General features: G+C 39.8%; 2 protein-coding genes across 7 annotated transcripts; one reads left to right on the forward strand and one right to left on the reverse strand.

Moving 5' to 3' along the window:
• Nucleotides 1-3,706: 3,706 nt before the first annotated feature.
• On the reverse strand, nt 3,707-16,451 carry LOC106882302 (uncharacterized). The gene is made up of 3 exons (XM_014932929.3): nt 16,108-16,451; nt 7,522-7,648; nt 3,707-4,105 (listed from the first exon to the last, which is right to left on the reverse strand). Exons 1-3 carry the CDS (start codon nt 16,186-16,188, stop codon nt 3,981-3,983), a joined length of 333 nt encoding a protein of 110 aa, XP_014788415.1. The 5' UTR covers nt 16,189-16,451; the 3' UTR covers nt 3,707-3,980.
• Nucleotides 16,452-17,395: 944 nt separating this feature from the next.
• On the forward strand, nt 17,396-41,132 carry LOC106882301 (uncharacterized). Of its 6 annotated transcripts, XM_089354448.1 has the most exons (7): nt 17,486-17,503; nt 27,264-27,343; nt 35,579-35,719; nt 39,089-39,191; nt 39,703-39,760; nt 40,502-40,573; nt 40,841-41,132. In XM_089354448.1, exons 5-7 carry the CDS (start codon nt 39,718-39,720, stop codon nt 41,023-41,025), a joined length of 300 nt encoding a protein of 99 aa, XP_089210574.1. In that variant the 5' UTR covers nt 17,486-17,503; nt 27,264-27,343; nt 35,579-35,719; nt 39,089-39,191; nt 39,703-39,717; the 3' UTR covers nt 41,026-41,132. The 6 variants fall into 6 exon arrangements, with proteins under 6 accessions (XP_014788411.2, XP_014788413.2, XP_089210574.1 ...); XM_014932927.3 differs by lacking the exon at nt 35,579-35,719 and having other exon boundaries at nt 17,470-17,503; XM_052968593.2 differs by lacking the exon at nt 39,089-39,191.
• The last annotated feature ends 30,957 nt before the right edge of the window (nt 41,133-72,089 follow it).

Here is a 72,089-nt window from a genome sequence, read left to right on the forward strand (position 1 = left end):
GTATTATTCTATGTTACTTATGGCTTGGCTCTGTTCTGTAGTCTTAATCTGGTTATTGCATTGAAATTCCTAGTCATCTCTGCAACAGATATCTAAATCTGCCTCCCTACAGTCATGTGTCAATTAGAATTTCTCTGAATCTCTTCTTGATTGCAAGATCTTTTAGTTTCCATATCTTCTTTTGTATATATTATTTTCCATTTTTTTTTTCGTCTGAAGTCACTAGCCATTGACTTATGCGTGTTGTGCATCCTTCCCCAGGAAAGGTTTTGGTATTCACAATAACCCTTCTGTTTCCTGGTGAGAATGTAATCTATCTGACTTGTGTGCTGGTGATCAGATTGGTAGATGATTAGATTTTAGCTGGTTTCCTAAAGTGCATGTTACAAACTGTTAGATCAGTTGCTCCACAGAACTCCAGGAACCCACACACTCCTCTTCATTTCTTGAACCATAACTAGAGTTTCTGTGTACGCCATGAAAGCTATCAACATGTTGACCAACAACATCTACTGAAGTCACCAGCTATGAGGATGAGACCGTTGACAGTTGTCATTGAAGTAGTCAGGGTCTCATCAAGTCAATCCCACCTGTAGGGCATATCCTGAGTTGCCTATAACTAGTCTTAATTATCATATCAGGCATTGTGACTCCTTTGTCTATCCATCTCTCAGCTAACAATATGCCTACTCTGACATCACTATTGCTCACTGAAAAGTTTGGTTGAATTGTAGCTATAAAATGCCAGCAAAGTTATGTGAAGGGGAGGGTGTGTATGTCTCCCCCAGGTGCTAGTGCTAGTCCAGTGTTACTTGAGGTACTCTTAAGATCAGCCCACTGTCATCATTTTATGAAGCTATGTTGAAGTTGAAAGAGCCCTTATTAATATATGCATCTATACGACTATCTCTGTACACATTGCACGTTTATCACAGCATATTTGCTTCATTTATTTCTAGTTTTTTAAGTCTACAACATTCAAGGCCCACACATAACTTCTATGTGCTGTTCATACACAAGCATCATGCAATCTGCTTCTGCCTTTGAGAAAGAAACCTTCTGTAGCCAACAGAGGTAATAGTTAGGTGAACTTTCTCTATTCTCTTCTTATTCTAACAAATATACTTTCATAACATCCCCCTCAACTGCTAATTTGCTTGTCAAAGTAACAGAAACTATAACTGTTTGGCAATTTCCTGGAATTAAAAAAAGATATGTTCCCCCTGCTTTGCTCTTAGTATCTATTGCTTCTCTGCATATCTGTTGACCGACTTCTGATACCACTGCATTTTATGTGTCCATAGTTTATACTACACTGCCCAGTATATTTCTACCGACCCCTTTTCTGTATATCAAATAAGGGGAGCAGTACTCTTATCTCTTTTCCTGTTGACTAGAATTTTGGTCTTTGTTTACCTTGAAGCAGTTTGATTCAAGGTTTTGTTTCAACAACTGATATATTTTTTCAGGTCCTACAGATTCAGCTATAAGTTCATCGACATAAACATGCTCTCATCTTAAATTCTAATAGCCTGGAGGACTGAATAGGTGGAGACCTACAACCAAACCCTGATGGATTCCTACCTGCTTATTGTTAATTCTCACCTAATTGACAGTACCCCTGTACATGGCTCACATTAGACATTCCTCACTTCCTAGCTTCTTCAGTGACCACTAGATTACAAGAGCTAGAGATTCTGTCAGAGACTTTCTTCAGATTGACAAATGCTAAGTACAGCAGCTCATTTTGTAATTAAACACTTCTGTAATGTCTTACTAGAAAGTATCAGTAGTACTTTTCTCTGGCACAAAACCAAACTGCATTTCATCTTGGTCCCTCTTCTTAATTAGTTGAGTTACAGCTCTTTCATAAACTGGTCCCATAATTTCACACCTCTATAATTACTTCTCTCTAAGGCACCTCTTTTACCTTTTGTGACAGTTGACTGTAAATGCTGCTACACCAGTCACCCTGCCTTATATTTTAAGCATCTCAGTGCTTCCCTCTGCTCCTTTCTTGTTTTCATGTCCTTAATTACATCATCTATTGTAGTGTCTATAAGAATGGTTGGTCTGTGTTGGGAAGGCTCTCTTTTTGCAATGCATCCTCAACATTTAATAAACCTTTCATAGTAGCACTTTCATGCCTCTTTCTTTTCAGAATCACTTAATGTACACACACACACACTGACTTCTAACCAGCAATACTTGGATTCTTTCCTTCACACTGTCTTGCAAACCAGAACACCTCACACCTCTAATTCTCATGCTTTCTGCTTCTCCTCTGCTTTGATATGTATTATTTATGAATAGGAAATGGGTTTATTTTTTTTCATCGCCTGACTGGCCTTCGTGCCAGTGGCACGTAAAAGCACCCACTACACTCTCGGAGTGGTTGGCGTTAGGAAGGGCATCCAGCTGTAGAAACTCTGCCAAATCAGATTGGAGCCTGGTGTAGCCATCTGGTACGCCAGTCCTCAGTCAAATCGTCCAACCCATGCTAGCATGGAAAGCGGACGTTAAACGATGATGATGATGTATATAGTGACAGTGTTATGGACTGCCAATAATAAATGTGGAAGCTTAACAGCTTGGGTTGAAATACTGTACAAATATGAATAATGATCTAAGACTGTACGTAGGAGTAACTAAGGCAGAGAAGCCATGAATAATGTCTATGTTCAGGCCTTCCATGACTGGTAATTTTGAATAGCTGCCTGAAGGAATTTCTGAGGGTTGCAAGGAGCAGGAGAAAAGGATCAAATAAGGTTTCTAGATAGTTGAAGTGATAGAAAAAAAAACCCCCAGTAAAATGAGTGGACCTGCATTGAGAGGGTATGCAAATAGCTTGTTCAGAGGGTATGCAAGGAATGTCTAGTTGATGTCTGATGGTGAATTGTCGACAATCAGTTGACTGGCTGTTGGATGTTAGTGTGCAACATAGCAGTAGTATCATGCAGACATTGAACTTACTACAAAGAATCAGGGTTGAGGTTAGGCTGGCTTTAAAGAGTGAAGCCCAATGTTTGAACCATAGAGAATTGTGAAATTTAACATTGGTAACAATCATACAAGACTGTTGTTTCTTTTATACTTGAAATGGTGGGATATTTGTGCTGTTGAAAAAGCAATGACTATCATTATAACTCTTGATATGTGCCATCATAGATTCTGTGTGGTTGCTTCAATAATTACAAGGCCTGATCAATAAGTGTCCGAGATGTGGCCATAGTAACGAACCTAAATCATGCAGAGTGAAGCCACTCGATAAAGATCAACCTTAAAATCTGCTGTGCATGCATACTAAGATTTAACATTCTAGCTCACTTCTGCTGTTTACAGCAGTGCTTGGAAGGAAGGTGTGTAGTGTGTGATTGTCGCATTGACCACGGCAGAGGAAGTTGTCGTAGCGATACCTGCTCAGAGGCCTATGCAAAGTTGAAGAAAGTGTATGAGCTGCACACAAGTGTAAGATATGATTGAACAGGTTTATAGTCAGCAGAGTCAGATTTTGATGGCTTTTTGACAATAACCTGTTTCTTACATCTCAAAGCAATTATCTCTAAATAGAATTTTAAAGAGTTTAGAAAAAATGAGCAAACTCCAGCGCTTTGTATTTCATCAAATTGTTGTGGAGGTTAGTAACTGTTAAAATTACTGTTGTTCAGAAAGATCTTGACAAACAACATAACTCTAAAGAAAAACATCTTTTGAAACATTATATTTACAAAAGAAATACATTTGGCATACTTAAGCAGCCAATAAAATTTAAAATGCTGCAAGAAAGAGTTGCAATTTTACTCCTGCCCTTTATGAAAGGATTTAATAACAATTCCTGCTTAATATATGTTCTATGTAACATTCCGATCATGCTTTCGAATTTCTGTTTTGGCTCAAAAGGAAAACAAAAACTATTAATTTATGCTGTTTACCTAACAGCAACAACAGTTAATAAACCAAAAATTGTTCATCCCAGACTTCTAAGAGTAGAGGGTTTCAGAATCAGATTTTTTCTGTTGAAGTTCCTTTTCACCTTGAATTTGTTCAAGGGTTATGGATTCCTCATTCTGCTTTCTCCTCAGTTCTTTCTGCATTGGGCGAATTTCTGAAAAGGAAAAATGGAATTGGATAATATAAACACTGTGCGTTTTTTAAAAAAAAAGCATCTCTACAAGACTTGCTTTTAAAGTTTATTTAAAACAAATTGTTATTCTACATTTAGTAAACAAACATAAAAATGTAGAGCAGAAAGAACATTCCAGTCTGTTCTTTGAACTCTTCAAATATAAAGTAATGACAGACCATATCAAAGTGAACAGTTTTGTTCCTGCTGTGCCTGCGTGAAATGCCATGCTTTACGGCAGTGAAACATGGGCCGTGACTGCTGAAGACTTGTGTAGGCGTGAAAGAAATTTGGATGTGTAATGTAAGTGTACACACACGAGAGAGTGTAAGCGCCCTGAGAGAAATGTTGGACGTAAGAAGCATCGGATGTGGCGTGTAAGACAGGCATTTGCATTGGTATGGTCATGTACTACGGACGGATGAGGAGGGGAGCTGTGTGAAGAAGTGCCACTTCCAAACAGCTGAAGGAGTCTAGGATAGGGGAAGACATGGGATGAGGTGGTGAAGCATGACCTTCGAACTTTTGGGCCTCACAGGCAATGACGAAAGGCAGAGACATCTGGAGATATACTGTGACTGAGAAGACCCGGCAAATAAAGTGAGTTCACAGCTGTAACCTATACCAGTGTCGCATAACCAGCCCACTTAGAAGTACCTCGGGTTGTAGGGCAACATGCCGTGCTTGAGGAAACCTATTGAGTCAAGTACATTAACATCAGCAAAATCAAATCAAATGGAAATTGTAGTTGTGAGCCCTGTGCCAGTAGCATGTCTAAAGCACCATCCGAACGTGGCCAATGCCAGCGTCGCCTTGACTGACTTCCGTGCCAGTGGCACGTAAAAAGCACCATCCGATCGTGATCAATGCCAGCTCCTCTGGCTCCTTGTGCCGGTGGCATGTAAAAAGCACCCACTACACTCTCGGAGCGGTTGGTGTTACGAAGGGCATCCAGCTGTAGAAACATTGCCAGATCAGATTGGAGCCTGGTGCGGTCTCCTGGCTTACCAAACCCCAGTCGAACCGTCCAACCCATGCCAGCATGGAAAACAGACATTAAACGATGATGATGATTCATTTTAGGAAATAAACTTCTGTTGAAAATCATTAAGTCCAAAACCCTGTTAATTTACAATATCAGGTAAAAACTGCAACAGCCATAGAAATTGAACTTGTGGAATGGGAATGTTTTATGGTTGTTTTTTGCTCATTGAAGAGCATTCAGAGATTCTTTACTAAAACTGATTAGAGAGGATTTTTAATGTTTTACAACACTTTTTCTAGAAATGTTTTCATAGGAGCTGGCGTGGTTGTGTGGTAAAAAGCTTGCTTCCCAATCACATAGTTTCAGGTTCATATCACTGCATGGCACCATGGGCAAGTGTCTTCTGCTATAGCCTTGGGTCGATCAAAGCCTTGTGAGTGGATTTGGTAGACAGAAACTGAAAGAAGCCTGTTGTGTGTATTTATTTATGTGTGTATTTATTTATATGTGTATTTATGTGTGCTATATTTCTGGTAAGACAGCTGCAGGAGAAATACCGAGACAGGACGTCCCTGGGAGCTCCTCTATGCTGATGACCTTGCACTAATTGCTAAGTCAGTATCAGAACTAGAGGAGAAGTTTCAGGTGTGGAAGCAAGGACTAGAATCGAAGGGCCTTAGAGTCAACCTAGCTAAAACCAAAGTCCTAATAAGTAGGAAGGTAGACAAAACACAAACCCCTTCAGGTAGATGGCCCTGCTTGATCTGTAGAAAAGGCGTAGGTAGAAACTCTATAAGATGTACCCAGTGTAAGGTATGGACACATAAGAGGTGCAGCAATATCAAAGGAAGGCTAACTGGGAAGATAGTTTTTGTTTGTGGCAGATGCTCAGGAGCAATAAACACTGAAAATAGACAGAAAACAACTTTGGCCACATTCCAGGAAGATAAACTAGAAGTAGTTGATAGCTTCCACTACCTAGGTGACCAAGTCAGTAGCGGGGGGGGGGGGATGCACTGAAAGTGTAGCTGCTAGAATAAGAATAGCCTGGGCAAAGTTTAGAGAGCTCTTACCTCTGCTGGTGTCAAAGGGCCTCTCACTTAGAGTAAAAGGCAGACTGTATGACGCATGTGTACGAACAGCCATGCTACATGGCAGTGAAACATGGGCCGTGACTGCTGAGGACATACGTAAGCTCGCAAGAAAGGAAGCCAGTATGCTCCGCTGGATGTGTAATGTCAGTGTGCATACTTGACAGAGTGTAAGTAACTTGAGAGAAAAGTTGAACCTATGAAGCATCAGTTGTGGTGTGCAAGAGAGACGATTGCGCTGGTATGGACATGTGGTGAGAATGGATGAGGATAGCTGCGTGAAAAAGTGCCACACCCTAACAGTTGAGGGAACCTGTGGAAGAGGAAGACCTGGGATGAGATGGTGAAGCACGACCTTCGAACATTAGGCCTCACTGAGGCAATGACTTGTGACCGAGATCTTTGGAAATATGCTGTGCGTGAGAAGAGCCAGCAAGCCAAGTGAGGTCATAATCCAGGGGTGTAGCCAGCCCACTTATGCATACCTCTCCTTCATTGCACCAGCCACAAATTTGGTCTGTGGCACCCAGCTGCCTCTGGCACAAGGCCTTTAAGTTCAGAGGAGAGGTTAAGTCAATTACAGTGACCTTAGTGTTCGACAGGAACTTATTTATTGATCCCGAAAGATTGAAAGACGAAGTTGACCTCAGAACACAGAGGCGGATGAAATGCTGCTAAGCATTTTGCCAGGCATGTTAAGGATTCTGCTAGCTCACTGCCTTCACAACACCTTATTGTGTATTTTGTCCATATAGACAAAATCTCTGTTGTCGAGAGAGAGAGAGAGAGAGACAACAGTTAGTTTCACTAAGCCATCATGCTGACAGTAAAGAACATAAGGCTTCTAAATATATCTGACCAGATTAAAATCAGGAAATATTTCCATTGGCTTATGTGGGAAGAGACCTAGTTTGGTCCATTTTATCGAGTCCCAAGAGTCAAAAAGTCACAACAGTGTCGTCAATGGCTCAAACCACTAACGGCCATCAATAACAACAATGTAAAGTAGGAGATGTATTTTGTTATTTGCATTGCACAGTTTTAATGTTTGAAATAGTCTTTGTCTTGCTAATTGATTCTTGATATACAGTATGAAGAAAACTAAATCTATTCTGCTGTTCCTAAGGCACAATGAGTTATGGAACTTGCCATCATCATCTGACAAAATTAATATATTATCATTAAATTATATTGTGACACATATTAAGTCTAGCTTTGACATACTAAATATAAAATACAAATAAATATAATTACCACTGCAGTACAACTCTGATTTCTCTTAATAATTTAGGCTTCAAATGTAAACTAACAAAAAATTTTACCTGTGAAATACCTGAAGGCATACGAGCCCAGCAAGGTAAGGCCGTAGCCTGTAATTCCAAGTAAAGTCCACACAGATGCTCGATGCAATCCATCATATACTTGTGTTCTTGTCCATTGCTTCATGTTCTGAAAAAAAAAAAAAAAAAGGGAGTGTACATTAAAAATAGTTAATTGCCTAAATTAGCATAAAATTAGTCTGTTACAGTTGTTTTTAATTCTAATCATTAATTATCTCTTATAAGGATATTGCTGATTTCAAACATGTGTAGTGTTTATCACAGGGGTTAACCTTATTTTCACCCCGCACCCCATTCCACAGTCAATAAAATATGAAACAGTTATACCCACAGATATTCTTTGTGGTTAATCAAATTATAAACCTGTGTAATGTAAGTGTACCAGTTCGATAGAGGCTCAGGAAGACATAGGATGAAGGACTGAAGAACAACCTCAGGGTGCTGAACCTTCAGGTGAGATGACAAAGGCTGAGATGTCTGGCACCTTGTTGTACTCAAGACTCCTACTCGGCAGCAAAAGTGTTAAGACTGATCCCTCTGGTGATGAAAAGCGTTCATGGCAGTGCCACGTGAAAGCACCCAGTCCACACTCTGTAAAGTGGTTGGCATGTTAGGAAGGGCATTCAGCCATAGAAACCGTGCTAAATTAGACTGGAGTCTGGTGTAGCTCCCCAGCTTGCAGTTCTGGTCAAACTGTCCAACCTATGTCAACATGGACAACAAACATTAAATGATGATGATGAGTGATACCTAAATTTTTTCCTGTCTCATAGCAACAAGTCTAACTGCTTATGTACATCATTAATATAAATTTTTATCAATAAAAATAATTGTTTTGTTTGTTTCAGATGAAATTTAAAAACACGGTCACTTATGCATTTGTTATTTTACACAGAGAATCCCTGGCTTTTTACACTTTTATCACATCTCTCATTATTCAAGCTTCTCCTTCTCTCTCTCCAGTTGCATTTATCTGCTAGTATTGCAGATTGGTTGGCCTTTGCTGAGAGTTCTAATGACACCAAAACATGCCAACAGATGTCACTAGGTTGCCAACAACACACCATCACATTGGCCATAGTTATCTCCATTCCCTGGATTTAATCATAATTAAGCTAATGATTCTTTCTCTTCAGCAAAGAAGTCACTTAAGTGAAATGTCTTGGTTCGTTACATTATGCTGGCACCGAACTTAGCTTGAAAACAGCCTTGATGATGGTCATTATAATATATATATATATATATTGTGAAGTATATTTGCCACCTAAATGTGGTGGACCCATGGGGGACGATGCAACTGCTGTTTATAGCCTCAGGGAGACATCATCTCCAGCTGGCTAACGACACTGTGTCTGATTAGTATTTGCAAAGGGAAATCATCGTTCCCATATCTAGCCTTATGTGATACACACAGACCTGGGCTTCTAGGTAGTAACCTGTCATCAGTGTGTGATAATCAGCAGCTAGCGATGAGAACTTATTCCAAACGCAAAATACTATATGCTTTTTCCAGTGACAAACTGTCGCTGATCTCGAAAAAGGAGAAACAAGCAATAATAAATCTCCGAGTTAGAATTGAACAGTAGCAGCACGGAATCGTGAAGTATATAGTATATATATATATATATATACACACACACACATCATTTAATGAATGTAGGAGATATACAAGAATACAAGAGCTACTTCAAGTTTTATGCTTGGGCAGTACAGTGTGAGAGAGAGGCTCACATACCTATGTAAGCTTGAAACTTTTATGTATAATTCCTGTATGCATTAAATTATATGTATCCCTCACTGAACTAAGTAATTTCTCTGCTGATCCTATCAAAAAGTGAAAAGTAGAGACAATGTGTGTTTGTGTGTAGAAAGATAGATAATATATTATCATCATCAGCATGATTATAAATATATATATATATATATATATATATATATATATATTGTACTAACATTGCTTGTACTAATGCTGGAAGACAACACCCACTTCCAATGGAAGCAACAATAATTAACCAGTTAGTTTTCATCATCATCATCATCATCATCGTTTAACGTCCGCTTTCCATGCTAGCATGGGTTGGACGATTTGACTGAGGACTGGTGAAACCGGATGGCAACACCAGGCTCCAATCTAATTTGGCAGAGTTTCTACAGCTGGATGCCCTTCCTAACGCCAACCACTCAGAGAGTGTAGTGGGTGCTTTTACGTGTCACCCGCACGAAAACGGCCACGCTCGAAATGGTGTCTTTTATGTGCCACCCGCACAAGCCAGTCCAGGGGCACTGGCAACGATCTCGCTCGAAAATCCTACAGGAGCCAGTCAGGCGGTACTGGCAACGGCCACGCTCAAAATGGTGCATCTCATGTGCCACCCGCACAAGAACCAGTCCAGGGGCACTGGCAACGATCTTACTTGGCTTGCCGGGTCTTCTCATGCACAGCACATTTCCAAAGGTCTCGGTCAGTAGTCATCGCCTCGGTGAGGCCCAATGTACGAAGGTCTTGCCTCACCACCTCAGCCCAGGTCTTCCTGGGCCTACCTCTTCCACGGGTTCCCTCAACTGTTAGGGTGTGGCACTTTTTCACGCAGCTATCCTCCTCCATTCTCACCACATGTCCATACCAGCGCAATCGTCTCTCTTGCACGCCACAACTGATGCTTCTAATGTTCAGCTTTTCTCTCAAGATACTTACACTCTGACAGGTATTCACATTGACATTACACATCCAACGGAGCATACTGGCTTCATTCCTTGCGAGCTTACGTATGTCCTCAGCAGTTACAGCCCATGTTTCACTGCCATGTAGCATGGTTGTTCGTACGCATGCGTCATACAGTCTGCCTTTTACTCTGAGTGAGAGTCCCTTTGTCGCCAGCAGGGGTAAGAGCTCTCTAAACTTTGCCCAGGCTATTCTTATTCTAGCAGCTATTCTTTTCACCCTTTTTATTATTATTAATGTTACTTGTATCTGTACTAACAATTTCTGTACTAATACTTGTATAGCACCCACTTCTAGTGGTGGCAGCAAGTGTAACATGAACGATGGTAGATTAAATGAGAGGGCAATTGTTATGATATATCTGTTGGCAAAAGCTCATTAAACCTTCTTTTCAGATGCCGAAAGCCGTTACTCCCCCTCCCCATACATTCCTTCAGGGTTGGCACTGTCAATGTAAGCACATTGAAAGGTAGGTCTGGTGAGATTGTGGCATCTAAGAAGTAAAGTGAGGGTGGAGGGGAACTACAGCCAGGTTCCACACAGGTAAAAAGCATAGGTATAAATTCTTCTGGGAGGGCAACAGCGACAGAGTAGGAGGTGTGGGCATGCTTCTAGCAGAGAAATGGGTAAGTAAGTTGACTGAGGTAGTCAGAGTATGTGACGGAACTTAAGCTCAGACTAGTTTTGCAGAATAGCACAGCAGCAATCACCATCTCTGCCTATGCCCCCCCCCCCCCCAACCAAATGAGCAAAAGGATCACTTTTATGACAGGATACCTCAAAGACAAATGACAGTAACCTTATCTTTGTGGCCGGTGATTTCAATGGAGATGTTGGGCAGCACCCAAGTGACTTCCATAGGGTACATGGGGGCCATGGAATTGGTTCCCAAGATGAGGAGGGAACATGGCTGTTGGAGTTCTGTTATGAAAATGACCTAATGATCTGCAACATCAACTTCAGGAAACCAGCTAGTCATCTGATAACCTATAAATTTGGTGACCATGCCAACCAGATTGACTACATTCTCACCAGAAAGCAAAATTCATAGTTGCTCGTAAATGGAAAGACGTTCCCTGGTGAAGAATGTTCCCTTCAGCATAGATTAGTCATTAGTGACTTCAAACTACAGGTATAAAGGATTCCAAGAAGCAAGCCAGTTTGGAAAAGAAGGATCTGGAAGCTTAAGGATCCTTTGAATAGTCAGAAGTTTAGAGACATCCTAACTGGGGCATTTAATTAGGAGGAGGAGTTACAGACATGTAACATAGACGATACCTGGAAATTCATACAACACAACTTACTGAGAACCACAGGCCAAATTTGTGGTTGGAACAAAGTCCCAACAAGACCTAGGGTGATATGGTAGAGGAACAGTGTAGTTGGCAGGGCCATTAGTGCAAAGAAGCAGGTCTGGAAGGGTGACAGTAGCAAGGAGCTAGAAGGAAAGCTGGAAGCAGGCTTACTTAGTCAGGGATGAGGCACAAAGAACGAAGAAATTACCCAACGTTATGCAGTGCAAGGTCCAGCAGCTTGAAGTGTTTTGGTTTGCAAGGCAGTGTGTCAGAAAATTGTGAAGTTGTTGGAAAGAAATGCATTCACAGAGATGATGGATTACTTGCAGTTAGTGACTCTGCTAAGAAAGAGGCTCGGAAGTGTCACTATGTTTAAAAATATTAAAAATATTCATAAATATTCATAATTTCCGAGCTATATAAAAATTTTTATACGACTCGGAAATTATGAATACTTATAAATATTTTTAAGCATTCATTATATTTTTGAAGTTTATGTGTTTTTATATACCTGCGTACTTTCATTTTATCTTATTATATTACTTTATTTTATTTCATTTTTGGTATTTTCGCTACTGAGAATTGTGTATAATTATTGATTTAAGGAGGATATGCACACACATGTATATTAAATCTTTTGTTGGAGATGGGGTGTTGTTGCTATAGTTTTCCACATGTATTGCCTCCATTCAAATTATAATTTGAATCTTAGCTCATTTTGAGCACTTCAATTCTAGCCTGTTTCTGAGTATTGTAATATTAACAATCTCAGCTTATAAAAAAAAGTACTATCATCATCATTATTGAATGTCTGTTGTCCATGTTGGTTGGACGGTTTGACAGCAGCTGGCCAACTGGAGAGCTTTCATGACTGGTTTTGCCATGTTCTTTATGGCTGGATGCCCTTCCTGACATCAACTGCTTTACAAGAGTTTACTGAGTACTTCTATGCAGCAACAGCACAGGTGTATTAACATGCACCAGTATTGAGTACTTTTTATGCAGCACCAATACTCACTAGCCTGCAAGATTAGGAATGCTCAGCTGGAGAGGGGGATGCAAGGGACAAGCTTGTATACAAGGGCAACCATGCTTTTACTTAGCTTGGTGCATCTTCTCAAGCACAGCAAACCACCAGAAGTCTCGGTCCTCTGAGTCCGAACATCTGTAGATCCTTTCTCACCACTTTGCCCTGTCTTCCTGGGTCTATATGAGAATACATATAAATTTGTTTATATGTAAACAGTTTATTTAAGATCAGAATTTAAGTCAGAATAGATCATTTATTAAATGCAAGGGAAATTACTGTTGGCACTCCATCGCTTACGACGTCGAGGGTTCCAGTTGATCCGATCAACGGAACAGCCTGCTCATGAAATTAACGTGCATGTGGCTGAGCACTCCACAGACACGTGTACCCTTAACGTAGTTCTCGGGGATATTCAGCATGACACAGTGTGACAAGGCTGGCCCTTTGAATTACAGGCACAACAGAAACAAGAGGTAAGAGTGAGAGAAAGTTGTGGTGAAAGAGTACAGCAGGGTTCGCCACGATCCCCTGCCGGAGCCTCGTGGAGCTTTAGGTGTTTTCACTCAATAAACACTCACAACGCCCGGTCTGGGAATCGAAACCGCGATCCTATGACCGCGAGTCTGCTGCCCTAACCACTGGGCCATTGCGCCTCCACACTGCTACAGATAATGCAGGATATTTCAACAAAGCTAAAGGACAGCTTCATATTCAAGACATGTAAACACAGTAATGCTATTTGAAAGACAACATACATTTAGTATTGAACATAGCAGAATATATTTAAATAGGTTTTCTTAAATTGATTGGTTTGTCTAACTTTCAAGATGCTGAAATAACTTTAGCTTTAACAAAATATCAAAACACAAAAATTAAAATACATTAAACGTCTTTTATTCACTCCTTCTTCTTTTACAAGTGACTTTGAGTTAGTAAGTAGCTGTCTTTATAATCTCCAGTCATGATGTATGCATGGAGTGACTGTGTGGTAAGTAGCTTGCTTACCAACCACATGGTTCTGGGTTCAGTCCCACTGTGTGACATCTTGGACAAGTGTCTTCTACTATTGCCTCAGGCCGACCAAAACCTTGTGAGCGGATTTGGTAGACGGAAACTGAAAGAAGCCCGTCGTATGTATGTATATATATGTATGTGTGTGTATATGTTTGTGCGTCTGTGTTCCCCCAACATCGCTTGACAACCTATGGTGGTGTGTTTGCGTCCCCTGTAACTTAGCGGTTCGGCAAAGGAGACTGATGGAATGAGTACTAGGCTTACAAAGAATGAGCCCTAGGGTCGATTTGCTCGACTAAAGGCGGTGCTCCAGCATGGCCGCAGTCAAATGACTGAAACAAGTAAAAGAATAAAAGAGATGAACATTTATCTTCTGAGCCAAGGGATTATTTCTACAGCACTAATCCAGTTTGTACTTCATATCTTAAACAGTTTTGTCTTTTGTTTTATACCTAACAATTTAGCTCTGACACTTACCTTTCATTTAACACTGATGTAACAAAGACACATTGCTTTAAAAATGTTAACAGATGTTAAAGAGGCAACTAACGTCTTCTTTTAAAACATTTAGAAGAAATCTGAAAACAAATTAGTGAAATAATTTTTAAAAGAAATCAGTCAGTTGGATGACTTCTATAGATGTTATAAATATATAAAGAGTGGTGACTTACTTTTAAAAAACTAAAAAAAGGGTTCCTTCCCAAACTCGTAAATTCACCCAGATTAATCCTCAAGTTTATTCCATTTATGAATTTTAACTTAATTACCTGCCATATCCCCTCCCCCTTTTTTGTTTATTTTATTGAAGGGGTCAGAATGAAGGAGCTGTGTGTATGGTCTTCATAGGGTCACCAAGGTTATGAATCAATGCAGTTGATGGCTGCAAGCAAAAACTGTGTCAGGAAAAAGATTCCAGAGAGCCATTGATGTAGGCAAGCGAAGAACAAAATGAAGGGAAGTGACAAGAAAAGCAGCCAGGTAACATGGGGAGTGCTTGTGTAATTATGCTGTTGAAGACAATATTCACACAACCCTATTGGCAGATGTTTACAAGGTCTTTTTTAAAGGAGTTAGCGAAAGTTTGGCCTGCAGGGGCTAGGTGCAAGTGGATGCCATTTCGATGCAGAAGTCAGGCAAAATCATCTGCTTGGGTGTAAGAGTTGATGTATCGTCCTCGACATCTACTTCTTGTTGGAAATGACAAGACCAAATTTTGGAGCATCCATGGCTTGATACAGTGTGGATCAGAGAGAATCCCAACAGTACGTGCACCAATGGTGTGACCTTACAAGACATCAGTCCAAAAGATGAGGCAGCTACCACTCTATTTCATTCAAGTTAACCGATTGATGAAAAATGTCTAGTTATTAACGACCCTCTGATCAAAACATTCAATCTACTAAAAGCCATCCACATAATGTTAACAGATGTTAAAGAGGCAACTAACGTCTTCTTTTAAAACATTTAGAAGAAATCTGAAAACAAATTAGTGAAATAATTTTTAAAAGAAATCAGTCAGTTGGATGACTTCTATAGATGTTATAAATATATAAAGAGTGGTGACTTACTTTTAAAAAACTAAAAAAAGGGTTCCTTCCCAAACTCGTAAATTCACCCAGATTAATCCTCAAGTTTATTCCATTTATGAATTTTAACTTAATTACCTGCCATATCCCCTCCCCCTTTTTTGTTTATTTTATTGAAGGGGTCAGAATGAAGGAGCTGTGTGTATGGTCTTCATAGGGTCACCAAGGTTATGAATCAATGCAGTTGATGGCTGCAAGCAAAAACTGTGTCAGGAAAAAGATTCCAGAGAGCCATTGATGTAGGCAAGCGAAGAACAAAATGAAGGGAAGTGACAAGAAAAGCAGCCAGGTAACATGGGGAGTGCTTGTGTAATTATGCTGTTGAAGACAATATTCACACAACCCTATTGGCAGATGTTTACAAGGTCTTTTTTAAAGGAGTTAGCGAAAGTTTGGCCTGCAGGGGCTAGGTGCAAGTGGATGCCATTTCGATGCAGAAGTCAGGCAAAATCATCTGCTTGGGTGTAAGAGTTGATGTATCGTCCTCGACATCTACTTCTTGTTGGAAATGACAAGACCAAATTTTGGAGCATCCATGGCTTGATACAGTGTGGATCAGAGAGAATCCCAACAGTACGTGCACCAATGGTGTGACCTTACAAGACATCAGTCCAAAAGATGAGGCAGCTACCACTCTATTTCATTCAAGTTAACCGATTGATGAAAAATGTCTAGTTATTAACGACCCTCTGATCAAAACATTCAATCTACTAAAAGCCATCCACATGCCTGACCAAATGATCCTGCAACAAACCATTGTTTACATATCACGTCTGACCCATGCAAACATGGAAAAGTGGACGTAAAATGAAGATAAGGATGAAGTAGGCGGAAATCCTTAATCTTTAACATTTCTTTAAAATATTGAAATTTTGGGTTTACTATAAGAGTTGTCTTATGACATGCTAGTATTCGACTCACTGATGTCGTCTCTTCTTCCCAGCCATGATTTCCGATGTGAATTAGATTACATGTCCATCCGAATGCAGTGGTGAATCCCATGGAGCATAACGTGACAGTGTAGACATGTTGAACTGTCTCCACTATACAGTTTATTTCTGAACGTCCGTAGGTTCTTCGGATGGACTTGGTCAGAGTACAAATGTTGCTTTCCCTTCGACTTCATTGTACGTGATGTTTACAGGCAGTGAAGTCATCAACGTTGCAGTGATTTCTCCGTATTTTCCACGAGAATTTAGAGTTGAAGTTTTCTGCCATTCTACGTACTCCACCTCCATCGCATGAGCAAATAGTGTTTCATTTTTCGTATTTGGTGTGTATCTATGATGATATGTCGTGCGCTATTTTGTGTATTTTTGTAATTTATCCCGGAGATATTGGGGGCGAAGGTAGGTCGGTCGACCAAACATGGACTGTGATGAATCTAATATGTTGATCATACACCATTAGTTGTTTCTTACCGTCGCCTTAGCTATACAATATATATTTTAAAATAGACTGGATGGTCACGGCTAGAATACCTTTGACCGTAAGCCTACTCTCTCAAGGTTGACCGGGACTTAACTACAACTAATTACATTTTAGCGCCAAAGAGAATGAAATAAAATATAAAATGATTATAGGTTCGTTTTCGATATCTAAACCAAATATTTTTGCCCCGTTGTTAAAATATAAATTACTTTTCGTCCCATTTTCCCCAAGAATTTAACCAATTCTAAAATCTTCCACATAAAGCTTATATAATTATTTACACGCAGCTTTATATAAATGTTCTTCATTAAATTCGATATAATTTGCTAAATATCACACACATAAAGTACATATTAAAAATATGAAACCTGTAAGCAATATTAAATACTAATAAATAATATTTTTTCTGAAATATTTTATTTTTTTACCTGAATCTCCAGGAATTGTTCCGAGTTTTTCTGGTTTCACCTTCAAACCGTATCTTCGTAAAACAACACATTTTAATTTATATAAATATATCTTTGTAAAATATCAATAAAAAAAATAAATATATCTTTTTAAATAGATTTCTTTATTTATTTATAAATTAATTTTTAAATCGTTGTAGTTATATTTTTAACTTTAAACAACTAATTGGATTATTTATTATCGTTATTTATCTGACTTTTCGTATTAAGTATTTAAAGTTTTAGTTTTTAAAATTGTTTATTTTTGCAGCAGAAAGATATATTTCTATAAAAGAAAAAGAAAATAACAAATTACATTAATTGGTGATTAAAAAATAAATGCGAAAATAAATAAAATAATATGTTAATTGAAAAAAAATGTTTATTCCGTTGTCATAACAACTGAATATTTTGTTAATATTGGTTTTAGACTGTTCGAGGTAAAGATCATCTCTTTTTTTTAAAAAAATTTCTATTCTGATAGTCACACCTTCTCTACAATATTACATGTCTTCATATAATATTCAACTGTTACTTTCGCATAAAATCAGTTTGCTTTGTCAGGCGAAATCCACAAATTGCGTCATTTTAATCTGTTGCTTTCCTTTTATCATTTTATTTCAGAACTTTTTAATGTCCTCTTTTAATGCTCCTTTTAGATGTCCTCTTTTTACCTATCTGCATGGCTTCGTGACAACACTGTAGAGACTTCTCTAATGCTAGAAGAACCATAGAAAACTAAATAGTTAAGTGGGCGCGACCCACTTGATGTAAACTCAGAAACTTAAATTGATTAAAATTATAGCGTTAAGCGTGAGAATATATTAATTATCTGAATAATTAATTATAGAAAAAGAAAAGAAAGAACCATGAAATGGGGATTTCATGATTTAAATATAGTATAGAGGAGATAGATATAAACAGGTAGGTAGGTAAGGAGTGAGTGGGTGAGTGAGTGAATAGATAGGCAGGTAGGTAGGTGAGTCAATGGGTGGATAGGTAAATGGGTTGTAGGTAGGTAGGTAAGTGTGAGCTTTAGTAGTGGGGAGGTAACTATGAATATGTTCAGGCCTTATTATACCTCATTAGCAAAGCATAGTTTAGCTTAATGACAAGATGTTAGAATGATATATGTGATTTGCCATTAATGAATACAGTATAGGACAATAAATGAATGTCTGGGGAAAATGCCCAGGACACTTGCTGCTTGAAAATTTAATAGTGAAGTAGACGCTATTATATTTGATGGAATTAGACCACAAATTCAACTAAATTAAATTTCAGCCTTATGCAGTTATGGTTGAGATTTGATGACACTGAAACATGTCTAGTGTTGATATCAGCTAAAAATCAGATTTATTCCTCACTGCATTTTATATTTGAGTAACTTTATTAATTCAGATTTATTCCTACCTGTCTTCTTTTTAGACCACAGTGACTGTTTTTCTTTGTAATTTTGGTGAATGGGAATTTCTTGGTTTATAACATAAAATAATCTAATGCCACCTTTACTGCTATAATATAGCATTGCTTTATAACTATCTTAAAAAGCCTAAGCCTTGTTTAACTTATAAGTTTTGAAGAATATTTAAAAATATTGAACCAAGATGTGTGGTTAAGTAAGTCACTTTGTGACCATGTTTTGGATCCAGTTCCACTGCGAGGCACTTTGGCTAAATATAACTTCACATTAACCAGTGCCTCATCATTGAATTAGATAAACAGAAGCTGTTTGGAAACCCATATATATATATATATATATGTATATATATATATATATATATATATATATATATATATATATATATATATATATATATCATCATCATCATCATCATCATCATCGTTTAACGTCCGCTTTCCATGGGTTGGACGATTTGACTGAGGACTGGTGAAACCGGATGGCAACACCAGGCTCCAATCTAATTTGGCAGAGTTTCTACAGCTGGATGCCCTTCCTAACGCCAACCACTCAGAGAGTGTAGTGGGTGCTTTTACGTGTCACCCGCACGAAAACGGCCACGCTCGAAATGGTGTCTTTTATGTGCCACCCGCACAAGCCAGTCCAGGAGCACTGGCAACAATCTCGCTCGAAAATCCTACAGGAGCCAGTCAGGCGGTACTGGCAACGGCCACGCTCAAAATGGTGCATCTCATGTGCCACCCGCACAAGAACCAGTCCAGGGGCACTGGCAACGATCTTACTTGGCTTGCCGGGTCTTCTCACACACAGCACATTTCCAAAGGTCTCGGTCAGTAGTCATCGCCTCGGTGAGGCCCAATGTACGAAGGTCTTGCCTCACCACCTCAGCCCAGGTCTTCCTGGGCCTACCTCTTCCACGGGTTCCCTCAACTGTTAGGGTGTGGCACTTTTTCACGCAGTTATCCTCATCCATTCTCACCACATGTCCATACCAGCGCAATCGTCTCTCTTGCACACCACAACTGATGCTTCTAATGTTCAGCTTTTCTCTCAAGATACTTACACTCTGACGGGTATTCACATTGACATTACACATCCAACGGAATATATGTGTAATGTCAATGTGAATACCCGTCAGAGTGTAAGTATCTTGAGAGAAAAGCTGAACATTAGAAGCATCAGTTGTGGCGTGCAAGAGAGACGATTGCGCTGGTATGGACATGTGGTGAGAATGGAGGAGGATAGCTGCGTGAAAAAGTGCCACACCCTAACAGTTGAGGGAACCCGTGGAAGAGGTAGGCCCAGGAAGACCTGGGCTGAGGTGGTGAGGCAAGACCTTCGTACATTGGGCCTCACCGAGGCGATGACTACGGACCGAGACCTTTGGAAATGTGCTGTGCGTGAGAAGACCCGGCAAGCCAAGTAAGATAAGTTGCCAGTGCCCCTGGACTGGTTCTTGTGCGGCTGGCACATGAGATGCACCATTTTGAGCGTGGCCGTTGCCAGTACCGCCTGACTGGCTCCTGTAGGATTTTCGAGCGAGATCGTTGCCAGTGTCCCTGGACTGGCTTGTGCGAGTGGCACATAAAAGACACCATTTCGAACGTGGCCGTTTTCGTGCGGGTGACACGTAAAAGCACCCACTACACTCTCTGAGTGGTTGGCGTTAGGAAGGGCATCCAGCTGTAGAAACTCTGCCAAATCAGACTGGAGCCTGGTGTTGCCATCCGGTTTCACCAGTCCTCAGTCAAATCGTCCAACCCATGCTAGCATGGAAAGTGGACGTTAAACGATGATGATGATGATGTTGTTGTACTTGGGGATGGTCATATTGCCAGTTTAGCCAATAAAAACACACGCACTGTATATTTGGTGTTAATTTGCTTCAACTTTATATTACATTAATCTTAATCTTATTTCGGCCAGAGTTCTTTCGTCACACTTCTGTGACCTCATCAGTGGTCCTTTGTTTCCTTCTTTCTTATGTGTGTCTCACCTTGCTAACTATCAGCCATTTTGTATTTTGTATTCCTATTGTATGTGTCTACGCATGCGTGTCCTTCAATGTGTCTGTGTCTTTTGTAAGTGCATGTTTATGGGGAGTGTCTGTATCACTTATATTCTCTGTTAATACATGTTCGTTTGTATTTGTTTTTATTTATTTATTTGTTCATGTGTGTGTTTTTTTTGTTTTTTTTTGTGTTTAATTAAATTTTGTTAACGTATGTAGTATTTAATTCCATTTGTTTATCTATGTATTGTATTATACTTTGTTCATATTATTATTGGTTTATGGGTAACATGTTGTCACATGCTGTGGTTTGTGGTTTGTTAGTGGTGTGTGATAACCAGGTAAAGAAAATGATCGCACATGCACTAGGAGCTAGTATAAAGGTCACCCTAAAAGGCCACACCTTTAAATTTAACAACAAATTATACGCCCAGGACGAGGGGGCAGCCATCGGTGTTAGTATCGCCGGGGATGTGGCCAATCTCTTCATGGTATGGTGGGACAGAAGGCTTAAGGAACGCCTGACACAGAACTCCATACTCGTGAATGTGTACTCTCGATATGTCGATGATATCAACTTAGTGGTAAAGACACCCCCACAAGAGAGTACCCCTGAAATAGAAATAGAAACTAAGACTATGGAGAGCATCCAGCAAATTTTTTTTTGTGCCTTTTTGGCCAGTGGTGGATCAGGCAAGCAAAAATCCTTAGATTTGGTTTCGAATTACAGCTCTGGAAATGAAATATTTAGCTTTCACACTACCCCAGACATTTGTACATAGACTTGAACTTTCTGTGCATACATATATTTTTGCATTTCAAATGCTTACTCATTTTGTTCTCTTTGCTTAGCATTATACACTTTCATTTGTTTTTGAATGTTCTGTATTTGTATAATATATATTTTCTCATCGACCACTGGCATTGCACATTTTTGCACATATGTTGTACAATTATTTTAACCACTGTTTTTCTTGGTCCATGTTTTTTTTGTTTTAATATCTGCAGTTTCTTTGTTACTTCGCACGATGACCTATTTATGCACTGCTCTGTATTTTGTTTGTTAAACAAAAAAAAAAGACTTTTTTCCTCAGCGTTCATACACAAACCTGCACCCACTTATACACATACACCAAAACATAGTGCCTTTAGAGTCATTTTCTCATGTCTGTACCCACTCAGCTCTTTTTTCTGACTCTGTGTATGTCAGATGTCAGCTCATGCTCTCTGCACGTTTGTCAGACACAACTCGCCTCTTTTCGATCCCAGGCTGGTTACAAAGTTAATAAAGAAAATTGTCTGTCCTATGCAACACCCCAGCATACCACACTGTCATTATTCTGGCTAATCTTAGCAAATGCCAATGACAACAACGCCAGACACATCAAGGTATTTTCACACAAAATGCAATCCTGCAAGAAAACTATTGCTGATATCATGGATAGAGAATCCACACACTCACTCACCTCAGCTTATTCTACAGCTGCAGGACTTTCTCTCGTACTCATGTATATGCCCTGCACACTCACACAACAACTGGCACATTCAGCATTCGTGCACATGCTCGTTCATTCTGCCTCAGTCGTACACCAACTGGCATATTCTGCATTCTGCACACACAAAGCAACACCACTATTCGGACTCGCATGCATATCTGTCCCATGTACATTCTCAGGATTCTCTTTCCTGGTATGCACAGTTTTTCTCAGCCTTGCATCACATTCCCCAACAACAAAATACCTTTCACAATTGAACGTTGTTCTCACCTTGTCCTAAAATGCATTTTTGTATGAATATACTCTTTTCTCTAGATCATTTGTTTCTTTTTTTAAAAACTCTCTAGTGGGGGGAGCAGTGTTGGGCCCTTGCTTGGCTGTCTGAGATTTGAAACCAAATCTACCCACTTGTTGCTTGTCAAAACAAGCGGGAAATCCTCTCCACACCAGATTATTGATAGGGAACACTTGACCCCCAAGGACCTGTGCTGGTCAAGGAATGGTCAGTAATTTGTTTAGGGTTTGACCTACATTACTGACCATTGTCTTGTAGAGAATGACCGTGCGAACCAAAGGAGATGGCGATGAACGAGAGAAGGCTCCTTTTAACGTGTCGCACGGTCGACACAAAACATGTAATATAACATAAGAGGGCTCGCATGTGAGATGCAAGTAAGTGCCAGCAAAGGAATGAGAGATGCACAACCGTTAGATATATATAGAGTAAATTTTATTAGGGTAGACAACTGTGTGTCTGTGTGCGCGTGCATGCGGCAATATAAGTAATACAATATGTGTGACGGACCGTCGTATAAAGAATAGTATATATACATAAATGTGTGTGAGTGTGAATGAGAAATGCAGAGCATGGAATAAGAGTCTGTAACAGACTATAAGAGTCCTGAACACAAAGATAAGAAAGTACCAGTTCATAGAAGAGTTACACGGTAGGTAGAATGTCTATACACAAGAGGTCATGGCCGAATAGCAGAGCTGAGGTGTCACATGTTGTGTGTGAAGTTGAGTGTTGATACTGCGACCTGTTACTTTGTACAGAAGATTCTCGCAGGTTGTTCTGGCTGTTATTTTCGAGGGGGAAACAATCCACACAAACAGTGTTGAGATGGAACTGCGGTTGCTGTGGGTAGCGTGTAGTCTGGTGGTGGTGTTGGTGCTGGCGACGGAACAGTAGTAGACAGTAGATCGGTGGTGTTGACGTCGTCGCTGGAAACTGGCTGGAGCTGTGTTCTGTGTGTGGTCTACGACTAGACCTGTGAGAGGTCTAAAGTCGAGACAAACTGGTGTAGATGAAGCAGGGCTATTTATAGATAAAGAGGAGGCTCCAGAAACAGCAAGAAACACTCTTCTCACGTGACCTTATTAGAAGGCCACGATTGGTCGGTATGCACCCTGGCGCGAAACAGAACTGGAGATAAATGCCGCGCAAATAAGAGCCAATCAGGGTGATGGACACAGCAGTCCAAGTGGGCCGAAAGCTAGATGTTAGCCGCTACGTTATCATTCGTAAATAAATACCTGAGAGAGAGGTTTCACTACAGTCTCTATAACAGAGAGAATTTCCTATCTTGTCCTCTTTTGCATCAACCATGACCAAGAGCAGCACTTTCCCTTTGCCCTTCGCTCAGAATATGAAGAGAAGCTTCCGGACGCAAGAAAGATGATGCCACCTTTATTCTTTCTTCCTTTCTAGTCAGCACCATGCGTTCCTTATTCTACTGACAGACAACCTTTTTCTGCACTATCAACTACTAACCAGCGAGCCAACCTTGTTGTCATTATCACAAGAACTGCTACTGTCTCTTTAACTACCTGTCAGGCAAACAAATAAATATATGTAAATGATATTTCTTCCTTCTTGGTGTTGAATCTTCGATGTTTACTAGTTACCCCGAGGTGAGAACTTTCAAGCATTACATATACACACTACATTTGGTAGAGGGCTACATCACATCGGCCTGATATGGCATGTCACTTCAGTTGCTACGTATATATATATATATATATATATATCTCCAAACCTTCCAATATATATATATATATATATATATACACACACACACACACACACACACACACACGCGCGCACATACATACATACATACATATATATGCATATATGCACACACATACATACACACGTGACCAGTGTCCATCCAGCCATGATCTTTCTTTCTTGGCCTGACTGCCGATCGTCAACACGTCTTGTGTCCATCTCCCATATTCCTGCCTTTAGGCTTTCACTCCATAGACAAAGGTTTGAATCGTTCTCAGTCGAAAGACGCCTGTTGTTTGTATTCGTAATTCTGTACCATGTTCTCTGTTTTTTTGTCTTTGTTGCCGTACACATTCGCTAACCTTCTTACAAAGGGGTCTAATGCTCTTAGCTTAGACTTTTTGGGGGACAACCAGATCGAACCATCTCAAGTGTAACTGTCCTAAATCGTCGTGACTTCTGGTACTTCACTGAAGAAAGAAAGCCAAGAATGACCTGTCCTTCTAATTGTTGTTTCTCTTGTCGGCCTTTGTGTCATCTATCTGTCCAAACGTTTTAATGCCCTCTGTTACGTTTTTGTTCCATTTTTATATATATATATATATATATATATATATATATATCTGTAAATATAATATGTGACCATTATTCGGTAGCCATGATAAAACTCCGAGTTAATTCCTCTATTTACATAATATCGAGGTCTCTTTCATTCTTTTGTCTTACCATTTCTATCAATATATATATATATATATATATATATATATATATATATATATATATATATACCTATATATATATCCAGGTGAGCTTATAACAATGCAAATAAGTACGATTAGGCTTGATGTATAAATAATTTATCTGTTAGTATCTGTGAATATCTATATGTTTGTACATAAGTGTTTGCTTTCAGTTTTTGTATGTCCATACAAATGTCTTCATGTGTATATATGTATATACACTTTCCTGAGTGTCAAACTAATCCACCTCCATTCGTCTTTTGCTTTTCTGTGAATTTCAACTTATATATGTGTGTGTGTTTGTGTGTGTGTGTGATAGTCAATTAACACGGTATTTTTTGCATTAACTTATCATCATCATCATCATCATCATTGTTTAACGTCCGCTTTCCATGCTAGCATGGGTTGGACGATTTGACTGAGGACTGGTGAAACCGGATGGCAACACCAGGCTCCAATCTAAATTTGGCAGAGTTTCTACAGCTGGATGCCCTTCCTAACGCCAACCACTCAGAGAGTGTAGTAGGTGCTTTTACGTGTCACCTGCACGAAGGCCAGTCAGGCGATACTGGCAACGGCCACGCTCGAAATGGTGTCTTTTATGTGCCACCCGCACAAGCCAGTCCAAGGGCACTGGCAACGATCTCACTTGAAAATCCTACGGGAGCCAGTCAGGCGGTACTGGCAACGGCCACGCTCAAAATGGTGCATCTCATGTGCCACCCGCACAAGAACCAGTCCAGGGGCACTGGCAACGATCTTACTTGGCTTGCCGGGTCTTCTCACGCACAGCACATTTCCAAAGGTCTCAGTCAGTAGTCATCGCCTCGGTGAGGCCCAATGTACGAAGGTCTTGCCTCACCACCTCAGCCCAGGTCTTCCTGGGCCTACCTCTTCCACGGGTTCCCTCAACTGTTAGGGTGTGGCACTTTTTCAGGCAGCTATCCTCATCCATTCTCACCACATGTCCATACCAGTGCAATCGTCTCTCTTGCACACCACAACTGATGCTTCTAATGTTCAGCTTTTCTCTCAAGATACTTACACTCTGATGGGTATTCACATTGACATTATACATCCAACGGAGCATACTGGCTTCATTCCTTGCGAGCTTACGCATGTCCTCAGCAGTCACAGCCCATGTTTCACTGCCATGTAGCATGGCTGTTTGTACACATGCGTCATACAGTCTGCCTTTTACTCTGAGTGAGAGTCCCTTTGTCGCCAGCAGAGGTAAGAGCTCTCTAAACTTGGCCCAGGCTATTCTTATTCTAGCAGTTACACTTTCAGTGCACCCACCCCCACTACTAACTTGGTCACCCAGATGATGATGATATATATATATATATATATATATATATATATATATATGTATATATATATATAGAGAGAGAGAGATAGACAGACAACAGACAGATAAAACTTACTTGGAAATGGATGCTTGGCATTCAATCATCCTTTTGTTTTGTATTTAAGTATTGTAATATATCTATTTTCAGTATTCATCTATAACATCGACACTGACAAAATTTGATCTCAGAACACTGAGACACAAAACATTTTAAAGTTTATATTTACAACTCAGTTGAAGGAAGAAGAACAGCATAATTTCTTATCAGGCACCCAAGATTGATAGATAGAAAGAGAGGAAGAAACCACAATTCATAGGTTATCCACATCTCAGAGACTTGATCCCAATGAATAGAGTGGACTCTATTAAAAATAGCTAAGGACCATGTGTTGATGTTAAAGGGAGTGATAAATTGGAATTCCTAAAACATCAGAATAAGCCCTTCCAAACCCATTTTCCTGAGATAATGAAAAAAACTTGTAAAAGAATGAGTTCAATAACTGATTGAAGCAGAATGAAACAAGACAATTTTATGATGTGGAAAATTTCCATATGAACTCTGTCTTGTATTTTGCGAGCATAAACATCCTGTGTATGTCACTTCAAAATTCAATGTTTCCAGTCTTAACATTGAAGATATTCAAATAAGAAGAAAATACTTGACATTTCTGTATTTGCTTATATTTATGGATTGCCCTATGTTATCATCTAACTTTTCTATTTTATCGTTGTTTCTACTGAGAAATTGTCCTGCCCTTACACTTGCATCTTGATCAATAAAATATTCTTTTACATAATTTTGTTGAAGTATTTCCTATTGTATTTAGTTATGACAATCATTAGAAAACAATTGATGTTTATTGTTTTAACTCCCTTTTTTAAGGTCTTTGAATTTGTTTATTAATACCCATAGCCTGGTATAGCCATCTGATTCACCAGTCCTCAGTCAAATCATCTAACCCATGCTAGCATGGAAAGCGGACGTTAAACGATGATGATGATGATGATGATGATGATGATGATGATCCTGGCTTCATTTAACAGAGGACACAATTTCACTGCAATTCATACAATCACATTCATAAATATTGCTAAAGTTTCATTTGCTGGACACATTCTATTGTCACCAATAGTTTAATATTTTTCCTAAATCTGTGTATTTCAGGAGTCTTACACAAACTTTGAAAAGTTAACTGTTCACCAAAGACAAACATGCAAAATGTTCCAAGCCAGTTAATTATGGAGGTAAAATATTAAAATATTTAATATCAAGGAATCATTAAAATAGCTAAAAGTGGTCATAAAACTGGTATTTTAATTTTTCAATTTTTAAAGCATACACACATACACATACATACACACACTCATACATGCACACACACATATATGCACACACACATGCATGCACACACATATAAACATTCAGTGATGTGGTGGTGGTGGACCAGTGCTGTAGTTTGAGCCCTAAAAATTTGCTGTAAGGAAGTAAAGGGGTAACAGAAATCAATATCAAGTAAACAGAAGAGGAAAGACATTAGTTATTGTTAACAAGAGGAGAAAAAAATCAGTAAGAAGTTCCTACATAGTTTGTAATATGAGAATAAATGGTGTGAGGGGTTCCAGACTGCAATGTAGTAGGGCAAATTGAAAGACAATATTGAGAAATGTATTTGGAATGATAGCAAAAGAGAGAGAGAGAGAAAGAGGAGGGTGGGACTACCTCCTAGTAGATACAACAGAAGGATCAATAACTGAGTTGACAGCAACTTGATAGATGGAGAAATTGAGAATATGAAGGTAACTGGATTGTCAGGTATTGCCAATGAGTTGTTTAAAATATCTGACGAGGTAGGTCGAGTTCCTGTCAATCAATGATTAGTATAGTAGCGTCACCACCATCATCATCATCAACTGTTAAAAGAGCAAGGAAGATTAGTGGCATCAACTGGAGAGAACAAATCAAGGAAGTTGCTGATTAAGAAGAGAATTGACCAAAATATAGATTGAAAAAAATTGGTTATGCACCAAGACGAGATACTATCAATGTCCTGTTTCTACTGAGACAACCACAGAAGAACTTAAACAGTTACTGCTGTCTAGCATTTATTGACCCGAAGATCTTTGACCAGGTTCCACACTATAATCTGGTAGTTGCTAAAGAAACTCGGATTAGGTGAATGGTTTGTGTGGGCCATTGAACATTTGCAGTGAACAAATAGACTGTTAGCATTGGCAAGTTTGAATGGCATGCAGAGGATGACCAGGGCTCAGTTCTTAACTCCTACCTGTTTATTACAGTCTTCAGGCTTTAACAAAGGAGTTTAAGACTGCTTGTCCATGATAGCACCTTCATGCTGAATCTGTAGTAGGTTTACAGAAATTCCAAACATGGCAGCAAAACTTGGAATTGAGAGACTTCAAAAGAAAGAAGAAAGAAGACAGCTGCCATCAGGGTAATGGTTGTGCTCAGTATGCAAAAAGGAAGGTAGAAATTCTACAGAGTTTACCCAGTGTAAACTATGATTGTAGAAGTTTCAAAGTGGAGTTACAACAAGATTAATGAAGAAGGCAGACTTCATAAATACCTATCGACTAATTTTGGGGATTGTCTGGTTGTTGTTGATGACTTTTATTACTGAGTTGAGTTGGGTATTCTGAAAGTATAGCAACTAGAGCAAGAACAAGTTGGAAAAGTTCAAGCAACTATTACCTTTGATTGCAACAAAGGGTTTCTGATCCTTGTGTCCAGACTGTGAGGTTGTACGGTAGTGAGACAGAGGCCTTGAATGGAGAATATTTGCAAAGATTTGCCTCTTCCTGCAATAAAACCAAACTGCATCGCATTTAAACTAATCTTGTCCCTAATCAGTTTTGCAATAACCCTTTCTGTAATCCTCATAACCTGGTCTGACAATCTATACTTAATCTCTTTTGATCTTGTCCCACCTTACAATGGTAGTACAGTGCCTGCTTTTAGATATGACACTTTCCTGTCACTCCTAATTTACTATTCAAGTGACTGTCCTCATCCCTACTTCATGCATTCTTCACCCCACCCCTGGCTCTCATAAAAGCCCTTTCATGCCTCTTTCTTATCAAGATCAGTGACAGCAAGTGTGTCATTATTATTCTGTATACATTTCTACTGTAACAATACCTTGATTTTCTCAAGTACACTCTCTTGAAATATGGAGCACTTCATGTCCCTATTATTTTCAGTCAGAACTTATTCAGTTCATTACACATTTCTATGTTATTTCTGATTTTCTCTTCATTCCGCTACACTTTTCCTTCTATTTAACTTTCCAAACAAGAGATTCAGTTTAAAACATCAAACAGACTTCTAATTTCTTAATGTTTCATTGCATGTTAAACGAGTAAATTATTTTTGTCTTCACTCTCTCTTTCTTATTGTTACTCTATTCATTAATTTTGAAACTATATATAGGTATATTGCTGTACTGCCTGACTGGCCCTCGTACCAGTGACGCGTAAAAGCACCCACTACACTCTCAGAGTGGTTGGCGTTAGGAAGGGCATCCAGCTGTAGAAACTCTGCCAGATCAGATTGGAGCCTGGTGCAGCCATCTGGTTCGCCAGTCCTCAGACAAATCGTCCAACCCATGCCAGCATGGAAAGCAGACGTTAAACGATGATGATGATGATGAAGATGTTATATATATATATATATATATATAATCCATTGACTATTGCGGGTGCTACATTCCAAAACCTCGCACAGAAATAATTAAAATCTAAAAAAAAATATCCATTGGCCACAGAAACCCGAATATACTGAGGAGTTCACGATATAAATTCCTATATATTAACCAGAAAATTCTGCAATGTATTGAGTGCATGGTAGGAGAACCGTAAATATGGTGAAGGATTACTGTGTATATATATATATATATATATATATATATATATATATATATATATATATATATATATATATATATATAGTGAGAATTTACAAAAAGACAAAGACAGGTGTGAAAACAACAAACAGATGTATTAGTTTAACGCTCGAGAAGTGAGAAAGTCTTTTACGTTTCGAGCCTATGCTCTTTAACAGAAAGGAACACAGAAATAAACAGGGCGAGAAAATAAAAAAAGGTTTAGTGGCTAGCAATCTATCATGGCGAATGTATCATTATCATCATTATCATCATCATCATCATCATCATCATTATCATCATTGTTTAACATCCACTTTCCTTGCTGGCATGAGTTGGACGATTGGACTGAGGACTGGCGCACCAGATGGCTGCACCAGACTCCAATCTGATCTGGCAGAGTTTCTACAGCTGGATGCCCTTCCTAACGCCAACCACTCCAAGAGTGTAGTGGGTGCTTTTTACATGCCACTGGCACGAGGGCCAGTCAGGCGGTTCTGGCAATGACCACGCTCAAAAGGTGTTTTTACATGCTACCAACATGGAAGCCAGTCTGGCGGCACTGGCAATGACCACGCTCGAACATTGTCTTTCACGTGCCACCGGCACATGAGCTGGTAAGGCGATGCTGGCTACGATTATGCTTGAATGGTGCTTTTCACATGTCACCAGCACGGGAGCCAATCTGTGGCCCTGGCAACAGTCACGCTCGGATATGCTTTTAACATTCCACTGGCACGAATGCCAATCAGGCGGTACTGTCATTGGCTACATCAGTGATGTTTTGGTTTGTTTACACTTGCCTCAATAGGTCTTCGCAAGCAAAGTTCATTACCCAGTGAATGGGGGGTACTCATAAGTGGCTCAGTTACACCCCACATTCAGATGTGCTTTTAACGTTCCAATGGCACAAGTGCCAATCAGGCAGTACTGTCATCGGTCACGTCAGCAATTTTGATTTTACTTGCCTCAATAGGTCTTCACAAGCAAGGTTTATTGTCCAATGAATGAGGGGTATTCATAAATGGGCTGGTTACACCTGCTGGAATAGGCCATGGGTTATGGTCTCACTTGGCTTGCTGGGTCTTCTCATGCACAGCATATTTCCAAAGGTCTTGGTCACTAGTCATTGCCTCGGTGAGGCCTAAAGTTCGAAGGTCGTGCTTCACCACCTCAGCCCAGGTCTTCCTGGGCCTACCTCTTCCACAGGTTCCCTCAACTGCTAGGGTGTGGCACTTTTTCACACAGCTATCCTCATCCATTCTCACCATGTGACCATACCAGCGCAATTGCCTCTCTTGCACATCACAACTGATGCTTCTTAGGTTCAACTTTTCTCTCAAAGCACTTACACTCTGTTGTGTATGCACACTGACATTACACATCCAGTGGAGAATACTGGCTTTATTCCTTGCGAGCTTACGCATGTCCTCAGCAGTCACAGCCCATGTTTCACTGCCATGTAGCATGGCTTTTAGTACACAAGCGTCATACAGTCTGCCCCACTACTGACTAGGTCACCTTGGTAACGGAAGCTATCAACTACTTCTAGTTTTTCTCCCTGGAATGTGGCAGAAGTTGTTCTCTGCACATTTTCAGTGTTTATTGTTCCTGAGCATCTGCCACATACAAAAACTATCTTCCCAGTTAGCCTTCCTTTGATATTGCTGCACCTCTTATGTGTCCATAGCTTACACTAGGTACATCTTATAGAGTTTCTACCTATGCCTTTTCTACAGATTGAGCAGGGCCATCTAACTGAAGGGATTTGTGGTTTGTCTGCCTTCCTACTTATTAGGACGTTGGTTTTAGCTAGTTTGACTCTAAGGCCCTTTGATTCTAATCCTTGCTTCCACACTTGAAGCTTCTCCTCTAGTTCTGATAGTGACTCAGCAATTAGAGCAAGGTCATCAGCATAAAGGAGCTCCCAGGGGCATCCTGTCTTGAATTCCTGTTTTGTTGCCTGGAGGACTATGATAAATAGGAGGCGGCTGAGGACTGAACCTTGGTGGACCCCTACCTCTACCTGGAATTCTTCACTGTACTCGTTGCTAACCCTCACCTTACTGATAGCGTCCCTGTACATGACTTGCACAGCTCTCACTAACCATTAATCTATCCCTAGTTTCTTCATTGACCACCAGATAAGGGATCGGGAGACCCTGTCAAAGGCTTTCTCCATGTCAATGAAAGCCAAGTACAGAGGTTTATCTTTGGCTAGGTATTTCTCCTGCAGCTGTCTTACAGAAATATAGCATCAGTGGTGCTTTTCCCAGGCACGAACCCAAACTGCATCTCATCTAGACTGACTCTCTCCCTAATTAGTTGGGCTATGACCCTCTCCGTGACCTTCATTACATGATCCAACAACTTGATACCTCTGTAATCATTTGTATCTAAAGTATCACCTTTACCTTTGTAGCAGTTGACTATGGTGCTGCTGCACCAGTCATTGGGTATGACTCCTTCGTGTATCACCTGGTTAACTATACAGGTGACTAGGCTATAGCCAACACCGCCGGATATTTTGAGCATCTCTGCAGTTATTCCTGATGGGCCGGGGGCTTTCCCTGTCTTCATACTCTTAATTGCTTTATCTACCAATGTACTGTCAATTCAGATAGCTGGTCCCTCTGTTGGGTCAACATTCGGCAGACTCTCTTTCTCACATTCATTCTCTTTATTGAGCAACCTTTCCTATGGCACCTCCAAACGTCTCTCTTTGCAACCTCGTTTAGTACAAGTGACCCATCATCTATGTGGACACATTTCTCTCCTATGACATCACAAATCTCTCTCACACACTGTCTTGCAACATGAAATACCTCAAGTTTTTGGTCATCATGGCACAGAACATTGGTAAATTTTTTGTTATCTGTTTCCCCTCTGGCTAAATAAACCTGTCTCCTAGCTTCCCTTCTGGCTGTCTGATACAATTCCCTGCTACCACAGTTCTTCCAGTCTTCCAAGCCTGTTTCTTTTCTCTAATAGCCTATCAACAACATTGTTCCACCACCACGTTATTTTGGGTCGAGAGGGGACTTTGAACCATCCACAGATCTGATCAGTGGCCCTCAGCAGGTTGTCCCATAGAAACTTCCAGTTGTCTTCCACATCGTGTGAAGCTACATCCCCTTCTATTTCATGAAAGGCTTCGAGTAATATGTCTCTATATCTCTGTCCATTCACTGGATCTTTAAGCTTCCAGACCCTTCTCCTCCATGCTGGTCGTCTTCTGGGCATCCATTTAGCCCTGATCCTGAAGTCGCTAACTACCAGTCTATGTTGTGGGGTACATTCTTCGCCTGGGAAGGTTTTGGCATTTATAAGCAGCCATCTTGCCCTTTTTCTGGTGAAGATGTAATCAATTTGGCTAGTGTGTCTGCTAGAACGGTAGGTGACTAGGTGACTGGCAGGTTTCCTGAAGTTAGTATTGCAAGCCATAAGATCATTTGCATCGCAGAACTCCAGCAGCCTGGTTCCCTCCTCATTGCAGGAACCAAAACCGTAGCCTCCATGTACACCATGGAACACCCCTGTATGTTGTCCAACATGTCCATTGAAGTCACCAGCCACAAGGAGAAGGTCCCTGTCATTCGTCAACGAGGTAGACAGCAAGAGGGTGTCATAAAATTGGTCTTTCTGTCCATCAGGTACCCCTGGCTGAGGGGCATAGGCCGAGATAACGGTAGCTACCCTATGGTGAAGCACCAATCTAATCTTAAGTACTCTGTCACATACTCTGACTACCTCGATTACCTTATGAACCCATTTCTCCGCAAGAAGTATTCCCACGCCCCCGACCCCGTCAGTGTTTCCTGCCCAGAAAATCTTGTACCTGTGTTCTTTGCCTGTGAGGAACCTAGCAGAACTACCTCTCCACCTTACTTCTTGGAGGCAGCACAAATCGACACATCTCTGTTCAAGCATCTCAACAATCTCACCAGACCTACCTTTCAGTGTGCCGACGTTGAGAGTGCCAACCCTGAGGGTGTGGGAGGTGTGGGCCCGTGAGACCCTGGGACGGGGGACAGCAGCATTATGTGCCTGAAAAGAAAGCTCGCATTTGGCAGAATTCATAAACAAGCAGTAGCCTTCAATTCAACCGGCATACGCTGCACTATCATATTTTTGCACTATATGATCACTACCTTACATAGGAGGAGATAAACCCTAAGTAGGGGTGGGGGTGGCGTGAAGCCTTTAGAAGTATTCATGGGAGACAACCAGAGGATGGGAGAGGATAGGAACTTCCGGTACAGGTGGAGGGGGTGGGAGGGCAGGCGTACTGCAAACTAGCAAATTCAGACGAGAGCATCTTCTGGATACGTATTCTTTCTGCAGAGGTATTAAAAATTGAGTAGGGGAATCTGAGTGCATGAGCTAGTTTATATAGGGTGGGGGTGGGGGGGGGGGGGTGGAGGAAGTCTTGGCAAAGCGATTGATAATCAAAAGAGAGAGAGAGACAGACAGACAGAGTGAGTCCGAGAGAGAGAGATAGACAGACAGAGTGAGGGCGAGAAAGACAGAGTGAGGCCAAGAGAGAGAGACAGAGTGAGGGAGAGAGGGGGTGCCAGAGTTAAGGTGGTCAGAACATGAGGGAGAAAAATATTCTTTTGGGATTTGGGTAGCATAATTTTAATGGAACTGCAAATGTCGATAATAGTAAAATAGAATTAAAAAATCTTAGAGTTTTCAGTCAGCCAATCTATGACAAAATTAGAGAAATAAGTGACTGTGTGATAAACTTGAATAAATGAATGAATACATGTACTATTTTACCTCATAGTTACTTTCATCAGACCATATGACTTTCGACCATTGTTCACTGGTCTAATTTGAGTGGTTTTTGCCCCACTGAAGACGTTTTCCCATATTCGCTTTAGAAACCTATGGCTTCTTCCTGGCTTTACAGCCTTTCAGACCGTACTCTACAAGCCTTCTTCTAACAGTTCTGGTTGATATTTGCGAAGTACTTGCCTCGTTGAAGTCCACACAGAGCTCTGATGATGTTTTTCTCCTGTTTCGGAACGACTGATAGGTGATGGATCTGTCATAACGAGGGGACGTAACCTTTTTTCTACATGTTCTTTGCATTGTCTTCACATCTTTTGTCTCTCTGAAGCGCTTGAGAGTTGTTTACACCACACATCGAGAACATTTCATCTTCTGAGCAGTTTGCCTTTGAGACATTCTATCTTCACGATGAGCTACGATTTGACCTCTCTCACACTCACTCAACTCCCTTATTTTAGGCATTTTATTGTTTATTAACTGTATCTACAATGTATCTTATCTATAAAAGGCAGATTTTCTCTGTGTGTATGCATGTTTAAAATTTATACATTTACACAATTCCAAATTTAGTGGATGAAAAAATTGGAATTAATATTCTAAATACCATAACTTAGGTCATAGCATCATTTCTTCAGTCAAAATAACTCCTAATTACGAAAAAAATCGATAAAGCTACATACATAACCATTTTCCCTTCTAATACAATCTTATTTCCTATTTCTACTTCCATTACAAATCGTTTCAACTGCTTCTTTCTCTTATGAATGTTTTCAAACGATCCAAGAAAAAAGACAGAAAGAAAGGAAGGAGAAAGAGTGAGTCAAATAAACAGACACACTACCAATCATACGTAAATACGCACATATATCTACACATATATATGTACCTATGGTTACCAATGACCTCATTCTAATTGGCGGGAATTGTAAGTTCACTTTCCATTTCTAACACCGCTCTTCACCAAGATAACAAAAAAAAAAAAAATAGCAACATATCTTTTTCAAATACGATCAACAAACATTTATTCCCTACAAACTGAGTTTTTTGAAAATCTTTTTTAAAACACATTTACTTACTACCATATATATATATAGAGAGAGAGAATACACACTAATACATACATACATACAAACAAATGCACACATACATACAAATACCTATCAGTTTATTTATTTATTTATTTGCCCTTTCTTATCACCCTTTCCCCCTTCAATTTTACACATACTTTCCAAGACAATTTCTCTGTACAAGTAACTTTCACCCTTTCTTTGGGACATGAAATGCCACTGAAAAAGAGAAGTCACCTCAGTTGCCTTACCGCGTCAGCACTGGCGCTAAAAGCAATTAGAGCAAACGAGTCTTCCGACCAAACGAGTCTTCCGACCAAACTCCTTTTAGACTTTCACAGAGTGCCTTATGTTCAGCGGAATGCCGAACTGCTGAAAGTTTCCAACAGCACACCGTACTCCTTGCCAAAATGGCTTCATATAATGCTGCTTCCAGGGCTACAGAGGGCCTGGAACAAAGGGCAACTCACCTGGCTAGAAACACTGCTGCTAATGCTGCTTCCAGGGTTTCAGAGGACCAGGAACAAAGGGCCACTTGACTGGCTACAAACGCTGCGGCTACTGCTGCTTCCAGGTCTTCTGAATGTTTGGAACAACAGACGACTTGCCTTGCTAGGAACGTTGTCGCTATGTCTGTTTCCATGGCTTCTGAAGATGCAGATGGGTGGTCCGTTACCACTGGAAATGTGGCTTCTGCCACTGCTGCGAGACCTTCTCACGACCAACACGGGCAACGTTCTACATTGCAGTGGAACAGTCGACGGCGAGAAGCTGCATGCGGTGTGACGAGTCCCAACAACCCTTACTGGCACCTACAGGCTTTCAAGTATGAGCCCAACTTTAATTACTCCATCTGCGCTGACATAAATATAGGCAAAATACATTTCAATTGCCAATTCTGCAATGCTAAAAAGTGAGCTGGGTACCCATGATTAATCCCCCTCTTTCCTCCATAGGGCATCTATTCTGTTTTCACAGAGCATGAAGTTTTGTAACAGCACATCCACTGCCGTTGGTGGAAAAGGAACATGCCGTATTCACTTGCAAACGTTTTATACACCCTTCCAGGACTACCTAGCAAATTGTTACAATTGTGAGAATGATAACACAGCCTTTTCAGGGCCACCTCACATTCTATTGTTACCCCTTCTTAGAGAGTTGCAATGCTCTTTGCAGGGCTTTCTATCCAGTTGCAAAGCGATTGGTTGGGCGTAAACTTATATCAATCTTTGCCTCAATAATCACAATTGAGTAGAATCATTAAGAGTACTTTAAAGCAATTAAGCCCAGAGCAACACTGGGCACTTCTGCTAGTTTTAGTATAAAACTCTGAAATAATCAAGAAAACTGTAATGTAAAAGAAGGAAAAAGACAGAAGCGAAGAGAGAATTACTACGGTAGTCTTACCTGTCGATGCGAAGAAAGGGTCACTTTCAACATCCCCGTGCTGTCATGATCTCCAAGATTCACTCGACGTCCATGTGCGCTATCTGATGCTCTGTCTTCTCACATGTCCACTCTGATGTGCTTTTCACTGCCGACTGAATGCAGTCTCCTCAGCTCCGAGTCTCTCAGTTGACACACCACAACCACTCCTTGCTGCAGATCCTCTGGTACCTACATCCAGGCTTTCTTTACTCTGGTCAGAATGTCCTCTCTATTCCTCTCAAAGGGTACAAAAACCACACTCAACCTCAGGTCAAACTCAGCAGCTAGCTCAGCCAGAATTCTCAGATGGCATTTTATCAGCATCTCTGCACCCCCTTTGGTTCACACCCTCCGCTCACCTGTGATCACTGATCCCACCCACCTAAATACAGTGGCCAAATCGGTCCCGATCTCGATGGTACACAGCCCCCATCTCAGGGCCAGGTTCAGCCCTTTCAGCACGACACTCAGCTCTGCCACGTTGATGTGGTTGCAGTCGTCCTTCTTCCTAAGCCAGGCCGCATTCTCCACCACAACACCTCCAATTTCCAGGACAACTCTCATCGCTATGCTACTGGCATCACACCACATGATCCCCTTCTTCAATTTGGGCACATACCAGTTCCCTCTTACTGGGTCCTCCACGGTCACCCTCTCCAAGACTTCTTGCATCACGGCGGTTGTCTTCTCACCCACGTTATCACTCCACCTCACTCCTTCAGCTTGCCTCTTGATGAAGCTGCATGCTTAGATGAGATAAAACAAACTTCAGGGTAGCAGACTGTCATCACACATTTTCCCACATATCTATCCAACACGTATTTACACTCACTCTCTAGACACACACACACACACACACACACACACACACACTCACATGCATGCATGTGCACGCACACTCACACACACACACTCACACACACAGTCGCACACTCACTCACTCTATCTCTCTCTCTCTCTCTCTCACACACACACACAAGTGATTACTACAAAAGCGTTGCGTAACTGAAGCATGTGTAAAGTTGCTATGAATACTCTATTCTCTTCTCTTGATATCTGTAAAACTTTAAGGTGCACCCAGTAGTGGGGGGGGGGGGGCTGGTTCAGGAATGTGAAACCACCTCTTAGCCACTAGTGTTCCCAGGTCTACCCTTCCATTGAATAGTAGCTTCTGTCAGGGTCCCAGCCATGGGTTAATTAGCATGTTATGGAAGAAACTTCAAGCACAAACCGTCACTGCCTTGTAAGTACCATGGGAAAGGAAAAAGCTAAGGGAATGAACCTTGGCAGCTAATCAAGGAGTGGGTCCCCTAGGTGGCCCCAGGTCCTCTTTAACACCCAGCAGCTTCAGGTTAGGTGGGAGTTCTCCTGCCCTGTTAGGCAATTTGCCTAGGAAAGGCCGCTTTAATGTAAAACCTATGGCTTGCAGGTCATCACAGCCATCTTAGCCAACTGAGCTACTGTGGTCAGACCTCCAAGTCGAAAGAGTGCAACTGGATTGTGCATACTGACTCTCACTTCAAAAGGTACCAAGCACAGGCAGAAAGAAATCAGTTTACATAGACATTTGAGGGTGTGCTGTTTCTTCTCATGGTCTCTGGACATGAAAAAACTACCATCAATCGTATTATTCTTGGACTATGTATGATAATAGTGACACTTGGTGTTAGCTGACCATTGTCTTACTGCTGCTGCTGCCATCCATTGATTCTGTGTTGTGACAGTGCTCTGGTCTGCTACTGGCTCACTGTTACTGTCTGCTGACTGCTGTCTGCTGTTTCTGTTTACTCTCTTCTCAGTAATGGCTAAAATTTGCTGAATGTATAATGATGGTCTTGTTCAGAAAAAGTGCACCAAAGATGAAATTGTTTTTAGATATGGTTCCACATAAAGTCTTGAAAGGTCAGTAATTCTACTGGAGGTTATTCTAAAGTTCAGCTTCAATTGCTTGTTTGTTCAGTTATCTTATTTGTCAGATTTCTGTGAATTTTACACTACCAGCATTGCAAGACTCAAAGGATTTTCACTTTTGAGTCTTTCTAATAATTATTGCAAAACAGGAATTTCTTAATCTTCATTCAAAAATCATGCAATTTTGAGTTGTTTTTACAAAGACTTTATGACTCTAACTAAAAGAATAATAATGAAATCAGAAGTTTTCTTGCAGGCATACATTGCTGCTGCAGTTTAGATTACTTAACACAGTTAATTGTGTTAATTCATGCAGTTAAATGACCTCCAGCTTTATATTGACATCTGGGATTATTTCCTGAATAAATTCCAATGCTTTTTATATTATACAAATGTAAGATTGTGGTTTAGGCAAAAAAAAAAATTAATACAAAAATTTACATTGAATTTAGCAAATTCTGACCATTTTTGAGAATTTTTTTTGTATATATCGTTTTTCTAGTTTGTTGGATGTCTTATGAATCATGATTATCAGAATGCACTTAAGTTATGTCAAATGAGTAAGTACAAATGAGTAAGTACAAATGAGTAAGTACAAAATTATTGTTTTCTCTTATTTCTTCAAAAGTAGAAATCTTAAAAAAAAAAACTGTGTTTTGATGGGGTTTTTTTGTTGTATTCCTATGAACAATTCCATGATTTATCTCAGCAGATTTCTAAAACAGTTTCTAAATTTTTGTTTGGACAAGTGATTTATTTTAATCATTGATATACAGCCATAGAACTAAATCAACCTTCTGCATTTGGTAACTTTGAGTTATTCCTTTATTTTTGATTAAAACACTGTATTTTGATGCTTATGTAGAATATTTTGTTGTCATTAGCAGATATAAACCTTTATTACAAAGAATATATGGCAAGTAGTTTAGGAATGTCTGAATATTATCTTGTTATCTTCCTACATATAACTATTTCTAGATATGTGAAATTTCCCAAACAATCTCATTCCATGGCCATTGCACAGCTTCAAGCCAGTGCTATTGGCAAGCATCATGCCAGGTTCTCTTAAAGACTGTTTCTTCTTATAGCATGTACTTGTAATATAGAAACTCAACAATATATTGTTTGAATGCAGGGTTAATTGTACTCAATATGAAAAGGATGTAAAAAGGGAAGATGATAATCAAATTGAAAATTATTGAATTGATAGAAAAAAAAGAGGATCATTTTAAACACAAAATAATCTTAGAAAATAATATTCAAAAAGATTTCCTCATTTCAACTTTTTATTTTCTTATCAGTTCTTATTTATAACCCAAGTCACAATGATGCTCTTCAGTTCGAGCCATTACTAAAAGAAATGACTCAAAAAGGTATGTATAATATCAAGTTTCATTAACGATAAATGTTTAGTCTGGCTTTGGTTACAAACAGGAACATTGTTTGATTTGGAATCAAACCTGTATTGCACACATGTCTGGCCAGGATCTTGTTTATTCTCCACAGACCTAACAAGTAAATAAACACATAACTGAATTCCAAAAACATGTCATAATTATACAAAATAATATTTGATACAAAATCAATTGTATAAACTGTTTACGTATTTCTTTGACAAACAAGAATTTGTTAATTTTCAGGAGAAAGTGAGAACAGCAGTAACACTAGCAGTGAAGGCAGCAGTTGTAGCAGTAGCAGCAACAGTGATGAGGAAGATGATGATGATGATGATGAAGAGGAAGATGATGATGATGATGATGATAACTGTGAGAACAGTAATAACAACAAAGTACAAACAGGAAGCAAGAATTCAACCAAGACTTGAAGAAATTTATTGAAGAATATTTGCTAATTATTTCACTAAACTGAACATCAAACAGACAAATGAAGAGTGAATTTCTGTTAAAATATTAAACTAAATTTTTTTCCCTACCTTTTATGGATGTCTTTATTATTTTTGAAATATTATTTATTGTTTGTTGTTCCAACTCTAATCAAATAGATTTATTGCATGCAGGTTGTTAAGGCATAATTCCTTACATCCGTTGTGCCATGCCTGCCACTAATTATGACACTTACTACACATTCTGAATGTGCAGCCTTCATTTCTATGCGTATATACTCTCTTTACTTCCCAAACTATTTTTCTGTAGAGTCTGGCAGTAACCATAGCAAGAGTAGGAAGATAGATGTGCACAGTGTGCTGCAGTAGTTGCTATTACTTTATGCTTATCATCATCATCTTTTACCATCTATCTTCCATCCTGGCATGGATGTCAAAGTTACATTTAGTTCCACAAGGTATATTGAGGTAAATTATTTCAATTATTGGAAAACATTTTCAACTTTCTGCCAAAATTTGAAACAGTGTGAAATTCAAAAATATAGTCCACATTTTTTCATGTTCTGGGTTCAGTCCCACTGCGTGGCACTTTGGGCAAGTGTCTTCTACTATAGCCTTAGGCCGACCAAAGCCTTGTGAGTGGATTTGGTAGACGGAAACTGAAAGAAGCCTGTCGTATATATGTATATATATATATATATATATATATAGAAAATGGAGGATAATATGCTGAACCCAACTACTTGCAGACGGTGTATCCCGTTGAATTCATTAATTTAATTCATAGCAAAAGTGACAAAAGAGAGGATGAAAAGGAAAAGAAAGAAAGAACCAAAGCACAGGTGTCCATGGTAGACTATGTTATTTTGCCAACATGGTTTACATATAGAAGTACAAAGTACATAAGGAATTAGAGGATGAACAGAAGTTTAATCTTACAGCTGTTACGGCCTAGTTTTGGCAGGCCCCATTCTATCCGAATATTCCTTACCGGAGTGATTATCGGATGACATTTTGAAATGGGGTTACATGCCCGAACCTCTAGGCCTCTTCAGAGATTCACAAAGGGTTACATACAGATGTAGAGCAAGAGGTAAAAACAGAGGTGTGGTAGAGACCAGAAGAAAAACAACAGCAAAAATAAGATAGAAATAAAAATAAAAATACAATTGAAATCAAAATATAAATAAAAATAAAAATAAAAATACAAATAAGGGTACAGCAGGAAAAAAATAATAATAATAGTAGTAAAAAAGAATACATAAATGAAGGTATAGCATGTGGGACATGCAAACATATAAAAAAAGATATATGTCAAAAAACCCTTAGAAATACAAGGCACCCAAAAAGCCTACAAACATTATAGATAGATCGCTATAGGCACTCCAATGCACATCTATATGTGTGGGTTCGTGTGCACAGCCTTACTCGGATGTCCCCTTACTCTCATGTGTGCCTATACAAGTTTTTATAAGCAAACATTCCACCACATACGTTGTTTGTGGTATCAGCTCTATTAGCCGTATCTAGAAAGCTGGAAGTATTTTTTAGAAAGGAGGTTTTGTTGAGTGTGTGTGTGTCATTTCTGTATATATTGGAAGGTTCTATGTAGAAGTTCATTTTATACAAGTTATTAATGTTCTAGTAGCAATTAATGTTCTAGTAGCAATAACAGTGAAGGTGACGATGACGGTGACAACAACAACAACAACAACAACAACAACAATAATATGCCAAACTTTCAAACTTAGCGGTGTAAGATATCCTTTTGCCTCTTCCAACGGCTCCACCATTCTGCTGCTAGTGGGGGAGGGTTGATTACTACCGTTAACTTCCTCCTTCCAATTGGGCAACTATTGTTTTAAACTGACTACGCTTAGCTACAGTTGGATAGCCAGTGGCCGGTCAAGATGCTAGCCTGCCTGCGCCCCCCCCCCACACACGTGTGCTGTGTATATCCCCCCCCCGTACTCACTCTCATGCGTGCGTGTATGTATATACATATGTATGCGCGCAGCCACACATCTCTTAATTCCATAGCCACAACAGTAACAATGAGGATAAATACATTCTCATCTATACATATCCAGATATACATCCTTATACACATTATGCCCCCTCACATATACCCATACTTATTCATACATACACAACTGTGTGGCCAACTATCATTACATCCGTATGTACACAACTACATACCTACCTACATACTCACCTATACATATACACATACATAAATACACACACACACACACACACAACTAGATGTACACACCCGCACACATACTTATACAAGCATACACACCCACATATACATATACCCACACATATACTCATACACATATATACACACATATATATATATATACATATATATACATACACATGTACATACATCCATATAGATATCCACATCCACATACGCACATGCAAATAGATATGCATGTGCATACATACAGGAGGAGTATCTCTAGTAATAGAAGACCAACGGCAACAAGAACAATACCAACGACAACAACATGTAGGTGCATCTACATGTGCACACACATATACATATACCTATACGCAGTAGTTGGGTTCAGCATATTATCCTCCATTTTCTAATTGTTACACAAATTTTGGGTAAAACCTCCACTTTTACCCGCTCCCATTGATTGCACCTAGTATAGCACTAGTGTAGCAATAATTGGGTACCCTCCCAGCAGTATACTGGATAGATACTATCCCTTAGTGGGTTGTACCCCCAACCCCTAACTCTCTCACGTTATATATATATATATATGTATGTGTGTGTATATGTTTGTGTGTCTGTGTTTGTTCCCCCAACATCGCTTGACAACTGATGCTGGCGTATTTACGTTCCCGTAACTTAGCAGTTCGACAAAAGAGACCGATAGAATAAGTACTAGGCTTACAAAGAATAAGTCCTGGGGTTGATTTGCTCGACTAAAGGCGGTGCTCCAGCATGGCCACAGTCAAATGACTGAAACAAGTAAAAGAGTAAAAGAGAGTATATCTGAAATTATTGTTTTTTAGTTGAGAAGAACAGTGTTTCAATATTTATGAAGGTTATTTCTTAATCAGCTAGCTTTCTTTAACTCATCAAAACTGCATTAAGTACAATGTTGTGTGTGAAAAAACTTCTTATATCTGACAAACATTTTCTCTCTTTACTTCAAGATGCAGTTAATAATCTATGTATAACTTCTCAGTAAATCTTTGTTTCTGTTTCTGGAGTGGAACTGAATCAAGTCTTCTGAATGTCCTGTATGAAAGATGTTAGCAAGTGATTCAGTGAAGTAAAGAAATGCGTCAAATAGTCCTCATATGGAATAAGGGCATCTACGTCTTTGGCAGGCAGATTGTTGCTTGTTTCACATCTACAAGGTGCATTCCAGAAGATTTGAAACTTTTTTGTTTTTAGGATAGGTAAATATAGTTGTCCTAGATTATTGAAATTTTAGTTATTATTACAATTAGATCTTGGGAGAGGCATTATGCCGGTAATAAACACACACACTGGTTCAGTCCTTTATTAATTTATAAACAGTATTTAGTTTTTTTGTTAAATCATTTCATTGCACTCTTGCTGTCTCTCTTCAGTAACTTGTCTCTCCACTTCCATTTATTTTGAATGTATGATTTGGCATTGTTTTGAAATTGTTCGGTATGAGCATGTGAGTGTGTGCACGCTCGTATGTGTTCATGCCTATATGTAAGTATGTGCGTCCATATGTGTGTTTGTAACAATTTCGTTCATATCAGATAAGATAGAAACTTTGGTTTTGGTTTTGGTTTTGGTTTCCTTTGTTATTTTCTGTTTTCTTCGTAAATGCATCTTTTTTATTTACGTTCACATTCTGTATTTTATGTGTGAACAACATATGCAACCATGGGTAATTGTAAGACTTTTATCTATGTGTACTTGCTATTCAAAATTGGTCGTGTTTCATTTATGAGGACTGACTCTTGTATTTGCCGTAACGATGCGTCACCGGGGTGTCTAGACAGGATTTCTATACTAATTCGGTCCAGTACACCACCATGTTGTTCTTTGACATGCTGGTATAGCACCGAGGTTTGTTTGTGATTCTTATAGTCCCTCCAATGTTCATTTACACGCTCAGCCAAACTTCTCGCCGTTTCACCTATGTATGCTGTGTTTCCATTTTTACAATCACCATCCATACAGCTTATTTTGTAGACCACATTTCTGGCTTTGCAGTTGATACCAGGACTATATTTGCACACAATGCAATTCTCTTCTACACACTTTGTCCTTCTGAAGGGGTATGTTTTTAATCTGCACATCCTCTGATAACTCACGGATGGTGATTTGATGATTTTCCCCTCACAGCTGCACGTACATCTGCAGTATTTTTCTCAGTTCTGCTGGTTGCGGGTTTCCCAGAATGTTCGTCAAAATCGACACTTTTTTCAGCCATCTTGGAAATGTGTGAACCACTCATACACTTGTGTGCGATTCATACACTCCTCTTCAATCACTTTCTGCTACTTTGTGTAGGCCTCTGGGTAGGTATCACCATAACAACTTTCTCTGTTATGGTCAATGCGATGATCACACGCTACACACCTTATTTCCAAGCACTGCTGTAAACAGCAGAAGTCAGCTAGAGTGTTAAAACTTAGTGTGCATGTACAGCAGAGGCGAAGGTCAATCTTCGTGAAGCAGTTTCACTGTGTGTGCATTAGCTTTGTTACTATGGCAACAGTCCGGATACTTATTGATCATACCTCGTCTATACATATATTTGTATATTTGAATATGTGTGTATATGTGTGTGTACGTATATGTGTACACATACATATATATATATGTCTGTGTGTATGTACATGTGTGTATGTATGTGTGCATATGTATGGATGTATATATATATATATATATGTATGTGTGTGTGTATGTGTATGTATATATGTGTGTGTGTGTGTATGTGTGTGTGTGTATGTGTGTGTGTGTATGTGTGTGTGGAGGTGCAATGGCCTAGTGGTTAGGGCAGCAAACTTGCAGTTGTGGGATTGCAGTTTCGATTCCAAGACTGGACGTTGTGGTTGTTTATTGAGTGAAAATACCTAAAGCTCCACGAGGCTCTGGCAGGGGGTGGTGGCGAACCCTACTGTACCCTTTCATCACAATTTTCTCTCACTCTTTCTTCCTGTTTCTGTTGTACCTGTATTTCAAAGGGTCAGCCTTGTCACACTCTGTGTCACACTGAATCTTCCTAGGAACTACGTGTCTGTGGAATGCTCAGCCACTTGCACATTAATTTCGCAAGCAGGCTGTTCCATTGATCGGATCAACTGGATCCCTTGTAGTCGTAACCAACGGGGTACCACGATATATATATATATATATATATATATATATATATATATAGATAGATAGATAGATAGATATATAGATATATAAACATATATATATATATATATATATATATATATATATATATATATATATATATATATATATATATATACACCCAAATCTTCTCACAGTTCTCTGGATTGACCCCAGAGTTATACAGTTGCTATACAGATGACTGTATAGGAACCACCTCCCTCTCCCATGAACAGCTTTCCAATTTCATCCCTTTTGTTTCTAACTTCTGCCCTTTTCTCGAATTTACTTCTACCATCTCTGATACTTCTGTAAACTTCCTCGATATCTCTTTCTCCATTGATATCCTCATCCACTCTCTCACTACCTTTGCCTTCTTCAAACCCACAGACTCCTACCTCTACCTCAAGTTTTCCTCTTCCCATCCCACCCAAACCAAAACAGGCCAACCCTACTCCTAGTTCCTCCGCCTCTGATACCTGTGCAACCAGACCAGGATTTCGAGACCCAGTCCCAATACCTGACCCTCTTGTTCATGCGTCATAGATACCCATCCACCCTTGTTCAAACTGTTCTTACCCGTACTCATCAAATCGTTCGTACTACTGCCCTCTCCCCTTCTTACACCAATCTCCCAACCAAATTCCCATCTCCCTCCTTTTTCCTCCCAGCCCCTTCATTGGAAGATCCTGCAGGCTTCCTGTCACCTCCAGCTAGATCCCACCACGCTCTCTATTTTCCCTAACTCACTCTTGCCCTCCTCCAAATGTACCCATAACCTATGCAGTCTACTGGCCCATAGCATGTTCCCTCCTCCTTTCCAACCCAACCTAGACCCTTCCCTTGTTCCACCTGTCCTTTCACCACCAACACCACCTCCCTCTACATTAGGAACTTCTTCTATCCTCATTTACTGCATCAGGTGCAGTCTCTGCAATAGACTGTAAGTTGGTCAGATGGGCCACCAGCGAGCTGACCAGTTTACCAAACACCTACGAAAAGTTTGTCTACGTTGCCTGTCATTTTCACTTGACCGACCACTTCATTTCAAACCTCACCATCTCCAGCCTTGCCCTACACCATGGACCCATCAATTCTAGACTCGATCTGGAGCAGTTTTACATTTTCACTCTACATATTTAAAATCCTTTGTGACTCAACACAATCCCCTCCTCTCAGTGACTTTCCCCTCACACCCCTCTTTGAAAAAACATCTTACCCTATTATATTTTTGTTCTTTTTTTTCTTTATTTTACTCTTTTACTCTTTTACTTGTTTCAGTCATTTGACTGTGGCCATGCTGGAGGGCCGCCTTTTTTTTTAGTCGAGCAAATCGACCCCAGGACTTATTCTTTAGAAGCCTAGTACTTATTCTATCAGTCTTTTTTGCCGAACCGCTAAGTTATGGGGACATAAACACACCACCATCGGTTGTCAAGCGATGCTGGGGGGACAAACACAGACACACAAACATATACACACACATACACATATATATATACACATATACGACGGGCTTCTTTCAGTTTCCGTCTACCAAATCCACTCACAAGGCTTTGGTCGGCCCGAGGCTATAGTAGAAGACACTTACCCAAGGTGCCACGCAGTGGGAATGAACCCAGAACCATGTGGTTGGTAAGCAAGCTACTTACCACACAGCCACTCCTTTTTTTGTCATAATTTTTCAATTTTATTTATTTCTGTTACTGAGAATTTTTTTTTTTCTATTACTGATTTGTTCACAATCTTTTTCATTTTTTATTATTATTACTAATTTTTAGTTTTTAATTTTTAATTTTATATTTTTTATATTCCTATACCACATACCACTCACACTCACACACACACACAATCACACGCCCGCCCCACACACACCCATGCACACCCATGCACATGCACTCCCACACCCACACTCACTCCATCTCATTCTTCTTTTCCTTTCGTGCACACACACACACACACACACACACACACGTAGACATATACACACAGGTACATACACTTCCACACTTGCTCACATGTACATAGACACACATCCTCCCACACACATATATATATATACAGAGAGAGAGAGAGACAGACAGACAGACAGACAGAGTGACACAGTGAAAGAGAGAGAGAGAGAGAGAGAGAGAGAGAGAGAGAGAGAGAGAGAGAGAGAGAGAGAGAGAGAGAGAGATGCACCCACCCATTCATGCATCCTTCAGACTACTTCTCACCCACTATTGACTCTTCCATTTCTACAGCACATTGTTGTAGGTGATGACAAATGGGTTTTGCATCACAACAGAAAATGAAAAAGACAATGGTTATCAGGTAATGAGAGGCAAAACTAGAACTCCATCCACAGAAATCATTGCTCTGTGTTTGGTGGCACATGAAACGTATCATCCATTACATGCTATTGAAACATAGAAGGACCATCAATGCAGATGTCTATTGCCAACGACTTGATTGTGTAAATGAAAATTTATGTTGTAAGCAGCCAACTTTGGTAAACAGAAAAGATGTTATTCCCCAGCATGACAATACATGGTTACACTCTTCAAGACAAACCCAAGGGAAAATAAAATCGTCTGGATGGGAGTTCTTCCAAATCCTCCACACTCACCTAACACCTACATACAGATTTCCGTCTGTTCTGGTCACTAGAACATTTTATAAGGGGTGAAACATTCAGAAGCAGAGGGGAAGTTAAAAATAGTCTTTCAAATTTTTTTTTTACAGGAAAAGAAATAGGTTTCTTTGAAAGTGGCATAAAAAAGTTACTTTGCAGTCAGGCTGCGGTCATTGAAAACAATGGTGATTACATTCTTGATTAAAACTATTCAGATAAATGTAGTTTACATTCACTTTTATATCCTTTCTGGTAAAACACAATTACTTTCTGAACACCCTAACATAAATAATGCTATATCCTTTGTTAGAAGTTGAAGGAAGATGGTTTGTTTGAATAGTGACATAAAAAGAACAGGGTGGGGGAGTAGATTTGTGAATCAGAGACTGAAGTCTGTGGGGACAAAATCCTATTCAATTAGTTGAATTAGCTTTTCTGAATTTGAAAAAAACGGGTGCAACAACACAAGCTTATAGGTGTGAGATGGAACATTGTCTGGAGTGGAACCATATCCTATATGTAAGTGGGAATGTTTGATAAATTTGAGCATGACCATCCCATAGCTGTGAGTGGAACCATTCCATAGATGTAAATGGGACAAACCTATGGATATAAATGGGACTATTCTACAGGTGTGTGTGTGTGACAATCCCATGGATGTGAGTGGGACCATTTCACAGATTTAAGTGAGACCATCCCATAGATGTGAACATGAATAACCTTTAGATGTGTGAACTTCCTGTAGGTGTGAGTGGGACCATCTCACAGATGTGAGTGGAAGCATCCCATACGTGTAAGTTGGATCATCTCATAGATGTGGATGAGACCATTCCGTAATTTGAGTGTCACCATGCCATAAGTGTGAGTGGGACCATTAAATAGATGTGAGTGTGATCATCTCATAGATGTTTGTAGGGTCATTCCTTAGATGTCATTTGGACCTTGCAACTGATGTGGGTGTGAGTGAGACCATTCTATAATAGCTACAAGGAGTTTGATTATCCCATAGGTGTGGGTGGGACCATTCAAGAGACATTATTGTGGTCATTCCATAGGTGTGGGTTGGATCATTCCATAAATGTGAGTGTGACTAAGATATATGAGTGTGATGATCCCATATGAGTTGACCAATTCCATAGATACTAGTGTGATCATCTGATATTTGTGGCTGGGAAGGCGGTGAGCTGGCAGGAACGTTAGCATACTGGACAAAATGCTTAGTGGTATTTTGTGAGTTCAAATTCCGCTGAGGTTGACTTTGCCTTTCATCCTTTCGGGGTTAATAAATTAAGTACCAGTTGTGTACTGGGGTTGATCTAATCGACTGGCTTCCTCACCCAAAATTTCAGGCCTTGTGCCTAGAGTTGAAAAGAATATTTGTGGCTGGGGGTCATTCCATAAGTTTGAATAGGACCAGAGGCATGAGTGGGACCGTCTCATATGTATGAATTGGCACATTTCATAGATGTGAGTGTGATCACCCCATTGATGGAAATGAAGCAATTCCACTGATGTAAGGCCCCAATGTTGGTCATACAGCAAATCCTTGAAGAGTTACCAGTTAAATATATCTATACTGTTTTGTGGTTCTAAAGATAAATTCTGGTCCTTCATTAATTAGTATTTTAAGAGATAATTAAATAACTGAGCTGTGTGTAGTCTGCAAGAGAATAAAACGAAATGCATTCAGCAAGGATAATAGTGTTAGGGTAGATGTGTTGGGAGAAAGTGCTCAGTCAGCCAAGGAATTGTGGTTTGCAAGGTACAAGTTTAAATTGGTTAAGTGAAATGAACTTATCTCAATAGTAAAAGAGATGTGATAGTTATTAAATATACCATACATACTTTTAAGTATATATCTATGTTCATTGCATGATCATGTCACCAGACAAACCTGGGCTGATTTCCTTGACAAGTGGTTTGTGCTTGTCATAGAATTTTTGTGGGAGAATAGAAAATTGTAGATTAGTATAGACAAGCTGTACACACCTTAACTGTTTGTTAAATGATGACAGCCATACTGAAAGTCTAAAATGTTAGTCAAAGAAATGGCTGCGTTGTGAGACAGCTGGAGAACTACAATATCTCCCAATTGCTGTTAAAACAAGTCTTTCATTGTTTGATTTTTGTTAGTATGATATCTGTTTGTGTTGTCGCTCAATATTCTTGACCAACTGCAATTCTTTTGTATACTAAAACTCTTTATTTTTTAAACACATTATGATAAATAGGGAGCCATGTGAGAGTTGAGTTGAAATATCTCATTTAATTTAGAAATCATTGAATATTTAAAAATATTGAAGTATTTGGGAAGGCTCAAGAACACAATGTTGATTAATTTTCTAGTAAAATACTACTCTGCACAAAATTTGTTAAAGCCATGTGCTGTATTGATTTGTGAGTTGGTTTTTATGTCATATTGTGGTTGATAATGAAGAGATTGTGTTCATAGACAAGAATGAACAAACTCTGACGTACAAAGTATATTTATATTATATTGAAGAATATTTCTGTAAGGATGTAGGTAATACTTTAAGAGTTACAATATAGAAATCTGTTATTATGTGTCCATTATTATAATGAAAATAACAGAAAATAAGCAGATAATCAAAAGAATGGTGGAGGGATGTTTACATTAAAATACAAGCATAATTTACTTTTGTGGAACAGGTATTTTCAGTGCTACATTATATAAAGACAGTGGAGGCGCAATGGCCCAGTGGTTAGGGCAGTGGACTCACGGTCATAGGATCGCGATTTCAATTTTCAGACCAGGCGTTGTGAGTGTTTATTGAGCGAATACACCTAAAGCTCCACGAGGCTCTGGCAGGGGATGGTGGCGAACCCTGCTATACTCTTCCACCACAACTTTCTCTCACTCTTACTTCCTGTTTCTGTTGTGCCTGTAATTCAAAGGGTCAGCCTTGTCACACTGTGTCATGCTGAATATCCCCGAGAACTACGTTAAGGGTACACGTGTCTGTGGAGTGCTCAGCCACTTGCACGTTAATTTCACGAGCAGGCTGTTCCGTTGATCAGATCAACTGGAACCCTCGACATCATAAGCGACGGAGTGCCAACAACAAAAACTATATAAAGACAAATAAGAGATGGGAGCACATTTTACAGAACAAAAGTGACATAGTTCTGTGTGGAACCTGAGTTGGTGTTAGTCTGATGTTCAAATTGCTAGCCTTTTGTTACATTGGGCAAAACTTTCTAGAACATTTGAATAACAATTTAGCAAGAAGTTGAAATAGTGTTTTTTTCATGTTCATCACTGTTAGTTGATACTAGTCAGTCGGTTGGGCAGTAACATTTATGTAAGCATTCCATTCTCTCAAGATGTTGGTCATACTTTTTATGGTGATAAGGTCAGAATGTAACTCTTAGCTGCAAATCTAAGCAATATAGCTCAGTTCAAGATAAAGAGATACATATCACAAGATATTATCATTTGATGCACAAATTGCTATCTCACCAATATACATTAATAGATAAATTTTGTTGGTTTTTTTTGGGATATCCGCTTCAATGTCACACCTATTGTTGACACTACTACTACTGCTGCTACTGTTGCTTGTTTTTAAAGAGATTATTGTCAACTTTGAGAAAATTTTCGTGAAATCTCTAATGAAAACATGCTATGCAATACTAAACAAAGAATATCAAATGACAAATAAATAAGCTGATCCCTCAGTATACATTAACAGCAGTAACAGCATTGATAGCCTAGTTTTCACTGTGGTTAACCTATTTCTATTTTCATTTTGTAGAAATATTTAGGGAATTTCTGAATAAAAAATTAAATTTTTTAACAGCTTATGCTAGTAGTAGTAGTAGTAGTAGTAGTAGTAGTGGTGGTGGTGGTGGTGGTGGTGGTGGTGGTGGTGGTGGTGGTGGTGAGGATGGTGGTGGTGGTGAGGATGGTGGCGGTGGTGGTGGTGGTGGTGGCGGCGGCGGCGGTGGTGGTGGTGGTGGCGGCGGTGGCGGTGGTGGCGGCGGTGGCGGTGGTGGCGGCAGTGTCAACAATATAGGTGTGACATTGAAGTGGATATCTAGAAAAGCAAACAAAAATGATTTAAGATCTTATATTTGTGAGATAGCAATTAGGTTTGTTGTGCATTGTCCATAACAAAAGTGAGTTGTTGTGTGTGGAGAATGGAGAAGAGAATGACAGTCAGTACAATTAAAAAGGAGTTTGAAGAACTGAGAAGTTAATTCTATGTAGGCAGCTTTGTAGAAAGTCCCTAAAAGATATTTGATGTTAGCTTCAGGAAGCAAAACAGTAGAAACTGCCAGAAACAGACAGGTACCACAGTTGTGATTTAATTAAGGATGGAGTAGGCAGCTGGAGTAGAGTTTGTTATAGTAATTAAACACTGCTATATTTAATTATATCTCTTTCTGCTCTGAGTTCAAATCCTGAAGTGGTCAACTTTGTTTTCCATTCCTCTTGGTTTAATAAAAGAAGCACTATTTATATACTGCCTCGTTTTCCTTTCCGTACAAATTCACGACACTGTGTTAATGAAGGAAATCATTATGCTCATATTCTTTACAACATACCTTCAATTATCCTTTTCATTTATTGTGGTTTTCTTTCTCTTTGTGTGTGTGTGTGTGTGTGTGTGTGTGTGTGTGTGTGTGTTTGTGTGTGTGTGTGTGTTGTCTTACCTTTACCTCTTTTTTTTAGTAACAGTGAAAACTTGCCATTTACTTTTGCAAAGAGACCCATTTTAGAATCTGAATGCTTTCTTCAGAGCAACTAAACTCAGCAGCAAAGACTTTATTTGGTCCTAAAATGGAAATGACCAGCAGCCTATATGGAGAGACTCTCTGACTTTTGTAAGCCATTTGTAGACTCACATTATATTTTCACCACTTTCACACACACCTTGGATCATTTTGTGGAATGGTTATTTAATCCCTGATCAGCTTTCAATAAATTGAACTATAACCAAAAATATTCAAATAATAATTATCCCATCTTTTTCTTTGTTCAGTTATGTTTTTAGAATTACTTTATGCAATAAGTCCTTCGTTTTTTAATAAGACTAAGTTAGTAGTGGGGGTGGGTGCGCTGAAAGTGTAGCTGCTAGAATAAGAATAGCCTGGGCAAAGTTTAGAGAGCTCTTACCCCTGCTGGCGACAAAGGGACTCTCACTCAGAGTAAAAGGCAGACTGTATGACGCATGCGTACGAACAGCCATGCTACATGGCAGTGAAACATGGGCTGTAACTGCTGAGGACATACATAAGCTCGCAAGGAATGAAGCCAGTATGCTCCGTTGGATGTGTAATGTCAATGTGAATACCCATCAGAGTGTAAGTATCTTGAGAGAAAAGCTGAACATTAGAAGCATCAGTTGTGGCGTGCAAGAGAGACGATTGCGCTGGTATGGACATGTGGTGAGAATGGATGAGGATAGCTGCGTGAAAAAGTGCCACACCCTAACAGTTGAGGGAACCCGTGGAAGAGGTAGGCCCAGGAAGACCTGGGCTGAGGTGGTGAGGCAAGACCTTCGTACATTGGGCCTCACGGAGGCGATGACTACTGACCGAGACCTTTGGAAATGTGCTGTGCGTGAGAAGACCCGGCAAGCCAAGTAAGATTGTTGCCAGTGCCCCTGGACTGGTTCTTGTGCGGGTGGCACATGAGATGCACCATTTTGAGCGTGGCCGTTGCCAGTACCGCCTGACTGGCTCCCGTAGGATTTTCGAGCGAGATCGTTGCCAGTGCCCCTGGACTGGCTTGTGCGGGTGGCACATAAAAGACACCATTTCGAGCGTGGCCATTTTCGTGCGGGTGACACGTAAAAGCACCCACTACACTCTCTGAGTGTTTGGCGTTAGGAAGGGCATCCAGCTGTAGAAACTCTGCCAAATTAGACTGGAGCCTGGTGTTGCCATCCGGTTTCACCAGTCCTCAGTCAAATCGTCCAACCCATGCTAGCATGGAAAGCGGACGTTAAACGATGATGATGATGATGAATGTGATCTGAGCAAGATTTGGTTGTTATTTCTAGTAGGTTAACTGATCACATACAGGCTTTCTTAGTACACAATTTTTTTTACTTGTTTCAGTCATTTGACTGCAGCCATGCTGGAGCACCGCCTTTAGTCGAGCAAATCGACCCCAGGACTTATTCTTTGGAAGCATAGTACTTATTCTATTGGTCTCTTTTGTCGAACTGCTGAGTTACGGGAACGTAAATACACCACCATCGGTTGTCAAGTGATGTTGGGGACACAAACACAGACACACAAACATATACACACGCATACATATATATATACAAATATACGACGGGCTTCTTTCAGTTTCCATCTACCAAATCCATTCACAAGGCTTTGGTCGGCCCGAGGCTATAGTAGAAGACACTTGCCCAAGGTGTCACGTAGTGGGACAGAACCCAGAACCATGTGGTTGGGAAGCAAGCTTCTCACCACACAGCCACTCCTGACTACTACTACTACTACTACTACTACTACTACTACTACTACTACTACTACTACTACAGAAAGATGCACATATATTTATGAGCATGTCTCTCTGTGTTTGTCCCCCATGACTGCTTGACAACCAGTGTTGGTGTGTTTACATCCACATAACCTAGCAGTTCAGCAAAAAGGATCGATAGTATTTGTTCAACTAAAATTCTTGAAGATAGTGCCCCAGCATGACCACAGTTTCATGACTAAAACAAGTAAATGAAAAGTAGATAAAAGGTTGTAGAGCAGAGAAGAAGAGAAGTGCAAAGGGAAAAGAAAAAACACAGAAAAGATATTTAATTAAAACAATATTCAAACATAAACTTCAGGAGAACAAGTTTACAAAAGGCAAATAGCTGCTACCTTTTAAAGGTTGTCCCCAAATTTCTTATTGCCCAAGAAAGAATGTTCTTTTGTTACATCAGGAATGACTGCATTGTAATTGTGGAACACAAAAATAGCGAGGAACATTGTAGATGCCTGTTGGAATATTCACTCCAGCTCAAAGAAAATTATTGTATGGATTCTCTATTGCCAAATTAGCATCATTTATAAAGGATAAAGTATTGAAGTATATGATTCCTGTTTCTATTGCTTCCAGAGGTTTGACATTTCATGAAGAATCAAACCAATGTGAAGAACTAATGGGATAAAAGGTATTTTGTATAATTCTAAAATAAATATAAAGTCATAAATATTATTCAGTAAAAGTCTATCCAACTCCAAACATGTGGCAAATGGATTCTGTAAAATTTACATTGGTGGAAGTGAGTCTGTGAAGAATTTAGTGGGCATGATCACTGAGTTATTATACAATAACAGCATTCTATTATCAAACTGCTGTGGCCAGTCTTATGCCTAACCATTAAATGCCAGTGAGTACGATATGGTAACTCATATGCCTTCCCTAATTGCTTTAGGGGCCTGCATTGCCATGAGTAAACATTAAAAACTCTCTTGGACCTTCCACTCTTGACTCAGAGGAACATAAAGGATGTGATAGCTGGAGAAAAAATTACACCGGCAGATTGAATCAGTATGAAATGGTATACCTTGCTCAAGGATGCAATGTTCTGCTCAGTCAAGCAATGAAATCCATTACACTAGGATAATGAGTCCAATACCTTAAGCACTAATATTAAGATAATGGCTCAACTTCAGTGTCAAGATGCTACACTGGATTACGAGCAGGGATTTGTGAAGTAAATGGATTTTTCTAGATGGGTTTCTTTTGCTGGAGACAGTCTGAACTTGGTAGAAGTTAAGGCTGCAGAAATTGGTGTGTGTGTGTGTGTGTGTGTGTGTGTGTGTGTGTGTGTGTGTGTGTGTGTGTGTGAGTGTGTGCTATTTGAGTTTTTGAGAGGATCCATGTTTGGTTTGACAATGTCTGATATTTTGGTAATGGTTTTGAATGAGCTTCAATGTGACATAGTTTGCATACATTGGATGTTAGGTCAATGTATGGATTTCCAGAGGAGTTAGTTGTTACTTAAGCAGTTAGTTGTTTAGTTTGGTGTGTGTGTGTGTGGGGGGGGGGGTTGTGTTGAATGTGTTTATGTTTATGTAGTTGGCATAGTTAGAGGATGTAGAGAATGAAGTTTTGAGAAAGTTTGTGATGAATAAGTGTCATTTATTTGTGGTCGGGAAGTATTTTAGGAAGGATTTTGCTATTAGTGTAGTTACTTGCAAGTTGGGTAGTGGGTTACACCAAGTGCTTTTGTTATCAGCTTAGAATCGTTATCTGTTTTTTTAAAATTTTATCTCTAAACCCATTGCATTTTTAAGGGATATATCCAGAATCAGTAAAGTTTAAGCTAATGAGTAAGAAATTTGCTTTTTATGTGTTTCTTAATGGTGACATATAGTTGAAATTGCTATAGCAAACAGATGAGCTTTTTCTTAATTTTTCTGTAGAGAGAAGTTCATGTCTTTAAGAACCAAGGATCTGTTATCATGGCTAAGTACTCATTTGAAGGAAGAAAATTTTGTATGTATTTGGTTGAGTTCATTCAAGTCACAAACCTCAATGCATCCACATCTAAGGCTGATGATAAACTTTTTTCTCACTCATCTACTGTTGTTGAAAGAAAGGATTTTCTGTGGTACATGATTTATCTTTGGTGATCATTGGTAGATGAGAGAGAGAATGTTTAGTTGTAGTTTCTTGGTGGGGCGTGCAGAGAGTTTGTGATGTCAAATTGAGTGAAAAAGTAAATGTTTTTCTTCTTTTTTATAGACTTCAACATTTTCTCAATGTCAGTATTGTTTTACAGGTTAAGAAGGAATTGTTCTTAATTGAGGGGCTGATTTTGTTGAAGATTTTCTCACTTTATCCAACAGTAATTTGGTGCTGAAGCTACAAGGGTAGCTATAGCTGTTGATAATATGGATCTTGTTGGTGGATATGTTTTTAATACCAGCATTTCAACTCTGTTTCCTCTATTGAGTTCTTTCACATTTTGAGATTACACCCCATAGAATTTTAAATGGGTTTATATTTGTATCTGCAATGAAAATAAATTTCATTTGAAAACCAACTCTTCTCTTATTAAAAAATGTCTACTACCCTTCCAGTTAAATAAAAGCTTCAACAAAAAACCCACTGAATAGTGGACATAAATCCTAAACAATAACAAAAGCATTAAAATACAAATAGCATGTCTCTATATGTAGCCATAAAACTGTTTATGCATGGAAGGCTCTACATAACACAACCTACGTGCTTCCATGTTTTATATGCATAGAAACAGTTTTTCTCAAAATGTGTCTATTTTACCTGTCTTATTTACCTCTTACATATTTATTCAAGTGTATATGCTCACACCTGTATTAGTATGGGGCTTTATATGGTTAATGTATATATGCCAGTGTATTTTAGTTTGCACATCCGCACACGCACAGATATTCATCTCCCTTTTTCACTCTCCTGTCTTAGAAAGAACCTTTCCCCCACCACCTCCTCTTCCGGTCTTTTCACAATGTAACCTCGTGGGCATCGGTACCATTTTCCTCTTTCTCCGTTTTTCCATTCTCCAAACTTTCCATCTTTCCGACGAAGTGCTACGCCCGAAACGTCATACACTCTCTCTTTCCTTTCCCGAGCGTCCGATAACACTATCCGTATCACGTCCTCACTTTGTTGTTTTTTTGTTATTGTTTTTTGTGTTTTTTTGAACTTATATATATATATATATATATATATATCATTATCATCATCATCATATATATATATATATACGATGATGATGATGATGATGATATGTATGTATGTATGTATGTACGTACATACATTCTTTGACTTATTACCACTCTATGCCTGTCTTTGTTCTGGCCCATGTGTATATTGAATTCTACACCAGGTTATTAGTCTCATGATACCTAAGTGAACTATTAAAATAAACACACACACACACACATATATTAGACTGGTTCGAAATTTGAAGGTAAATTTTAAATGCTAAATTAGTTGTGGCCTGACTAGCTCTTATCAACAATTTAAAAGTGAATTTGAAGTAAATTAATGCAGACCCTTATTAAAATTCTTGAAATAGAAAGGGAGGGAAAGAAAGACAGAGAGAGAGAGAGAGAGAGAAAAGGACAGACGGACAATCAGACAGAGTTATCCCATTTCTATCCCCAACCTTTCCCTATCCTTATCAAATTCTATGAAACAATTTTTTCGACAAAATCAGAAAGATAAAGCTGCACAAGTTAAAAAAAGTTGCAGAGATTTTCTGTTTGTGAATGACTAATTATTTCTTTTGTGTCGAAATAAACTTTATTAATTAGGATGTTTGAGCTGTGGCAAATTTAAGGAGGAGCAACAACATTAGAAAAACAACAGAAAAAAGTAGCTTTGACACTAAATTGCCAAATTTCAACCATGCAAGTTAGATTCTTGACAAACACACTTTCATGTTATCCCCCCACCCCACATGTTGCCAAATCTTTGCTTTATTTTGTTTTTATCTTTGTTAAGGTTCAGAATTTGTGCCCACAGATTCAGGAATTGAGGAATGGCACAAAACAAGGATTGCTTTCTCATGAAAAATACCATAGATTTTGTTGTTGCTGTTGTTAGAATTTTTCTTTGTGATAATCACAACACATTAGCATGGAACAAAAACAGATTTGGAGTCAGCATCCAAAGAATAGTTAAGATATGACTTTTCAAGGACTTTGTCTTTGATTTTCTCTTTGATCATTTGAACATCTTTAAGAACACCATTAAGAACACCATTAAGAACAGCTTACAATTTACAGTTCAATGATATTGGTCATTAGAAACTTCCCAGTAAATGGAATAGTAATTTGTAGCACTGTCTGACTTCATGTTTCTTCATTACAAGACCTTTGAGAGCACCATACTTGAAAAACCCTCTGTGCAAATTCTAACATGATTATTCTAAAACAGTGGAGGCCCAGTGGTTAGGGCAGCGGACTCACGGTCATAAGATCGCAGTTTCGATTCCCAGACCGGGTGTTGTGGGTGTTTATTGAGCGAAAACACATAAAGCTCCACAAAGCTCCGGCAGGGGATGGTGGCGAACCTGCTGTACTATTCCACCACAACTTTCTCTCACTCTTACTTCCTGTTTCTGTTGTGCCTGTAATTCAAAGGGTCAGCCTTGTCACGCTGAATATCCCTGAAAACTACGTTAAGGGTACACATGTCTGTGGAGTGCTCAGCCACTTGTACGTTAATTTCACGAGCAGGCTGTTCCATTGATTGGATCAACTGGAACCCTCGACGTCGTAAGCGACGGAGTGCCAACAACAATTCTAAAACAAAAATCCATTTATTGATGGCAATTGTTTCAAGTACTTTCAGGGACAAAACTTGGTAGCATATATCATTTTTGTGAACAAATATGTGAAAAGAAATGTTTTTTACTGTATTTTTAGAAATATTTTAAAATTATGGGTGGGTGTTTTTAGTTATGATAACCAACTATAACTTGCAGTTTTAAATGTTGAAAAGCAGATTAAAAATCGATCAAAAATAGGACAAAAAAAGCATAGAAGATTCAATGTTGCATGAAATAACAAATTTTTATTTTCATTGTTACAAAGACTGATTATTGACCATAAACACCCTATAGATTTACAATAATAAATGTTTGAAAATTCTTTTCTAAAGATGTGTAAAATTGTAATGTGTCAATGTATGTGTTTTATATATTCACTAGCAGCTAAGCCCAGTTTCAGCTGATCAGTTTGGATGATATGGCTGTAAAACCTGTTCTGTATAAGTATTCGACTTGTTTGGGTATGCTTATGTTAAAAAACAATTTTAGAATGACTTTTTTCTGTCAAAACGCTAAAAATAACAGACCAAAAAAAAACCCAAAAAATAAACGCAAATACCAAGTGAACAAAGATGAACCATCCCACTTCCATTGCACGCACACACACACACACAAACACATACACATTCACATACCCCACTTTATACATACACACATATATTTATACAATTTTCATCCTCCCACTCCCAAGTATGACATCAGCCCTTCCTTCCTTATTCTTCTATCACCCCTTCCTGTCTCATTCATAAACACAAGAGTATTATTATAGTAGATTATCTCAATAACCACGGGAGCTATGAAAAAATACAAAGCGCAGCATCACCACTGGATCATTCCACACATTTGTGTAATTTTTCATGCAATTCCACCCAGCCATTTGACCATGAATGCCAAGACAAGAAAGAAGCGCCCATGTCAAATTTATATTCTTTACTCTTTTACTTGTTTCAGTCATTTGACTGCGGCCATGCTGGAGCACCGCCTTTAGTCGAGCAAATCGACCCCGGGACTTATTCTTTGGAAGCCTAGTACTTATTCTATCGGTCCCTTTTGCCGAACTGCTAAGTGACGGGGACATAAACACGCCAGCATCGGTTGTCAAGCAATGCTAGGGGGACAAACACAGACACACGAACACACACATATACATATAAGTACACATATATGATGGGCTTCTTTCAGTTTCCGTCTACCAAATCCACTCACAAGGCTTTGGTCGGCCCGAGGCTATAGTAGAAGACACTTGCCCAAGGTGCCACGCAGTGGGACTGAACCCAGAACCAGGTGGTTGGTAAGCAAGCTACTTACCACACAGCCACTCCTGCGCCTATATGTATAGATATAATTGCAATCATAATGGTGCAGATGGTGGTGATGGTAATATGGGGAAGGTTTGTTTTTCAAATTGAAGATGGGGTTATTCAATAGACAGTATCAGTGTCTGGGAACTTGATAGAGGGAAACACTAGGTAGGTGTAGTGGTTCTCCACCTTTTACCATAAAAGAAAATTTTTTTCTCCATCGTAGCTGTTGTGAATCTGTCTTTAGACACGTGGACAGAACGTAGAGCAGAGCCAATAACACTGTTACCACCACTGCAGCTGTAGACACAAGGACAGAATGTAGAGCAGAGCCAATAACACCATCACCACCACTGCAGCTGTAGACACAAGGACAGAACGTAGAGGAGAGCCAGTAACACCGTCACCATCACTGCAGCTGTAGACACAAGGACAGAACGTACAGCAGAGCCAATAACACCATCACCACCACTGCAGCTGTAGACACAAGGACAGAACGTAGAGGAGAACCAGTAACACCGTCACCGCCACTGCAGCTGTAGACACAAGGACAGAACGTAGAGCAGAGCCAATAACACTGTCATCACCACTGCAGCTGTAGACACAAGGACAGAACGTAGAGTAGAGCCAATAACACTGTCACCATCACTGCAGCTGTAGACACAAGGACAGAACGTAGAGTAGAGCCAATAACACTGTCACCACCACTGCAGCTGTAGACACAAGGACAGAACGTAGAACAGAGCCAATAACACTGTCACCATCACTGCAGCTGTAGACACAAGGACAGAACGTACAGCAGAGCCAATAACACCATCACCACCACTGCAGCTGTAGACACAAGGACAGAATGTAGAGCAGAGCCAATAACACCGTCACCACCACTGCAGCTGTAGACACAAGGACAGAACGTAGAGCAGAGCCAATAACACCGTCACCACCACTGCAGCTGTAGACACAAGGACAGAATGTAGAGCAGAGCCAATAACACCGTCACCACCACTGCAGCTGTAGACACAAGGACAGAATGTAGAGCAGAGCCAATAACACCGTCACCACCACTGCAGCTGTAGACACAAGGACAGAATGTAGAGCAGAGCCAATAACACCGTCACCACCACTGCAGCTGTAGACACAAGGACAGAATGTAGAGCAGAGTCAATAACACCGTCACCACCACTGCAGCTGTAGACACAAGGACAGAAAGTAGAGCAGAGCCAATAACACTGTCACCACCACTGCAGCTGTAGACACAAGGACAGAACGTAGAGCAGAACCAATAACACCATCACCACCACTGCAGCTGTAGACACAAGGACAGAAGGTAGAGCAGAGCCAATAACACCGTCACCACCACTGCAGCTGTAGACACAAGGACAGAACGTAGAGCAGAGCCAATAACACCGTCACCACCACTGCAGCTGTAGACACAAGGACAGAACGTAGAGCAGAGCCAATAACACCGTCACCACCACTGCAGCTGTAGACACAAGGACAGAACGTAGAGCAGAGCCAATAACACCGTCACCACCACTGCAGCTGTAGACACAAGGACAGAACGTAGAGCAGAGCCAATAACACCGTCACCACCACTGCAGCTGTAGACAGAAGGACAGAACGTAGAGCAGAGCCAATAACACCGTCACCACCACTGCAGCTGTAGACACAAGGACAGAACGTAGAGCAGAGCCAATAACACCGTCACCACCACTGCAGCTGTAGACACAAGGACAGAACGTAGAGCAGAGCCAATAACACTGTCACCACCACTGCAGCTGTAGACACAAGGACAGAACGTAGAGGAGAGACAGTAACACCGTCACCACCACTGCAGCTGTAGACACGATATAACCCAGTGTACTCCAAAATTCTATTGGCAGACAAGGCCAACTGGTCGATGGGAGTGACGTCTATGCTAGGGGCAAGAATCGCCTGCACATGCGAAGGCAAACAGGAGAAGAAAAGCAGGTTTAGCAAGGAGCTGTCTTTGGAAGAATCCTTGGTGAGCTCTCTCATTCTGCACAGCAGTTGAATCAGCATCCTGCCGTCCAGATATTCATCACAAATCAGCGTGCAGAAACACTTGCTCTCAGGCATGGCTGTGCTGTAAATAATCTCTGTAGTTATGCCAGAATTGGCAGGGTTCACGCATACCTCAGCTTGATAGATTACTCCTTTGGTTTCACAGCTGTTAGTGAAAATAATACCGCAGCTGAAAGTTGATTGCTGATGGGAGAGTGAGATAACCCTCCATTGTTTTACCTTCATAGCTGAAAGATGCTGACACGGTCAAAATCCAATAGCCAGCAGCAACAGGAGATAATTATTCTTATTTGAGTATATACCTTGGTCATTCTTTTTAGATTTTAAACAATTTCAGCTGGAAGCTTTGTGTACAAATTGCTTGGATTATTGCAGCTGAATGAAGTTTGTTAACTTGATATATTACTGTATTGCTATATTACATATATATGTGAGATATTATTTTATTTGTGTGGATTAAATATTGATTGGTATAAACCCGATGGGGAATGGACCATTAGGTTAACCTTAGAACAAACCATAGAAAATTGTAATACAATACAAGGTCAAATTCAGAACAAGATAAGAAACCATATTCTTTGCAATCCGCAGGTGAGGGCCATAATAGAGTGTCACTCCTACATCTGAAATAATAGTGAAACTGCACACCTGGACACCCTAGACCGTATCCACAGAAATACTACTAAGCTAATTGTTACTTGCAGGCGCAATTTAACCTCTCACTCACAGATATATTGTCTTTTCTCTTTGCTATTATAATGGCCTCTGCTCTTTCAACCTGGTTAGTGTCCTGCCACTCCACTCACTAACGCCCATTCAGTCTCTGCCTTTTCTCTCCTCATCAGGCTCTATACTAACCTTTACAGCCAGTCACATTCCCATCTACTTGGGTATATAGAGGGGCTGGGGGACTATGGGATAGCAACGATACAGTGAGCATGGCTTTGAGGACAGGATTGGGGAGTGAGAGATAAGCCTTGTGCATGAAGGGGAAATGTCAGGAAGAGGGGAGATGTAGCATGGTTTGTTGGGGGTAGGGTGTGTGAAAAGTTTTATTGCTAGGCGACAGATATATGTATGTATATGTGTATTTATATATATATATATATATATATATATATATATATATATATATATATATATATATATATATACATATATATATATAAAAACAAATAGTAAATGAGTATATGCATATATACGTACAGGTATGTGCATACCGACATCCACCTGTATGTATAGGTGCATATCTGGGTACAGGGCATTGCAAACAAAACATAGACAAGAAAACACACAAGCCACATAGAGAACATTATCCTTCATCAGCTACCCCCGTTTTAACACCGGCGTTTCGAAGAGCTGGGTAGGACGCATCGTTAAAACAGCTCTTCCCATGGACCGCAAATTAAATTTGTATACACAAATTAAACCTTGCCATGGAGGAATGTTGTGGCGGACAAAAAACAAGACAGGAAAACAAACAGAAAAGGCTATACGGCCATATATAGGTTAGAGACAGGTATTCTCTAAATAGAATACACTTGAAAGGGCACAAGCGATTTGAACTTGAGCCAGTAGTGTAAATGTAATGAAAAAGCAAGTTAGTTAAATTGATTCACACAGAATATTAAATACATTTAATAGAAATAATGTACATGTGTATAGATATAAAATAGTCTGACTTATAGAATATAAATGACATCAGGAGTTAAATGGGTAGAAATTTATGAGTCCAACAGCTGTTTCTGGGGGCTTGGTGGTGCGGAATAATGATGGTTACTTAGATCCATTATCGGATAACACTGCCTCTGTCTTTAGGGGAGAGTTTTACATTTGAGGTGTACATAGGATAGAGTTTGAAGAGGGAATGAATTTGTGGAGAACTGTGTTAGGATGGAGGGTTGGGGTGTTTAGATAGAGAGTAGTGGGAGGAGAAAATAGATTTCAGGGTTAGGGTTAAAAATAAGGCTAGTGATAGTAATAGAGGTGGAAGGTGGGAGGAAGGGAGGAAGGTGGTTTAGGTAGTATGTGAATGATAACTTTTGTGATAGTTTGTATGAAGGCTATAGAGTTAAAGGTTGAGATTGTGTTAAAGGTTGAGTTAAAGGCTTGTTATTAATTGGGGCAAATGAGCTGACTGGTTCAGTAGTTAAGGTGGAAGGGGGAGTGAGGAGGTGGTCAAAAGTAGTTGTTAGTGAGATAAAGGAATTGGGTTGGTATTGGAGGGGGTGCTGTAGTAAAGGGAGGAGTATGAAACTGAATAGAGAGGTGCAGGTAGGGAGGAGCAGACTAGAGGTAGATTGGTTAGTTTTCAAAGGAGTGGGGTTTCCTTAAGGACTGTTTGAGGTTGGGGAGGGTGGGGAGGCTAACAGGAAAGTGGGAAGTGGCTGATTTGAAGATCTTGAAAAACTTGAGATGTGTGTACGGGGAAGGAATAAGATAGCAAGGTTAAGTAGTAGGTTGCAAGGCTGACTTTGTTTTAGATCAAGGGGGGGGGGGGGTTATTGGTATGGAAACAGGATTATATAGATTTAACGAAGTGCATGAAAGTTGTGTAGTATCTGTGTGCACAAGAATAAATAACATCAGAGAATCTATTGAGTAATGAGGAGTTGTGAAGGCTGTAACTTACACTTACCGATATTTGCATTGTATGGGAGAGCTTCACTTATAATAGACCAGTATGGGCTGTATCGAATATTTTGCGATTTGAGGTTGTGCATGTACATTGCTAAGGAGGGTAGACAGTTTAGAGTTTGGATTAGTGAAAGAGTTCATGTGTGCATGGTAGCGGTACTTCTTAAATATATATATATATATATATATATATATATATATATATACAAGAAATGAGGGCAGGGAATCGTCAATTAATAATAGAATTAACAATTAACAATTTTGCCAAGTAGTTCAGTATGAAATAAACCTTTATCGGTAAGACCATTTATCATCATAAATATAAGGGATTAGCAATTGAGTTGCTTCTCCAACATACTGAAAATTCAGAAACAGCAGTCAAAGAACTACTGACTCTAAACTACAAATTTTGTAGTTTAGAATCAGTAGTTCTTTGACTGCTGTTTCTGAATTTTCAGTATGTTGGAGAAGCAACTCAATTGCTAATCCCTTATATTTATGATATATATATATATATATACACACATAAGGTACAGGAGTGGCTGTGTGGTAAGTAGCTTGCTTACCAACCACATGGTTTCAGGTTCAGTCTCACTGAATTGCACCTTAGGCAAGTGTCTTCTACTATAGCCTCGGGCCAACCAAAGCCTTGTGAGTAGATTTTATACATATATATATATATATATATATATATATATAAGAAAAGAAATGGAGCAACAATTAACAACTAGAACATGGTCATTGATATTAAAAGGTCATAGTTTAATTGTAGTTCAAGAACATTTACAACTGTTTCAGTTTGTTATTTCAAAGTAAATGTGCATTTATCTCGAGCACAGATATATGTGAACATGTATACACACACAAACGTGCACACATATACACACACCATCCTACCAAATATAAAACACACAGAGACCCATATACACATGCCACAATAAACTCTGGGACCAATCAACAGCACCCACACACAAACACAAACACATGTATATACACACACACACATAGAAATGTGCACAAAGACACACACACTCACACCATTCTGACCTCTAAGACCAGTCCCCAAAACCACTGAACCATGACAGACTAGCCTAGAAACAAAAAAATCCCTTTAATTCCATGTTGCTCTTCCTCCTCCCCAACCAACCTCCCACACTGTCCCTTAAAATAGCAAACATTCCTTAGCTACACACAAGACAGAAAAAATGTCAAAATGACAGGTCGGTTCCTCTCCAATTTTTTGTAAATTCTTAAATATATCTCCTTCTGTGTATATATTATATACTTCCAAACAAACATGATTTTTATTGAACTCCTAATACTTTTTGTTGAATACTTTCTTCTAAACTGTTTTTAACATTTTCTTATTATTATCAAAGAATGTATATATGGTTCTATATTTAAGAGATGAGGAATTCTGTACATTATTTACAATATTTACATTTGACAGATATTTGTCCTCATCTTGTTTGCTGTTAACACAACGTTTCGGCTGACATACCCTCCAGCCTTCTTCAGGTGTCTTGGGGAAATTTCGAACCTGGGTTCTCCTTGCAAGCTTACGCATGTCCTAAATCTCTGTCCATTCGCAGGATCATTAAGCTTCCAGACCCTTCTTCTCCATGTTGGTCGTCTTCTGGGAATCCATTTATCTCTGATCCTGAAGTTACTAACTACTAATCTATGTTGTGGGGTGCATTCTTCACCAGGGAAGGTTTTGGTATTTACAAGTAGCGATCTTCCCTGTTTCCTGGCGAGAATGTAATCAATTTGATTAATGTGTCCACAAGACCGGTAATTGACTAGGTGACTAGCAGGTTTCCTGAAGTTAGTATTACAAGCCAAAAGATCATTTGCATCGAAGAACTCCAGCAGCCTGGTTTCCTCCTCATTATGAGAACCAAAACCATAGCCTCCATATATGCCATAGAAGCCACTTGCATGTTGTCCAACATGTCCATTGAAGTCACCAGCCACAAAGAGAAGATCCCTGTCATTTGTTGACGAGGTAGTCTGCAAGAGGGTGTCATAAAATCGGTCTTTCTGTTCATCAGGTAGCCCCAGCTGAAGGGCATAGGCTGAGATAATCGTTGCTAACCCATGATGAAGCACTAATCTAATCTTAAGTATTCTGTCAAATACTCTGACTACCTCGATTACCTTATTCACCCATTTCTCTGTAAGAAGTATTCCCACGCTGCCGACCCCATCAGTGTTCCCTGCCCAGAAAATCTTGCATATATATATATATATATCATCATCATCATCATCATCGTTTAACGTCCGCTTTCCATGCTAGCATGGGTTGGACGATTTGACTGAGGACTGGTGAAACCGGATGGCAACACCAGGCTCCAGTCTGATTTGGCAGAGTTTCTACAGCTGGATGCCCTTCCTAACGCCAACCACTCAGAGAGTGTAGTGGGTGCTTTTACGTGTCACCCGCACGAAAATGGCCACGCTCGAAATGGTGTCTTTTATGTGCCACCCGCACAAGCCAGTCCAGGGGCACTGGCAACGATCTCGCTCGAAAATCCTACAGGAGCCAGTCAGGCGGTACTGGCAACGGCCACGCTCAAAATGGTGCATCTCATGTGCCACCCGCACAAGAACCAGTCCAGGGGCACTGGCAACGATCTTACTTGGCTTGCCGGGTCTTCTCACGCACAGCACATTTCCAAAGGTCTCGAGGCCCAATATACGAAGGTCTTGCCTCACCACCTCAGCCCAGGTCTTCCTGGGCCTACCTCTTCCACGGGTTCCCTCAACTGTTAGGGTGTGGCACTTTTTCATGCAGCTATCCTCCTCCATTCTCACCACATGTCCATACCAGCGCAATCGTCTCTCTTGCACGCCACAACTGATGCTTCTAATGTTCAGCTTTTCTCTCAAGATACTTACACTCTGACGGGTATTCACATTGACATTACACATCCAACGGAGCATACTGGCTTCATTCCTTGCGAGCTTATGTATGTCCTCAGCAGTTACAGCCCATGTTTCACTGCCATGTAGCATGGTTGTTCGTACGCATGCGTCATACAGTCTGCCTTTTACTCTGAGTGAGAGTCCCTTTGTCGCCAGCAGGGGTAAGAGCTCTCTAAACTTTGCCCAGGCTATTCTTATTCTAGCAGCTACACTTTCAGCGCACCCACCCCCACTACTAACTTGGTCGCCCAGATAGCGGAAGCTATCGACTACCTCTAGTTTTTCACCCTGGAATGAGATAGAAGTTGTTTCCTGTTTGTTTACAGTCTTTATTGCACCTGAACATCTGCCACAAACAAAAACTAACTTGCTAGTTAACCTGCCTTTGATGTTGCTGCACCTCTTATGTGTCCATAGCTTGCACCGGGTACATCTTATAGAGTTACTACCTACTCCTTTTCTACATACTGAGCAGGGCCATCTACCTGAAGGGGTTTGTGTTTTATCTACCTTCCTACTTATTAGGATTTTGGTTTTAGCTAGGTTGACTCTAAGGCCCTTCAATTCTAGACCTTGCTTCCACACCTGAAACTTCTCCTCTAGTTCTGATAGTGACTCCGCAATTAGGGCAAGGTCATCAGCATAGAGGAGCTCCCAGGGGCAACCTGTCTTGAACTCCTCTGTGATTGCCTGGAGGACTATGATAAATAAGAGGGGGCTGAGGACGGAACCTTGGTGGACCCCTACCTCTACCCGGAATTCATTGCTGTACTCATTTCCAACCCTCACCTTACTGGCAGCATCTCTGTACATGGCTCGCACAGCTCTCACTAACCATTCTTCTATCCCAAGTTTCCTCATTGACCACCAGATAAGGGATCGGGGGACCCTGTCAAAGGCTTTCTCCATGTCAACGAAAGCCAGGTACAGAGGTTTATCCTTAGCTAGGTATTTCTCCTGCAACTGTCTCACTAGAAATAAGGCATCAGTAGTGCTTTTACCTGGCACGAACCCAAACTGCATCTCACCTAAATTGATTCGCTCCCTAATTAGTTGGGCTATGACCCTCTCTGTAACTTTCATAACCTGATCTAACAGCTTGATGCCTCTGTAATTATTTGTATCTAAAGCGTCACCTTTACCTTTGTAGCAGTTGACTATGATGCTGCTACACCAGTCATTGGGTATGACTCCTTCGTGTATCACCTATATATATATACAAATATTATATACACACACATATATATGCATATATATATATTTACACACACACACACATGCATGTTTGGAAGCCTGTAGATGTTTCACTAGTATAAACTATCACTTCTACTCCTTGGATATTGTGTTTATTTATGAAACAATTTGTGTCTTCAATTCTGTTTTTGTGCTTATCTTCATCTATAATGACCATCTCTCTTCTCCTGCATGGATGTTTAAAAGAGCAGATGTGTTTTTTCCTCTCTCTTCTATCTTTTCTCTTTAAAAACAAAAATGTTTCTCCCAGTGCTCACTACTTTCCTCTCATTCTGGTCTAATGACCCTCCGTGTTTGTTTTCGTTTGGTTTCCTTGTATGTCTCTACTGTCATGTTTTTGTTCCCAACTTTGACCCTCCATAAATCTGAAATTTTATTGTAGAATTTATGGGAGCAACTGTCTTTGAATACTCATATTATATATTATTTATTATTTATTATAGTCATGAATGACCATAAGAGCAGGATTGGAAAATGACCATAAGAGCAGGATTGTGAATGCAAGAGGTTAAAATGGGGTTTGTCTGAAGGATCTCCACAGAGTACATAGGTCAGAAATGAAAGAGTCTCTGCTAGTCAAACCACTGTTTCTCCACATTGAATGGTCACAGCTCTGGTACCACAGACATATGATTAGAATGTCGTAGAAAGAATAGCAAGATGAATTCTTCAAGCTGAGCCAACTGGCAGGAGACCATGAGCAAGGATCATCATCACCATCATCATTTAACGTCCATTGTCCGTGCTGGCATGGGTTGGACAGTTTGACTGGGCTGGCATGGTGGAAGACTGCACCAGACTCCAGTCTGTTGGACAATATTCATAGTCTCATCATCAGCATCATGATCCTCATCATCACCATCACCATCATCATCGTCGTCATTGTCATCATCTAAATTAGGAGAGAATTAAGTCTGAATACTTTGAGATGATCCTTTTATTATTTTTATTTAATTTTGTTTTTATTTTTATTTATTCATTTATGTATTTATTAATATATTTTGTAATTGTTTCCCTGCTACCTCCATTTTTCATAAATATTTTGATCTGGGGAAACCACAAGGATCAACAATACACCAACTGGGTCTGTGAAAAAGTAGAGAAAATAAAAAGGCACAGGTGTGGCTGTGTGGTAGGAGGCTTGTCTTTGGTCCTGCTGTGTGGCACCTTGGGCAGGTGTCTTCAACTATAGCCCTGGGCTGACCAAAACTTTATAGGAGGATTTGGTAGACATAGCAGCATTTCCTCCATCTTTATGCTCTGATTCAAATTCCACCAAGGTCAACTTTTCCTGTCATCCTTTTGGGGTCGATAAAATGAATACCAGTCCAGTACTGGGGTCAATGTAACCAACTAACTCCTCCCTTGAAAATGTTGGCCTTTTGTCAAAATTTGAAACCGATATTCTAGAGAAGGACCCAGTATATTTTTTAGTATTGGACCTTGTCAGGGACACAGAATATTGGTGATGAGAAGACATAAGTGAGTCATGAGTGGAGGAAATGTGAGCATAATCAGCTTTGAGGAGACAAGACCATTACAGTATCAGCAGAACGTCTGTGAGCCAGCAGTTGGAGTGTGTTGGTGAGCAATTTTATGCCAATCAG

The sequence above is a fragment of the Octopus bimaculoides genome, chromosome 6, assembly GCF_046866305.1.
Source record: "Octopus bimaculoides isolate indiv1 chromosome 6, ASM4686630v1, whole genome shotgun sequence".
NCBI classification, from domain to species: domain Eukaryota; kingdom Metazoa; phylum Mollusca; class Cephalopoda; order Octopoda; family Octopodidae; genus Octopus; species Octopus bimaculoides.

Excerpts from the sequence above, each read along its gene's own strand:
- LOC106882302 (XM_014932929.3), bottom strand. The coding sequence starts at position 16,188 with ATGGGATTCACCACTGCATTCGGATGGACATGTAATCTAATTCACATC. Across the intron at positions 7,649-16,107 it reads GGGAAGAAGAGACGACATCA|AACATGAAGCAATGGACAAG; the intron begins GTGAGTCGAATA and ends TTTTTTTTTCAG. Across the intron at positions 4,106-7,521 it reads TGCCTTCAGGTATTTCACAG|AAATTCGCCCAATGCAGAAA; the intron begins GTAAAATTTTTT and ends TTTCCTTTTCAG.
- LOC106882301 (XM_014932925.3), top strand. The coding sequence starts at position 27,311 with ATGCAAAATGTTCCAAGCCAGTTAATTATGGAG. Across the intron at positions 27,344-39,702 it reads CAAGCCAGTTAATTATGGAG|TTTGTTGGATGTCTTATGAA; the intron begins GTAAAATATTAA and ends TCGTTTTTCTAG. Across the intron at positions 40,574-40,840 it reads AAAAGAAATGACTCAAAAAG|GAGAAAGTGAGAACAGCAGT; the intron begins GTATGTATAATA and ends GTTAATTTTCAG.